The sequence below is a fragment of the Quercus suber genome, unplaced genomic scaffold, assembly GCF_002906115.3.
Source record: "Quercus suber isolate HL8 unplaced genomic scaffold, Cork oak 2.0 scaffold_298, whole genome shotgun sequence".
NCBI lineage: Eukaryota > Viridiplantae > Streptophyta > Magnoliopsida > Fagales > Fagaceae > Quercus > Quercus suber.
The window spans coordinates 622,864-680,389 of record NW_027069754.1 but is presented as its reverse complement, the minus strand read 5'-3'; the positions used below and the strand labels follow the sequence as shown (position 1 = coordinate 680,389).

The 57,526-nt window shown below is 35.5% G+C and overlaps 5 protein-coding genes across 10 annotated transcripts; 4 read left to right on the top strand and 1 right to left on the bottom strand.

Annotated features, from left to right (window-relative positions):
• Positions 1–5,152: 5,152 nt before the first annotated feature.
• On the top strand, positions 5,153–7,197 carry LOC111983032 (probable WRKY transcription factor 29). 3 transcript variants are annotated; one of them, XM_065782346.1, is made up of 3 exons: positions 5,153–5,585; positions 5,744–6,162; positions 6,916–7,197. In XM_065782346.1, exons 1-3 carry the CDS (start codon positions 5,266–5,268, stop codon positions 6,930–6,932), a joined length of 756 nt encoding a protein of 251 aa, XP_065638418.1. In that variant the 5' UTR covers positions 5,153–5,265; the 3' UTR covers positions 6,933–7,197. The 3 variants fall into 3 exon arrangements, with proteins under 3 accessions (XP_065638418.1, XP_065638417.1, XP_023870447.2); XM_065782345.1 differs by lacking the exon at positions 6,916–7,197 and having other exon boundaries at positions 5,747–6,537; XM_024014679.2 differs by lacking the exon at positions 6,916–7,197 and having other exon boundaries at positions 5,744–6,537.
• Positions 7,198–10,483: 3,286 nt separating this feature from the next.
• Positions 10,484–14,812, top strand: LOC111983006 (endoglucanase). Its single transcript, XM_024014640.2, has 8 exons — positions 10,484–10,742; positions 11,073–11,285; positions 12,765–12,965; positions 13,050–13,127; positions 13,217–13,369; positions 13,440–13,548; positions 13,671–13,837; positions 14,250–14,812. Exons 1-8 carry the CDS (start codon positions 10,581–10,583, stop codon positions 14,634–14,636), a joined length of 1,470 nt encoding a protein of 489 aa, XP_023870408.2. The 5' UTR covers positions 10,484–10,580; the 3' UTR covers positions 14,637–14,812.
• A 15,759-nt stretch (positions 14,813–30,571) lies between these two features.
• Positions 30,572–31,565, top strand: LOC111983008 (probable WRKY transcription factor 43). Its single transcript, XM_024014641.2, has 2 exons — positions 30,572–31,065; positions 31,195–31,565. Exons 1-2 carry the CDS (start codon positions 30,686–30,688, stop codon positions 31,370–31,372), a joined length of 558 nt encoding a protein of 185 aa, XP_023870409.1. The 5' UTR covers positions 30,572–30,685; the 3' UTR covers positions 31,373–31,565.
• Positions 31,566–34,326: 2,761 nt separating this feature from the next.
• Positions 34,327–45,794, bottom strand: LOC111983014 (carbon catabolite repressor protein 4 homolog 6). Of its 3 annotated transcripts, none has more exons than XM_024014654.2 (15): positions 45,590–45,792; positions 45,120–45,501; positions 44,862–45,028; positions 44,162–44,227; positions 40,938–40,990; positions 39,952–40,033; positions 39,766–39,812; positions 38,437–38,527; positions 37,374–37,466; positions 37,226–37,258; positions 37,059–37,147; positions 35,765–36,968; positions 35,511–35,596; positions 35,175–35,259; positions 34,327–34,734 (listed from the first exon to the last, which is right to left on the bottom strand). In XM_024014654.2, the coding sequence occupies exons 1-15, from the start codon at positions 45,677–45,679 to the stop codon at positions 34,651–34,653; spliced, it is 2,652 nt and encodes an 883-aa protein (XP_023870422.2). In that variant the 5' UTR covers positions 45,680–45,792; the 3' UTR covers positions 34,327–34,650. The 3 variants fall into 3 exon arrangements, 2 of the variants coding, with proteins under 2 accessions (XP_023870422.2, XP_023870423.2); XM_024014655.2 differs by having other exon boundaries at positions 38,437–38,518; positions 45,590–45,791; XR_010632558.1 differs by lacking the exon at positions 35,511–35,596 and having other exon boundaries at positions 34,696–34,734; positions 45,590–45,794.
• A 3,770-nt stretch (positions 45,795–49,564) lies between these two features.
• On the top strand, positions 49,565–54,645 carry LOC111983026 (uncharacterized). 2 transcript variants are annotated; one of them, XM_024014673.2, is made up of 7 exons: positions 49,565–49,886; positions 50,456–50,498; positions 50,581–50,673; positions 50,772–50,834; positions 50,924–51,019; positions 51,233–51,310; positions 54,238–54,645. In XM_024014673.2, exons 1-7 carry the CDS (start codon positions 49,720–49,722, stop codon positions 54,367–54,369), a joined length of 672 nt encoding a protein of 223 aa, XP_023870441.2. In that variant the 5' UTR covers positions 49,565–49,719; the 3' UTR covers positions 54,370–54,645. The 2 variants fall into 2 exon arrangements, with proteins under 2 accessions (XP_023870441.2, XP_023870442.2); XM_024014674.2 differs by having other exon boundaries at positions 49,568–49,886; positions 54,242–54,645.
• Positions 54,646–57,526: the final 2,881 nt, after the last annotated feature.

The window sequence follows — 57,526 nt, the reverse complement described above, 5'->3', positions numbered from 1 at the left end:
ACGACCCCAAATTACAAGATGAACGTGGATAGCATATTTTTTAGTTATATTCGAGGGTTTGGGGTCGGGGTGGTGATCCGTGACCATGAAGGAAGGGTTGCAGCAACAATGAGCAAGAAACTTCTTCAACCTTTAGGTTCGTTGGAGACTGAGGTGGAAGCTATGAAAATTGGAGTGTCATTTGAGTGGGATGTTGGTATAAGGGATGTGGTAGTTGAAAGTAATTGCAAGATAGTAGCTAACACTCTACTGGGTTTATGTACTCCTCCCATGGTTGTCTCAAATGTTCTAACTGGTATTACATACAAAATTCAGGAAATTAAATCTGTTCAAGTGTCTCATGTGAAGTGTTAAGGCAATAAACCTACACATTTTATGGCAAAATTTGCCAAAGAAATAGATAATACTAATAATTATATAACATGGATAAAGGAAAATTCATCGCTGATTGAATCAGCTATTGCTTATGATGTACTGAATTTATCTTATTCTTAATAAAGTTACAAGTTTCTCATTAAAAAAAAAAAATTATAAATATGGTTATGGTGTTTCTTGACTCTACTTGATTAATTAAGGTTTACATTGATTATACAAGTTGATCATTGCTCTTCTGCAGCTTTTCTCCGGTCTCATATATATATATATATATATATAATTAAATATATAATCCTATATCCCTCTTTCCTCACCCACCAACTTATGCACATCAATGCCGTGCACTGTGCACTACATTTATTGATAATCTTATCTTGTAAGTATTATGGGGTCTTCCTAGCCATCACCGAATGTCAAAGGAAAGTATTTTTTTTATATGTAAAAAAAGGTAGTATTATTAATGATAAAAAAGTAATGGATTTTAATTATCTATTTTTTTTAATAACAGGTTCAAATATATCGTTTAAAAAAAAATCAGTTAGGTACGTACGTTATTCTTTGAAATTCTTCCTTGACATATTCTGCAACGTTTTGCATGAGCTATATTTGAATTTTGATCTAATATTGGTAAGATCCCACTTAGACCTTGAAATTATATAATACTACAAAAGAACAATAATTACAGAAAAATGGTTTTCGGCGTCAAAGTTTTGAATAACAAAACAAACAGAACCAAAAATGGGTCATATTCGTAGTCTTTAGTCCTTACCATTCCGCGTGGAACAGAACAAGAACAGAACAGAACAGACAGCCCATCAAAAAAAAAAAAAAAAAACCAACAGCTTTCAAGTTACAGTCTTTTCAAACTAGCTCCTCGTGGCCTACACTCTATGCTTAATAGGTAATATGTATGAGCCAAGTGAAAGATATCCGATTTCCCATTCAAAATCTTTGATTGTAGTGTCATGTTGGTCACCAAAAGTCCATTCTTGCGCTTCTCTGGAATTCACGTAACAATACAATTTTTTTTTTTTTTTGGCAAATTGAGCTCGAGCCCTCTTTGAGTCTCTATTTACAAAGGAGTATATATATATATATATATGTATGTATGTATGTATAATTATTGTATATCACACTTATAGCAAGTTGCAAGAAGTGGCCGACTTGTTCTGCTTTGACTTTGAGAAAGTTCTTGTCTTTAAACGGCGGTTCATCATTCGTGTTCCCTTTGATCCTGAATTTGTGAACAAAGCTATGGCTCTTAATTTTGGGCTCTTTGGGCACGTCTTTGTTTCTTGTGAAAGGTAAATTTGACTTTGTCGGTAAGGGGTTGAAGCTAATCTTTTTTCTTTTGTGCGTGCTGAAGGGAGTTTGGGACCAAGCTAGCTAAATCATATATCTTCTTGTATATCCGAATAAGTGTAAGATATGGGACAAATGATCACTACAATAACCCCCATAATTAGGGATGGAACTAGAATTCATACCTGAGGGGGGCCAAAGCTTAAAACCAAAAAAAAACTTATGAAAATAAAAACTAATATCTATTTCATATTCAACAAAATACTATATATAAAATAAGTATTTCTTAAACATTTCATATTATAAAACACATCAATAAAGTATAACATACAAAATAAATGTTTCTTATTTTGTCCGCGATTTTTGTTTAGTCCATATTTATTTTTTATTTTTATTTTTTGTAGTTAAAGGGGCATGAATTTTATTTATTTATTTATTTTCTTGTAGGTCAATATCTAAATATTTTAGATGAGGAGAGACAAATATATATATATATATATATGTATATATAAATATATAAAAGAGCAAATCTTTCCCTTGGGCCCTGCGAAGCTCTGCTCCACCCCGTAATACCCTCCTTCTTTTTAACTTTCCTAGAACTATGACAGTTTAAAAAAAAAAAAAAACCTATTTTATTAATAAAAATATACTTGAAATTACAAATAAATTTATCCCATCAAATCAAAGTGTTTAACAAGATAATATCACCAAAAAAAAAAAAAAAAATCTCATAATACAAAATCAATTATTCTATAGTATATAAATTTTTTCTAATAAAGAAAAAAACAAAAAATTTAGATTGATACCTTATTTCCAATCTTGCTAGAGAGAAAAAAGAGGTAAAGGCCACGTTGGGTAGAATAAAATAATTTGATGATATGCTTGTTTAAATAGTAAAGTTTTAGAGTATGAGAAAATTACAATTTAACCCTTAATTATCAATGCGGGTGGCAGGGCGAGATGAGTCTAAAAAGTCTAAACCCATACCACCCCACTCCATGGTGCGGGACTAAAATCTCGCCCGATTTCCACCCCCATCTTTGCATCCACATGAACCGAAAGGAAAAGATGAGCCAAGAGAGTGGACAAAATTGTCATCTCCTATACATAATAACATTTGTTTAATTTATAATATAAATCTTATATTCTAACACAATCTAAACTATGAATTTTTATTTGCGTAAATAAGGTAGGTATAATTATTAAAATTATACCTAAGTTACTCATACGGTTTTATAATTATTAAAATTTACCTAAATTTTTTTTGACCAAAAAATGGACGTATTAGCAGGGTCCACGCGGCGGAATATGAATTTGGAGATTTGATCCAAAATTCCAATTTACTGGCCCTCGCACATACATGACTTCCAAGCGTAGTCGCGAGAGTAGTTACAATTTGCACACGCAAGCTGCTCTCACCCTACGCATGCATAACAAGATAACATACCATTTCGGCATTTCTCTTTAATAAAATAACATGACATAATGAAAAGTTAATTTTTATATTAAATGGTTTGTTTTTAACTTNTTTAATTTTTTTATACTAGTTTTTTTTTGAGGGGGGGAGGGGGCAATGGCCCCCTCTACCCCAACCTGGGTCCGCCCCTGCCCATAATGCATGGCCGTATGTGGCACGAGGTATTATAAGTTTCTTTTATGGAACCAGAATAATCTTTAATTTATTCTTGAGAATATTTTATCATCATCAGCTGGTCTCTACTCTTAGATCAAATGCAGCTGGTCTGTCCTCTTCAACACACACACACACACACACACACAGAGTGAACAAAATACACAATCCAAATCAATTTTTAAAATTTACCACTCAAATACAGGCCACATTTTAGAAGTATGCTATGCTTGAGATGGAAGAACTTCATGTAAGTGAAAACGTTAAATTTGTATCGTGAATTAATGATAATATTAAGTTTTTTATTTATTTATTTTTATTTATTTATGAATAATGATAATATAATATAAAGTTTTTTTTTGAATAAGCTATATAATATAAAGTTGAAATATCAAATTGATATAATATATACAACATTGTACACATTTGTTTAATTTACAATATAAATCTTACATTACTAGTACAATATAGACTAAGAGTTTTCTTTGTATAAGAAAATTTTTTAGTTTACATTGTATTTTCAATGTAGATCTTACATTCTAGATAATATATATATATATATATTTAGAATGTTGTACATAGTTAAGGATGGCAATGGTGAGGCGGGGCCGAAGAATAGGGTCTTTGCCCCCGCCTTGCATAGTTTTGTCTTATTCCATTCCCGCACGATGGGAAAAATTTTCTTGCACCATCCCTATCCCTTGGGGCCCTGCGAAGCTCTGCTCCACCCCGTAATACCCTCCTTCTTTTTAACTTTCCTAGAACTATGACAGTTTAAAAAAAAAAAAAAACCTATTTTATTAATAAAAATATACTTGAAATTACAAATAAATTTATCCCATCAAATCAAAGTGTTTAACAAGATAATATCACTTTATATTAAATGGTTTGTTTTTAACTTTTTTTTTTAATGAAAAAATGGTTTTTTTTTTTTTTTTTGGTTATTATAAAAGTGATATCCCAATCTCTAATTAAACTATTCTAGTATTTGTTTATGGAACATGCACCTTAAAAACTTTATAAATCATGATGGATAAAATTTGCAAACTAGAATTTTATGACAAGTTTTTCAAATTTAAAATTTATTAAGCCCATTACTCTTAAAAAAACTTTGAAATATCACATGAACTGTATATTTCAATCCAAAGTTTACAATAAGGAAAAAAAAAAAATCAAATCTATAACATTGTTTTTCAAACTAAGATGGAAAAAATTAGGGTAAATTACAAATTACACCATTAAAATTTGAAGGTGATTGAATTTTACATCCTGAAATTTTAGAATTTAAATTTTACCCCCTAAAGTTTGGGAAAAAATTTGAGGTATTTGGATTTTACACTCTAACGTTTCAAAATTTAGATTTTACCCCTTAAAATCCAAATACTCTCAAACTTTAGAAAATAAAATCCAAACACCCTAAAATATAAATGGTAAAATCTAAAATTTGAAATGTGAAGGTGTAAAATTCAAACACCTCAAACATCAGGGGGTAAAATTAAAATTTTAAAATTTTAAGATGTAAAATTAATTACCATCAAACTTTAAGGGGTTTAATTTTTTAAGGAGTTTAATTTACAATTTACCCAAAAAAGTAAGCAAAAACATAAAATGAACCCATAGCCCATAGGAGCAGGAGAGAGGATAAGTATTCACTAATAATCTAATAAACAATTATGGAAAATTTATTGTGAATGTTCTTTCCAGTTGTCATACGCTTTGACATTTTATAAAGTCAATCGAAGAGAAAGTCAAAATTGGTTAGAGTGAAAGAAAGAGACTCCAAGGCAGATCTTTTAAACTCTCTCTCCAATATATAACCAAACCCTGCTTCCAATATTCTCATAAAGCTGCTTGCAACTCTCTTACAAGCTAAAGTCAGCCCGTTCTTCTTCTTCTTCTTCTCTCTCTCTCTCTCTGCTCTATCAAACTCGTTTTTTCTGCACAACAACAAGTTCTTGATGAGTGATTTTGCGTGCATGGAAGACTGGGGTTTGCAAGCAGTAGTAAGAGGATACATAAATGAAGCGCCTACCACAACCTTAGCCAACCCAAAGTCTTGTTTTGCTCCTTTGAGTGGTGTAGAAGATGACCCTTTTAGCTTTCCTGAAATCAGTGAAACCGCAACAGTTTTAGATGAACTGGAAAAGCTTTACAACCCTGTGTTGCACCCCCTTTCCTCACAAACCATGCCTGTGAGTTCCATTTCTGTTCCAAAAGAGGCCAAGGAACCAGAAAAGCAGCCATCTAGCAAAGAAAAAGCAACTGCATATAAAAAAAGGTCGGTTATTTGGTGTAAAGTCAATAGACTTCTGCCCTGAGCTTTTCTTTTAGCTTTTTAGCTTATTTGTTTCTCACTAAAGTAAAATTGCTTCACACATATGTCAGTGTTCATATATGCAGTTGAAATTTTGTTAACCTATCTTTTTCTATATGTAGCAGGAAGAACCAGCACAAAAGGGTAGTGCAACATGTGACAGCGGAGGGACTTTGTTCAGATATGTGGGCATGGCGTAAATATGGTCAGAAACCCATCAAGGGGTCGCCTTATCCAAGGAGCTACTACAGGTGCAGTAGCTCAAAAGGGTGTCCAGCAAGAAAACAAGTTGAACGGAGCCATTTGGACCCTGAGGTATTCATTATAAATTACAGTTCAGAACACAACCATAGCCACCCGACTCGGCGAAACTCCCTAGCTGGTAGCACCAGGAGCAAGTTCCCAACATCTAAAAAGAAAGGCAAAAGTAGTACTTCTCCAACAACCCCTTTGATGTCATCCTCCATTGAAAATGAGTTTGTGCAAAGTACAAGCATTAAGATCGAGGAATTACAGCAAACAACGGTGCAAGACAATGAAGGTAATGATATTGTTATTCCGGATTTAGACAAAGAATTATTTCCATGCGTAGAGGATTTTGATGAACTTGCTGAAGAACCTGCCTTGGATGTTTGCTTTTTGGACCAATTATTGGAAATATGTCCACCTTGGTTCATTGATAATTCCATTTCCACAACCACAAGCCATGGTTGCTAACACGAAAAGGGCATGTGGGAAATGCATAATTTTTTATTTCTCAACACAAAAGTGTATACTGTAATTTCTAATTTTTCCACAACCATTTTTGTTTTGTAATTTAGCGCCCAAGTTGTCTGAAATGGTTCTGGTATTGAACCAAAAAGATACATATGTTGTATGTCAATTTCAGTGAAAAAATTTGGTGAATTTGGTCTAAGATCCGACTTATTAAAACATTTTAGACCTCATTTTTCTATGATCATTAAATATAATAAGGATTAGGATCACATCATCTCTAATTTTCTATAAGTGGTATTATTATATATGAAAATCAATTTGGATTTTCTGAGAGTTTTTTATATGAGGTGGGACATTTATCCACAGCCCGCCCACCGCCCTAACTGTAACTGAAAAGGACAACCAATTAACTTATTTTTTATTTGAACAGGATAAGCTTCATTTAGGACCTTACTTAATGTACAATCTCTAGCTAGCTAGCTACTTATAAGCATTGAAATATACTCTCTTTTTTTGTCTGTGTGTGTGTGGAGAATCCATTGAAATAGAGTTTTAAATCATTATTTTTTGTTATTAGGATTTGGGGCCTGTTGAATCTTTTATTTCCGCTTCAAGGGATTGCAGTTTTAAAATTTGGATTGGATGGGCTTTCCACTCGTAGAACATACAGTTGAGGATAGGGAATAGGGACGTACTAAGCTCCAAGAGTTTGTTCTGTTTTTAGACAGGTAGATAGTTGAAGGTGAGTTTCAAATCAAAGGCACGAGGCATTATAAATTATGCTATTACCACTAGATTATTATTTGAGCTACTCAACTAAGCTTGAGTTTACTGTGAATAAAACTATGAACTGTTTCTACTTCTTGTGATTGGTAATAAAATTAATTAGACATATCAATTTATAGGATTTATGTAGTAAAACTTGTAGCATACTAGTATAACTCTAATTTTTTTTGGGTATATATAATTAAAAAAAAAAAAAAAACTTATTGCTCTCATATTTGGGGGCCTTTCTATGATAAGGGGCCTTAGTCCATGACCTAAATGGCCTATGCCGACGGCGGTCTTAGTCAAACAATAACACAACAACATTCAAATCCCAAAGTTTTAAGTTTTTTAATTTAAGTCCTAAAAAAATAGCTAAATTGTTAAATACACAGTTATTTTAAATAAATAAAAAAGCAAAAGAAGTATTTGTTTGGAAACTGTTTATTTAACTTTTTACTGAAAGTATATTAAAGTATAATTGTACTTTGAATTTTTTTTTTAAGTCAAAAAAAAATGAAATATTAACACGTTGTACATAAAAACTAAAAAGCAAAAAACTAGCTTATAATTTAGTGCCAAATACACACAAAAATGATAAACAAATTGATACGGGTAACACTTAAGAATTTGTTACATAAAACTAGTTTTTATTTTGTCATCAGTTACCGGAATAGGCTAAAGGACCATTTTATTTTTTGAATTTATTGGACAGTATTGAATTTTGGGGGGCTAGAGCCTAGAAAATTTTTTCACGTGGTCCTGTCCACGCATAGAATGATACAAAGGTCCAATTATTTATGACGCAATTTCTTTGTCTGGAAGACATGTTTGCAAAATTTGTATTGTTAGAAGTTAGAACAGAATGTTTCAATGTTGGTGAGACCTTAATAGAAATGGCACAACAATATAATTTGAATTTTTGTACTTCTTAATTAATTTCATGAACTCGTGCAAGTTACAAAGATCAGATTCTAGATCATTTGAGTCCTCAAGTGTTATTTTTGGTTGAACTCTTTTTTAGTATTGTAGGGCCGATCATCTAAAAAGGTACTGTTAAGACTGTAGGAAGTGGGCCTATGGTCTAATGGCCCAGTCCGAGGATGTTAGTTCATCTGAGGATGGTCAAGTAAGGACATGGTGGGAATAGTATAAGAAAAAGAAATGGAGATTGTATATAATAGTCCAAAATACGTCCGAGGAGAAAGTCCATCTCGAAAACGAAGGTTCGAGGTCGATGCAACTGTCTTATCACCCTGGATATTCCGCAAGGTTGCATTACAACTAGGAAATGGATATGGGATAAGGGATGAGTAAAGGGAGATAGCGAATATCTTCTAAAGCTGCTACCTCCACATTAAATGCTTCTCAACTAATTCCCTAGCCGCATTAATGTGGAGGTGATACCTGAACAGTAGTCAAGTAGCCTTATGGCTACTAGTTGAAGGTTTTGGGAGGTGTTGGATGGGACAGGAAGGAGTTTCCAGAATCCAACCTACACGTGTATGGTGAAGATGATGCCCAGATCGTGGTATATAACATGGAAAGGTGGCCTGAGGATAGGGAGGAGAACACACACCAAAAAATCCAGAAAGAAAAAGGACTAAACACTTGTAATCTTGTTCATCAGGAAGATATAATAAAAAAACTCCTGAGGCCAGGCCGAGGACAGTTTTTCTCATTTTATTTGTATTAAATGCTCTTTACTCAGTAATTATTATGATCTTTTCTATAGAATAGAGCTAGTTCTTTCACCCGCTCTCTACAAATTTATTATTTACGCTTGTTGGGCTAAAAACACATCCCTATTCTGAATCCAATCAAAATTGAGTCCTTACAATTGGCGCTGTCTGTGGGAAAAACTTGATCTATTCAGAAGGAAAGACAAGTACAATGTTTAGGATGGAAGAAGTAGCACTACAACAGGTAGCGGCGGGCCCACATCAGGTGGATGTTAATCCACACCAAGCAAAATCCATGAGGTCTCAACATAACACTCCGTTTGTAAACCTTGAACAGAGGAGGGATTGTGAGGGAAGTGTGCGCACAACCTACACCGGTAGAAGTCAGTCTCGAGGGAAAAGCCATGTTTCCCATGCAAAGAACAATAGAGACATGCAACATGAGATTGATGAGTTGAAAAGGGAATTGCGCCACGAGCGATAAAGACGTCTGTCTCCTAACTCTAAGCAACCCTCTGAGGAGTTGGATGATGCCAATTATAGACAGAGGTCCAGGACTTCACCTAGTGAATCTTTCTCCTATGATGAGGAGTACCACCATAAACGTAGATATAAGAGCCTGCCTTGTTCCATGTTACCACATCAATTCCCCCTCACTTCCGTTTTATTAGAAGACTTTTTGTCTAAAAATGAAATTCTTTTATTCGATCTATTATCAGTACTAAAATATTCCTTGTTCAGTACTTTTTGATATTCTAATTAATTGAGTCTATTAAATTGTTTTTATCTTAAAATGAATCAAAATTGATAAGGAGCTGTTCAAAGACGCTTGAACATATACTTGAAAAGAATTTATAAATTGACATGGTAATTAAAGTGATTAGTGCCACTGCTGCAAAAATGGGAAAATACAAATTAATGCGATAAGAAATGTAATTGATGAGTCATGATGACACTTCATAATAAAGGAATGTTTGATTTTTTATTTTGGTAATTAGTGACACAATAATTTGTAAGGCCTATGTAGTATTTTTTTTTATTTAAATTTTTTAGAAGATAGTAAATTTTCTAATATCTCTAGCATCACTATTTTTTTTTAATAATAAATAATTCTAGCATCACTTCTAACAATATAATCAATGTTTTTTTTTTGATTGACAATGTGTCAATTTGTAAGATTTATATAGTAAAATTTTGTCTCCTAACATCACTCCAAGCACTTAAAAGTCATGTACTCCCTCCGTCCCATTTTTTTTGTCCTCTATTCCATTTTGAGATGTCCCAAAATATTGTCCTGTTTCTAAAAATAAAAGTATTAATTTGCTAATGTTCCTATTATACCCCTATTAATTTCTAATTCAATTTTTAATAAATTTTTTTAAGAGTAGTTTTGAAAACTTATACATTTTTAAAAGGTAGACAAGACAATAAATGATGTTCCCTTAAAAAGTTTGACTTTTCAAACAGGACAAAAAAATTGGGACGGAGGGAGTAACTTTTATGAAAAATGCAAAAGTTATTAATGTGGTAATAAATATGATTGGTGGATTTCAAAATATAAAAAAAAATTCTGATCGAATTACTTTTTGTGATTGATGATACATTAGTTAGTAAAATATTATTAATATCTTTTTATTCATACCCTATTGTGGTCATTCCTATAGCGACTGGCTCTATAAATACCCAGCTCAAAGCAACCATGCAACCAGATCCAGAGTCACAATGAAGCATTGTGGAGTAGTGTTAAGGGTACTGGTATTTTGGGTGTGTCCTGTCTATACACAATGGGCTGGCTATGGAGGAAGAAGGGCTCTGCAGCTCTTCTGCTTATGACTATGGTGATGCACTTCGCAAAGCCATCTTATTCTTCGAAGGGCAACGCTCAGGAAAATTGCCATCAAGACAGAGAGTGAAGTGGAGGGGAGACTCCGCACTCTCTGATGGGCACACTGAAAAAGTATGAAGCTCATACACACTAGCATGAATAATTAATGTAAAACATGCTTTTTCATATTTTAGAACTTGTATTAGAAGGTAATTAACTAGTATATACTATAATTTTAAAGAAATTTAACCAAGAAACTTGGATGGAGTAGTTAGCATGGAAAAAGGAAGAAAGCAAATGCAAACATATCTAAATTTAATGCTTAATATTGCCAAAAAAAATTTATATGATCGTGTATATATGTGTCTATGCATGAGGGTGTTTAATCTTGGTATTCATGTTTAATTATGGTGCCTGGCTCATGGTGTTTGATACTTTGGTGAGTGTTTATAAATTTGACAGGTGAATTTAATCGGAGGATATTACGATGCTGGTGACAACGTTAAGTTTGGATGGCCGATGGCATTTAGTGTGAGCTTGTTGAGTTGGGCTGCAATTGAGTATAAGAAAGAGATATCTTCTGCTAACCAACTTCACCGCCTCCGCACTGCGATTCGTTGGGGCACTGACTTCATATTGAGAGCTAACACTTCACCCACCACGCTGTATACACAGGTACTTTTCTTTCTTGTTATACGCGCAAAGAGTGTGACCTACCTGCTACTAAATCACAACCATTTAGTCATATGTTTATCGAGTAATTGTCACCTTTGAAGTTACAGATTTGTATAATAGAAATCATTCCAAGTCGGTCCACTTTGGTCTAGTTCGGTCTACTTCAGTTTATTCGGTCTATTTCAGTCCATTTTTCTACTTTGGTGTACTTCATTTTATTTTGGTCCAATTCGGTCCACTTTGATTCATTCGGTCCAAGGTGACAAAAAGTAATATTATTATTTTTAATTTAATTATTTGTAGAATTAATTTTTTTTAATGTTTTTTTCCACTTAGCTGATATTAATATTTTAGTTTTTGAGTGAATTACACAATTTTAGTGTTTTACCTTGCTTAATATCAACAAATAGAAAGTAGGCACAAAAGTTTAGTAACATCTTTTATATTATTTCAAAAAAGTGATGATAATAGGATGATTTGCATATAATTGTAAAGACCATGAAAATAATGGATATGATTGAAAAATTTAAAGGATGATTTTCATATTTGAATGTATGGAGTTCTCAAAATTTTGAAGTTCCTAATTTTATTTAATTACATATCATTTTATTTTCGAGTTTTTCATAAATACAGCCAATGATTCACTAATTGATTTCTTAAAATGAGTAAACAAGTTTAAATCATATATAAATTAGGATATTGCTATAACTATGGGTCTCTTAAGCTTTTAAATAATTCATCATGAGCACATGACATTTTTTTTCTATTGACATGTGAAGCTCATCTTGCAATGTATAAGTTGTTCAACATACCATGGTAGAAATTCATTTATAAATAAATTTATTGTTCTCTTCACTCTCTAACAAGAATAATCATATATATTTTCATACAATCACTCAAAATAGTTAATATGACAAAACAAAGCCACACATAGCAAATTTTTTACGTTGAAGATTTTGTTGTGTGGTTGGAAGAAACACCAAACTTTTTACTGAATAAAAATTATATATATAAACTCAAAAAATTGTAATTGTCTCATGTAATGTGTGGACCTACAACTAGTCCACTCTAAAAGGACATTTTGTGAACTTGGAGAATTCATCGAATTCATTGATTGTGTTCATGGAATGGTATTTAATAGGGGAAATTATTGTTCCACATTCCGTAATCTGTACTACTTCACACAATGTTCACATTTTTCAGATTTATCCTCATTTTTCAAGAGCATCTACACTTTATGTAAAAGAGTGGTGCATGTAAGGGATTGAACTGAGACATATTCCCCCAACAGGGGTGGGAGAGCATTTAAATTATACTATCCTGTAATTATTTGACTTATATTCAAGCTTTTAAAGATTGTGTCTGATTTATTGTTACCGAGTTTATTTTTTGAAGAAAAATAAACCAATAAAAATGAACTCTTTCAAACTCTCAGGCTTTTGTGCTCATTTTCTCTCATTGATATTGGTTTCATCATAGGTGGGAGATGGTAATTCAGACCACCAGTGTTGGGAGCGTCCTGAAGACATGGACACCCCTCGAACTCTCTACAAGATCACCTCAGAATCTCCAGGCACTGAGGCAGCAGCTGAGGCTGCTGCTGCTCTCTCTGCAGCTTCAATTGTCTTCAAACGGGTTAATTCCAATTATTCAACAAGGCTACTAAACCAATCACAATCAGTAAATATCATAAGTCAGCTTCAATTCATGTTGAAATCAGTTCTCTAACACGAGTCCATCGAACTCATTAAATATGTTTTGCAGCTGTTTGAATTTGCAGACAAGTATAGAAAATCTTACAGTGATTCTTGCCCTTTCTATTGCTCATATTCAGGCTATCAGGTAGTAAATAAGTGAATCTGACTAAAAAAAAGATTGGTCCTTACTTGTTATTCATATAATAAGCTCATGGTTTCAAACTTGTCAACAAGGATGAACTGCTGTGGGCTGCTGCTTGGCTACAGAGGGCAAGTGGAGAAAAGAAGTACTTCAGCTATGTCTTAAGCAACCAAGGGTGGAGTCAGGCTGTCTCTGAGTTCAGTTGGGATAACAAATTTGTTGGAGCACAGACATTACTAGCAAAGGTATAACTAGTGGTACAAATTTGCAATTTTTTCTTCAAAAAGAAGGGGAAATAATTAAGATTTTGTTCAGGAATTTTATGTTGGGAAGAAAAATTTGACCAAGTTCAAGAGTGATGCAGAGTCATTTATATGTGCAGTGATGCCAAGGAGTAGCTCTGTACAAATTCGAACAACGCCTGGTACACACAATTATTACAATCCAAGAATAATTTTATTACATGAACCAGGGTATTCTATATATAATTGACTACAATGGGGCTGAGAAGTTTTTGAGACAGGCTGATTACTGTTTTGTTTGCAGGTGGGCTATTGTATATTAGAGATAGTAGTAATCTACAGTATGTATTAAGCTCTTCCATGGTGCTATTCATCTACACCAAAACCTTAATTTCATCTCATGTTAATGGAGTGCAATGTGGTTCCGTGCATTTCTCTGCCTCTCAAATCAAAAAGTTCGCAAAATCACAGGTTTGCACTACCATTTCTTCTTAAGAATTTAAGAAGAAATACCACCCAAATGGTCTATTTGGCAAATCATCTTTTCGAATGATATTTATAGTAGGCTAAATCCTAAACTAATTATAGACTAACTCAATGTTACAATACTTACACTATAATTAGGATTAAGATTACTTTACTTACGTTTCAAGTAAGATTAGATACAGTGAATCTGGATTAGAGTTATAGAATAGACTGAAATCTTGGATAGTATTGGGCCTTGATATCTTTGACTCAATCAAAGATCAAATGTTTTCTTTTTTATATATCTGATTTCATCCAATGAACCAATGTATTGCAACAAACTTAAATTTTAAGCCTGAGGGTCAATCATGTTATAGCGTAAATTATGAAGACATCACATTTGTAATCTGTGTTTCAGGTGGACTATATACTGGGAAATAACCCCATGAATATGTCCTACATGGTGGGCTTTGGCAGCAAATACCCTAAGCAATTACACCATAGAGGTTCATCCATCCCCTCAATCAAAGTTCAGCCTGAAAAGGTGGGTTGCAATGAAGGCTTCTCAAACTATTACTCTTCCAGCAAAGCAAATCCAAATACTCATGTGGGTGCAATAGTTGGAGGTCCTGATTCAAATGACCACTTCAACGATGTGAGATCCGACTATTCTCACGCTGAACCTGCAACCTACATTAATGCGGCTTTTGTGGGTTCAGTGGCTGCTCTGCAAGCTGAAAGCAAAGAAGAGTGCTTACAATTGACACAGATTAATAAACCTGCTAATATGGCTAGCCAAGTGTGATATATACTTCTATAATAATAATAAAAAATATATAAAATAAAAAATAAAAAAAAAAGTGTGATATAAAAGAGAGTTCAACCAGAAATAACACTTGAGGGCTCAAATGATCTAGAATCTGATCTTTGTAACTTGCACGGGTACATGAAATTAATTAAGAAGTACAAAGATTCAAATTATATTGTTGTGCCATTTCTATTAAGGTCTCACCAACATTGAAACATACTGTTCTAACTTCTAACAATACAAATTTTTGCAAACACGTCTTCCAGACAAAGAAATTGCGTCATAAATCATTGGACCTTTGTATCATTCTATGCGTGGACAGGACCATGTGAAAAATTCTTCTAGCTAGGCTCTAGCCCCCCAAAATTCAATATTGTCCAATAAATTCAAAAAATAAAATGGTCATTAGCCTATTCCGGTAACTGATGACAAAATAAAAACTAGTTTTACATAACAAATTCTTAAGTGTTACCCATATCAATTTGTTTATCATTTTTGTGTGTGTTTGGCACTAAATTATAAGCTAGTTTTTTACTTTTTAGATTTTATATACAACGTTTTAATACTTCATTTTTTTCTTTACTTTTTTTTTTTTTAAAAAAATTTCAAAATACAAGTATACTCTAATATACTTTCAATAAAAAGTTGAATATACTAAAAAAAAGAGTTCAACCAGAAATAACACTTGAGGACTTAAATGATCTAGAATCTGATCTTTGTTTCTTGCACGTGTTCATGAAATTAATTAAGAAGTACAAAAATTCAAATTATATTGTTGTGCCATTTCTATCAAGGTCTCACCAACATTGAAACATACTGTTCTAACTTCTAACAATACAAATTTTGCAAACATGTCTTCCAGACAAAGAAATTGCGTCATAAATAATTGGACCTTTGTATCATTCTATGCGTGGACAGGACCATGTGAAAAATTCTTCTAGGCTCTAGCCCCTCAAAATTCAATATTGTCCAATAAATTCAAAAAATAAAATGGTCATTTAGCCTATTCCGGTAACTGATGACAAAATAAAAACTAGTTTTGTGTAACAAATTCTTAAGTGTTACCCGTATCACTTTGTTTATCATTTTTGTGTGTATTTGGCACTAAATTATAAGTTTTTATGTACAACGTTTTAATACTTCATTTTTTTTACTTAAAAAAAAGGATAATTACATTTTACCCATATGTGGTTTGCCTCTAATTTGATTTGTCTACCCATGGTTTAAATTTTAACACTTTACGCACCTGTGATTCTCACCGTTACTATGCTGTAACCCACATCTGTTAAAAATAAGAGTAAATCGGTATTTTTGCTCAAGTTTTATGTCTCTCTCCTCCCAAAACAAAAAATAGCACAAAAATGCAAGAAAAAGAAGATCAAAAAGTGTTATTTGTCTCTCTCTCCTATCACACAAATCTTGAACATGAAGATCATACCCACAAAAAAAAAAAAAAAAAAAAAAAAAAAAAACCCAAGATCAACCTACACAAGATCACTGACTTAATGACTCAGATTGTCCAATTTCTAAGCAAGAATAATGCACCTTTCACTGTTAACATTTACCCTTTCCTAAGTCTTTATGGTAATGACAATTTCCCAATTGACTATGCCTTCTTTGATGGAGTAAGCCAGCCCGTCGTTGAACGAAGAACGAAGGACTGGGTGCTCAAATATTCTCTTTTCCAACATTTCTCATACACACAAATTCAACTAAATACAAAAAATTTCATCCCAAACATCTCCAAATCCAGTAAATCAAAACATAACCAAATCAATAATGGTCAAAATTCAATATTGTCCAATAAATTCAAAAAATAAAATGGTCATTAGCCTATTCCGGTAACTGATGACAAAATAAAAACTAGTTTTACGTAACAAATTCTTAAGTGTTACCCGTATCAATTTGTTTATCATTTTTGTGTCTGTTTGGCACTAAATTATAAGCTAGTTTTTTGCTTTTTAGTTTTTATATACAACGTTTTAGTACTTCATTTTTTTTTTTTTTTTTTTACTTTTAAAAAAAAGTTAAATATACTAAAAAAGTATACTTTAATATACTTTTAGTAAAAAGTTAAATATACTTGTAAGGACTCAATTTTGATTGGATCCAGAATAGGGATGGGTTTTTAGCCTAACAAACCCAAACAATAAATTTGTAGAGAGCGGGTGAAAGAACTAATTCTATTCTGTAGAAAAGATCATAATAATTACTGAGTAAAGAGAATTTAATACAAATAAAATGAGAAAAACTGTCCTCAGCCTGACCTCAGGAGTTTTTTTTATTATATCTTCCTGATGAACAAGATTACAAGTGTTTAGTCCTTTTTCTTTCTGGATTTTCTGGTGTGTGTTCTCCTCCCTATCCTCAGGCCACCTTTCCATGTTATATACCACGATCTGGGCATCATCTTCACCATACACGTGTAGGTTGGATTTTGGGAACTCCTTCCTGTCCTATCCAACACCTCCCAGAATCTTCAACTAGTAGTCATAAGGTTGACTACTATTCAGCTATCACCTCCACATTAATGCGGCCAGGGAATTAGTTGGGAAGCATTTAATGTGGAGGTAGCAGTTTTAGAAGATATTCTCTATCTCCCTTTGCTCATCCCTTATCCCATATCCATTTCCTAGTTGTAATGCAACCTTGTGAAATATCCAGGGTGATAAGACAGTTGCATCAACCTCGGACCCTCATTTTCCAGATGGACTTTCTCTTCGGACGTATTTTGGACTATTATATACAATCTCCATTTCTTTTTCTTATACTATTCCCACCATGTCCTTACTTGACCATCCTCGGATGGACTAACATCCTTCGATTGGGCCATTGGGCCATAGGCCCACTTCCTACAGTCTTAACAGTACCTTTTTAAATGACCGGCCCCACAATAGCCCCTCAAAATCTCTCTTTTTGATACCTCGGGAAAAAATTGGGATTTTGATATCCTGCTTCCATCCCTTTTGTAGATTTACCTAACCTTTAGAATGCCTTTTTACCTACCTAAGGCATGCTCCTAACGTTTTGGCTCCTAGAGCGCACCATCATTAAATTAGGGTAGCTTCTTTGTCCCCCATGTTCAACGGCAAAATATGAATTTAACGGTGAAGGATTTTCTTAGGTTTACGAGCAGGACTTTTCCCTCTTACCATTTTTGCACCACTATAAATAGCTTTTCAAATCAACTCTCTTTCCATTTACAACAATCATACAGTCTTAGCGCTCATACATTGAACCTGCCACTCTCTTTCAGCTCTCCGTGCATTCATAAATACTAAAAATCTGTCCGAGGACTTCCTTCTCAACCCTGTAAGTTTCCTTAAACCCTTTTAGCTTTCATTCCATCTTATTAACTTTTCTTCATAACTTCTTAGAAAATGGGTAGGTTCAAGTGTTTAGTTGAATCCAAGGAGGATAGAGAGATATTTAGAGCTAAGTATAGGATCCCACCAACAATGGGTATGAGATACGCTGCCCAGGGAGAATGGGCAGATGATAGGAAAACAGGAGAAGTGGTCATCTCAATGATTGCTTTTATAGAGGGAGGGATGACTATTCCCATGGGTAACCTCACTAGAAACTACCTTAGGTTCTTTAGATTGTCTCCCACACAATGTGCCCCAAATATGTTCAGAGTATTAGGGAGTATAGAAGTCTTAAATGAGAGGATGAACTTAAAATTGACCCATCACGATGTGAACTGGATATATAATCTACACCATTTGAAGGGGCAGGGATATTACCTTAAGTCTAGGTATTTCGAAGTAAGGCTAATCCAATGTCTCCCTACATCAAACAAAGGCTTGAAGGAAGATTTTTTAATCTTTTCCGGAGAATGGCATGATGGCCTGCACTGCCCAACTAAGGAGGGAACACCAGGTGGGGTTTTAGCTGTAAACCTATATAGCGTAGATTGTATTTCTCTTTTGATTCACATTATTCCTATTTTTGACAAAATTCTCCTTTTGTTTTAATGACTTTGCAAACAGGCATTCTACCAGACCTCTGCTCAAATTGGTCAACAGAGAGAGTCTAAATAAAATTTTGCGATCCGAGGTGTTCGTAAACGAATCGAACAGTCAATTGCGAGCAGCACACTTGATCCTTGGGTACACACCCATTTCCACAGCATTTCAAGTGCCCAAGTGTGTGATAAAGGCCCAAGATCCTCAGCTTCACCGCATTAGTGTAGCTTACGAAGGATTCATCGTTCTCGAGGGCATTCCAATTCCTGAAGGTACACCCTTCACTCAACCGCTCTTTGTGGCCACCCCTTCAATAGAAGCATCCTCATCCCATCCTATTCCTCATGAAGGGAGGAAGAAGAAGAAAGGGAAGAAAAAGAAAAGAGTCCACAACGGATCGTAGAGTTGTAGATTCTTCAGACAAATTTGAAGTGTTCAACTAGCCTCCATCTCCCAGGAATATATTAGACGAAATGGGCATTCAAAGAAAGTCCCAAAGAAGTTTAATGGAATTGATTGAAGACCAACCCGGAAGAGGTGCACCAGGGAAGTCCACTCAACCCAAACTTCCTCCTCCTTCCCCCAAATCTCCTCTCCCTCCTCCTCAACCATCTCAGCCTTCTAGGCCTAAACCTGCTGATCCGAAAAGGAGGAGAGAGTCGAAAGATAAGGAGGTGATGGAGACTGGGAGATCTTGTCCTACTCATGAAGACGAGGCTCAACAAGCTACGAAGCAGCAAAAAGTTAGCCATGGGCCACCACGAGGCGTGGAAAGGGTAGATACTCAGCCCCCAGAACCTCAGGCTTGGCTCCCAGCACCCATGCTTAGCGGTGAGCCCCTGAGGGAAGATGCATCACTCAGGGACTTCAACGGGGGTATCGGATGCCACATCGCATTAGTCTTAGAGGAGACTCTACTACTTCCAAAGGATATGATCGAGCTGCAGGATCTAAGGAGGAACAAGGTTTTCCTCAATGCCAAGAGATACTTGGGCATGGTGTGATATAATTATTTATTATTTTTTTTATACTCATCATATATATGTTTTTCTTTTGTTATGTTATTAACCTTTTTCTTTTAGGCTGTCCAAGCCACTTTCAGACTTGAGGGATAACTAACTCCTGTTGCTAGCAACTAGATGAGGAGAGAAAGAGGCAGGCATCAGCTGTGCAGACGCTCACCATTGCTGAACAAAGCAATACAGAGCTGAAGAAAAAACTAGCCGAGGAGGAACATGCTCGGAAAAGTGTTGACTCGGCGCTAGAGAGTACATAAGGCAAGCCAAGGATCAAAGAAAGCGCTTGCGTGAGGCCAACGACCAGTTGACAACTTCCAGAGAGCAGACACCAACCTTGAGGAAACAACTAGAAGAAGCCTAAAGGCTCAAAGACCTGGCCGAAAAAGCAAAAGCTGAGGCAAAGAAGGCAAAATCAGAGGCCGAAAAGGAAAGAGACGAGGCCGAACAACATGGCTACGACGTCAACGTAGCTAAGATGAGGACGACCTCCGGGCTGAGGTCCCCGCCGTATGCTGAGCCTACTGTGCTCAGACTTGTGAAGAAGCTCTCAACCGAGCTGGGGTTGAGGCTTCTTCTGAGCTAAGAAGGCTAGAAAACATTTATTTCCCCCTGGCCATACGAGCCTCAGGCCATCCTTCTAACCAAAAAGAGGCGACCTCTTTAGTTGTTGACACCCCCGAGGAAGCCTAAACTCAGAATCCTCTTACTCCCAGTCAGCAGGAGCAATCCAAAGTGCCTAAAGTTCCAAAAGACACCTCCTCAGACAAGGCAGCAGAGGTTCCTCAAGATGGGGCAGCTTCTCAAAGTTTTGAGCAGGCTTTAGCTTCATCTACGTTACCTACTGGAGAGGTTCCTAAGGAAAAAGAGAAGGTGGCTCCTCTTGAAGTAGTTGACAAAGCTCCCAAGTCCAAGCTCCAAATAAAATTGAAACCGTAGTTTTTTTTTTTTTTTTTTAGGGGAGCTATAGTTAATGTAATGAAATCCCCTTCACTTTTTGTTTTAAGGATAGTTCTATCGAGATGTATATTTTGCCTTTCTAAATTTATATGGGATATTGTTACTTTATCTTTTATATATGCAATTTCCATTGTGACCGTTCTTTGTTCATACATAACCATGTGCCATAAAAGAGCGAAGTTTACTAATATAAGGGAAAACACAGCTTTATGTATTTTAATCGAAAATTCGAGTAAATTATAACTGTTAACTCTCCAGCACCGTGAAGATATGCTTTTGATTTATCAATTCTAATAAGTTTCCAAATTTGAGGAAGTATCCAGATGTTTAAATAACAGGTAGGTCCTAGGTACCTTAAAATACTTTAAGTGATGCTCGTGGATTTTACTTTGACATATGAATTCGGTCATAATTCAGTCTGAGGGGTATTAATTTCCACTAAGTTTGTAGTCCGAGGAGCCTAACATAACTTAGCTTCTGTTTAATACTTAAATAGATGTCAAAAGGTATTAATTTCCACTAAGTATGAGGTCCGAGGAGCCTGACATAACTTAGCTTCTGTTTAATACTTAAATAGATGTCAAAGGGTATTAATTTCCACTAAGTTGGCGGTCCGAGGAACCTGACATAACTTAACTTCTGTTTAATACTTAAATAAATGTCAAAGGGTATTAATTTCCACTAAGTTTGCGGTCCGAGGAGCCTGACATAACTTAGCTTCTGTTTAATACTTAAATATATGTCAAAGGGTATTAATTTCCACTAAGTCTGTGGTGCGAGGAGCCTGACATAACTTAGCTTTCGTTTAATACTTTAATAGATTGGGAAACACATGATACATAATTGGAATGAATTAAAAGATAACTAAACAAGATTGTCTTTACTAATAGTAATACCTCTTTAGGCTGTTTACATTCCAAGGATGGAGTACAGTTTTCTTGTCTAGATCTTCCAAGTAGTACGCACCTATTCCTGCCACCGACGTGATACGATATGGTCCTTCTCAGTTAGGTCCTAATTTTTCCGAGGTAGGATTCTTAGTAACTCCCAAAACTTTCCTTAATACCAAATCCCCTGGGGCCAATGGCCTTAGCTTCACATTGGTATCATAACTCTACTTTAGCTTGTGCTGATAGTAGGCTAGTTGAACCATTGCACTCTCCCTTCGTTCTTCAATCAAATCTAGACTCTTTTTTAGTAGCTCATCATTACCATCCGAGGTGACTGTCTTCGTTCTCAGTGTTGGGAAACCGATTTCCAGAGGAATTACAGCTTCGGCCCCATACGTCATGGAAAAGGGAGTCTTTCCCATTAACTGCCGAGGCTTGTTCGATATGTCCAAAGGACGTGTGGTAATTCCTCCACCCATCTCTTCTTTGCATCATCCAATCTCTTCTTAAGTCCATTCACTATGACCTTGTTGACAGTTTCGACCTGCCCATTTCCCTGTGGATAGGCTAGAGTGGAATATCTATTCTTTATCCCCAGGTTAGAACAGTACTTTCTAAAAGCTTTGCTATTAAACTGGAGGCCATTGTCCGAGATGAGAGTATGAGGAACCCCGAATTGAGTAACGATATTCCTCCAGATAAACCTCTTGACATCCACATCTCTGATATTAGCCAGAGGCTCAGTTTCGACCCATTTGGTGAAATAGTCTGTACCGACCAACAAATACTTTTTACTTCCTATTACTTTAGGGAAAGGACCTACAATATCCAAGCCCCATTAAGCAAAAGGCCAAGGGCTAGAAAGAGGATTAAGAACTCCCCTAGGCTGATGGATGTTTGGGGCGAACCTTTGACACTAATCACATTTCTTAACATACTCCTGTGCTTCCTTTTGCATGCCCGGCCACCAATATCCCTGAGTAATTGCTTGGTGTGATAAAGATCTTCCTCCTATGTGACTTCCACAAATCCCTTCATATAGTTCTTCTATGAGTAATTCTGATGCTTCGGGACGTACACAAAGTAGATATGGTCTAGAAAAAGAACGTTTATACAACTTTTTTTCCTCAGACAGCCAAAACCGAGAGCTTTTCTTCGTATCTTCTCAACTTCTAATTTATCTTCAGGCAATATATCCCTTTTAAGGAATAACAGTATAGGATCCATCCAACTCAATGCCAACTTGATTTGATGGACCTGAAGCAAGTCCCTCTTTATTGGGGTAGGTGCGTATAAGTTTTCAACCAGTATCACTCGAGGTAAATCTTGTGCCAAGGAGGTGGCAAGGGTAGCCAAGGAGTTTGCACGGGTATTTCCACTTCTAGGGATATGGGATAAGTCAAAAAACTCGAAATTTATTTGCCTACGCCTAACTTGGCCCAAATACTCCTGCATTCTTGTATCCTGAGCTTCCAATTCCCCTTTTACGTGGCCTACGACCAATCTTGAATCTGAGAACATCTCCACTGTCTTTCCACCCATTTTCTGGACCATTGCCATTCCCACCAATAAAGCTTCATACTTTGCCTCGTTATTGGTAGCTGAGAATCCCAGCCTTAAAGACTTCTCAATGGTGATCTTCTCAGTAGATACCAGAACTAGCCCCACTCCTGACCCCCGTTGGTTTGCTGCTCCATCTACATACACTTTCCAAGATGAGGGACATTATGCGAAGATTAAGCCAACTGATTTTTTATCCATGCCATATTGATTCACTTCTATTTCCTCAAGACCTTCAGTAAATTCGGCTACCAAGTCGGCGAGAACCTAACCCTTCACAGAGGTACGAGACATATATTTGATATCAAAAGCCCTTAGAATTGTGCCCCACTTGGCAATCCTTCCGGTGTAATTCGCACTCCGAAGTATTAACTTGAGCGGAAACTGACTTAGGATGACCACAGTGTGTGCCTGAAAATAATGGGGAAATTTCCTCGTAGCATGCACCATTGCCAAGATAGCTTTCTCTAACGGTAAATAACGCACTTCAGTTTCATGAAATGACTTGCTCACATAATAGACTGGCCGTTGTATGCCATTATCTACTCGTATTAGGACCAAACTTGTCGCATAAGTTGCTATCTCTAAGTAGGCAAAAAGGACCTCATCCAACTCAGGACTAGACATAATAGGTGACCGAGATAGATACTCTTTAAGCTGTTGGAATGCTGTAGCACACTCCTCAGTCCACTCAAATCCTTTCCATTTATGCAGCAAAAGAAAGAAAGGTCTACACCTATCTGCTGACCTGGATATGAACCGACTCAATGCGGTAGTCATCCCAGTTAGTTTCTGGACTTCCTTAAGATTCCGAGGTAATTGCAAACTGTTAATGGCCTTAATCTGGTCAAGGTTCACTTCAATTCCCCTGTGAGTCACCATATAGCCCAAAAAATTTCCCGAACTTACCCCAAATGAAAATTTGGAAGCATTTAGTCGTAACTTATGCTTCCTTAGAATCTCAAAAATACTTGTGAGGTCTCCCACATGCTCGGACACTACCTTATTCTTCACAACCATATCATCAATATAGACTTTGACACTCCTACCCAATTGTGGCTCAAACATTTTCGTCATCATCCGTTGATAAGTAGACCCTGCATTCTTCAAGCCAAAGGGCATCACTTTGTAGTGATAGTTTCCAGTGGGGGTGACAAAAGCTGTCTTCTCTTGATCGTCCAATGCCAATGGTATCTGATGGTAGCCCTAAGAGGCATTTAGAAAGCTCATCTAAGGATGGCCTACTGTCACATCCACCAACTGATCTATCCGAGGTATGGGGAAAGGGTCTTTGGGGCAAGCCTTATTAAGGTCTGTGAAGTCCACACATACACGCCACTTCCCTCTTCCCATTTTTCTTTTTCACCACAACCGTATTAGCCAACCACTAGGGATAAAACACTTCCCTGATAGCCTCTGCCTGTTTGAGCTTTATTACCTCATTTCTGACAACCTCGGCATGTTCTCTGGACGAACGCCGATGTGGCTGTCTCTTTGGGGTAATGGAGGGATTAATGTTCAAATGGTGGTAAATGAAACTTGGATCTACCCCTGGGGCTTCGTAAGCATCCCATGCGAAAACGTCAACATTTTCCCTAAGGAATTCAACCAATTGCTCCCTCTCCAACTGAGGCAGCTGAGCCCCAACCTGAAAGAACTTTCCAGATCATCCCCAACAACTAGTTTTTCCAAATTTTCACATTCCACTTCGTCGACAGATCTGCTAAAGAGGACGCTGGAACTTCTGATTGCTATAAACTAGTCTCGGTAGTGGCCGAAGCTTCTGCCCTAGGCCGATGTTGAATGGCCACTACCAAGCACTGCCTGGCCATAGATTGGCTTCCTAATATCTCCAACACCTGGTCTCTAGAGGGATATTTCACATTCTAGTGAAGAGTGGAAGAGATAGCTCCCAAGGTGTATAGCCAGGGCCTGCCCATTATGGCTGTATATGGAGAGAAAACATCCACCACAATAAAGTCCACGTTCACTACATCCGAGCCAGTCTACACAGGTAATCTAATCAGACCCATTGGAGTGACCGATCTACCTTCAAAACTCATCAAAGTGGAGCTGTAGGCTGTCAAATTCTCGGGTTTCAAATTTAGCCCCCTATACAGGTCAGGATACATAACCTTGGCAGCACTGCCCTGGTCAACCATCACTCTTCTCACATCATACCCCCCTCCCCAATTCTAAGTGTAACTACCAAAGCATCATCGTGCGGTTGTATGGTTCCCAAATTGTCCTCATCTGAAAAGCCTAACACCAGTGGGATGCCCATCTTAATCTTCTTCGGCATTGAACTGGAGCCATCATTTGGGCAATGAGATATTGACATTAATCTGGAGGGGCAAGATCCGGTTCTCCCTGGGGCAAAAAATATAACGTTTATCATTCCTATGGGGGGTCTTGAAGAAGCATCTCCTTAAAAAACCGAACCTGTTTGGCTTCCTCGGCCACTGGAATGATGCAAAAGCTGCGTTAATTTCCCCTCTCGGACCAATTGGTCCAAATGATCCTACAAATTTTGCAATCCTCAATGATATGTCCATGATCCTGATGATACTGGCAATAAAGGTTTTGATTACGCTTCATAGGGTCTCCGACCATCTTGTTGGGCCATTTGAAGAACGGTTCATTTTTAATCTTCTCCAGAACCTGTTGCATTGGTTCTCGAACACAACATTAACCACCTGGGTATTGGCAGATCCTGGCTGCCCAATAAAATCCTTCTAAGGTCGATTATTATTGTACTGGTCCGACCTGAAGTCCCTCCTTTCCTGAGGAACTACCTTGGCTTTTCCTTTACCCTGTATCTGGTCTTCTTCTACCCTTTTATACTTGTCAACCCCATCATAAGTTGACACACACTGGTAATAGGCTTACGGTCAGAGATTTCTCAGATCATGCTCAGCTGGAAGATCAGCCTTGAAAGTACTAATAGTCACATCATCATAATCTCAGTCTATTTCATTGAACATTTCCTAGTATCTATCATAATAGGCTTGCAAGGTCTCACCTTCCCGCATGGACATGGATAACAGAGATCCCAAGGGCTGAGGAACCCTGCGCAGGTGATAAAACAGCACCAAAGGCCCGAGTGAGCTTCTTAAAGGAATCAATGGAGTTCGCTCTTAAGCCGTTGAACCATCTCATTGTCACCGGGCCCAGGCTAGATGGAAAGACCTTACACATCAAAGCCTCATCCTTAGAATGAACGGTCATCCTTTAACTAAAATGGCTAACATGCTCCACTGGATCTATTCACCGTTATAAAGGGTAAACGTGGGCTGATGGAATCGCCGAGGAAGACTTGCACCCTCTATATTTCGCGTGAAGGTGACTTAGAAACTTCACTCAATGCTTTGTTCAGGGCATCGTTCCCCAGACCTATGCGAAGTTTAATTTAGACTTTTCTTATTATATTAATAATTCAAAAGATTTATTATTGATGAGGCACGGAGTTCAAATCCTTTGTCTCACTTTCTCTATCCGACTCGATACTTCACGAATAAAAACTTGACATATGTTAATCTAATTTTATTAATTGCTAATTTTTTGTTTTATTCCAATTACTTAAATTAAATTAAATGAAGAATAAAAAAGACAACAGTCAACACACCTCAATGCCGCCAAACTCAACCATCCATTGCCGCCATTATTGGGTATTGGTATTTTTTACAGTTGGTGGATGCCATCATCTCATTATCATCAAAACCTTTCTAGAGATTTGAAGAAGACGAGGTAGTGGTGGGTACCCATCATAGATTTGAAGAAGAAACTTGTTTTTTAGAGAATATGAATTTTATTCTCCAATGTCTTTTCCATCGGTAGTGGATGGTATGCAAACTATTAGTTAAGAACGAATAAAGACAAATATTGTTGCTAGTAAGGATTTTTTTACTCTAGGATTTCTTTGTTCTGCTTCTCTAGCGACCTGTTGCTGGTGACAAGTGGTGCCGGTGGTGGGGTTGTGTTGATTGTTGTCTTTTTTAAGTTTCATTTTATTTAATTTAGGTAACTGAAATAACAAAGACAGAAAATTAGCAGTTAATAAAATAAATTGACATATGTCAAGTTTTTATTTGTAAAACATATAGTGGAATAGAGAGAGTGAGATAAAAGATTTGAACTGGTAATTGCGAAGATGAATGGTTAGTAACAATACAAGTTTCTCACTTTCAAGTCATAAATGAGGTTGGCACTGCAGTGTGGAGATTGTGTGAGGAGCATAAAGGTGTAGTAAAGTCCAAATAAGTTGTCACAAGTTTCTCACTTTCAAGTCATAAACGAGGTTGGCACTGCAGTGTGGAGATTGTGTGAGGAGAATAGAGGTGTAGGACAGTCCAAATAAGTTGTCACAGATGATTGCAATAATCGTAACAATAAGATACTAATGCCCACTTCTCAACGTCATCACTTATTAGCTTGCAACATTCTCATTTTTAGGTTATTTTATATTTGATACCTTGTACGCGGTTTTTTCTTTTTAATAAATAATTTTGATAGTTATAAAGGGGAAGAGGATTTCAATCTTTGATGTTTCTGATAGAAACACTAGGAGGTGCTGGTTAAGTTACAAAACTTTTAGCAATACCTTGTATAATTAAGTATTTAAGTATAATTACTTTCAAAATGCACACCCTAATCTCCATATTGTTATGATCTTTCATCATATATTCAGCTGTTTGCCAATTTGGACACATCAAAGTTAATTTTAAAATAATTGTTTGATTAGAAAAAGGGGGAAAGAGTAAATCACTTATCTTTTTGAACTTTTTACCTAAGTCTGATTATTTGAGTAAGTTTGGTTTGCGTCTAATATTTTGATACACGGACACAACATATGTTCAAAAATGACCACTTATCATTTCTGTGTCTCATGTGATACACTAGATGGAAGTCTTTTGAATAGTGTATAAAAATAAAATGATGGCCACAAGATTTGACGTGCTAATCTAATTCATGGCCGTAAGTACAACCTAACGGTGGGTCTTGAGTAATTTTATGATAAACACCCTCCCCTACAATTCCAAACGAAGATGCCATTCATTCCCATTTGTCCATATTGTATCCAAGTCTCTAAATCATCTAAGGTCTTGGGAATGGGCACATATATTCTTGATAGCGACTTAGCTTTACGGTTTTTGATGAATCTATTTACTGATGCCATGATTATTCTCCATCGTGCATGTCCCATCCCTACATTTCCAAAAGAAGATGTAAACTCGTTCCATTCTTCCACGTTGATAATTATATCCCATCCTCTAAATTTAGGTCTTGGGAATGGGTATATATTCTCTTGTTAGGGTCTTCTTTAGCTACTGCGCTTTTCAGTTTTCACATGGAACCAATACTCGATCTCGATCGTAATCAATGTCTTTCACATGGATCACATTCACATTTCCTTTCCATGGTGCCAAATTCAGTTCATGAAACAATGATTGCTACCTTTCTCTCTTCATAAATTCCTACTTTGCAAATCAAATTAGATAACTTATTAGATTGGATCGATGGAGACTTGCGGGGAGAGGGAATATCTGCCGTCATGTGCATGTGCATGTGCATGTGAACAAGCTAAAATAGCCGCACACTCTTCTAATAAAAATAAAGCAATATAAAGCATACCCTATATTATCACCTTGCTTCTAAAACTAAAATTCATTTTCAAACCATGCTTCTTTCTTCTTTTATTCTTTATTTATTTTATCTTAAAGCTTTTGTCTATAGCAATAAGTTAATTATTGTTTTTCACTCTCGGAAATAAATATTTCACACAATGTCCACACTCTTTCACATTAGTTGTTTACATTTTACTCACTATATCAAAGAGTGAGGACAATATTATATGTAAAACAATCAAAGCGGGTAGAACACAATAACCAAAATGTCAATTTACACACGCATCTATAAAAAAAAGTTTATAATACAATATTATCCACCAGCTATATATGATCTGGAAATTAAGTCCAAATTTTGGTCGAACACCTTTAGCAAGAACTAAGAAATGAATTTCAAATATTAGACAAGTTCATGGGACACACGAAAAGAAGACTTAATGGTAATACAAATAGTGTTCCAACTTCCAACCATTTGCATTATTCAATTACTTTATTTTCCTAAGTTAATTTAATACGAGTTTGGGTGCAGAATTTATTGTTGCTTGTTCTTTCTTATATTTATTTATTTATCTACTTTTTTTTTGTTTTTTTTTTTTTTTTAATTAAAAAAAAAAAAATTGGGGGGGAGGGGGGGGGGGGGTAGGTTTTGTGTTTTCAAAACTCACATTAACTTGGAGAATAATAACATTCACCAAAAAAAAAAAAAAAAAAGGTGTTGTAATGCATAATAAGGAGTGGCAATCCCACATTTCTAAGTAAAGAAGTAGAGATGTGTGATATTTCTTATAAATAAAGTGGAGGTGTAGATCTTGTGCTGTGACTATTGTGAGAGCCTAGCTAGAGCTTATAGCGCCAGTATTGGATTAGTCATCCGGCTAATCCAGCTAAAAGTTGGCTAAAAAAACGTAGCATTGGGCTAACCTTGTAACTAACGTCCCAAGCCGAAGTGCATATAGCAAGTTTGGCTAGCACTGTTACTCAGCAAAATGAATATTTTTGGGCATGGACATGGTCATGCAACTGTGGTGGACATTTCACAGCCCCTAGCAAGTATAGGTGACAGCAATGGTCTAACGAGTTTGGCAATGGATTCTCTCATTATCAAGGCGGCCAAATTTGATGGTGGTGAAGGTATTAGCGTTTAAGAATGAGATTGTTGGCTTTGCAATAATTTTGGCTCGATTTTTTTTTTTTTTTTTTTAATTTCAATTGGTAGTGAGGTGAGAGGGTATTAATGTTTAAGACTGAGATTTTTGACTTTGCAGTGATTTTGGCTTGAGATTTTGTTTGTTTTTATTTTAAGTGAAGGTGTGGGTTTTGGTTAAGAAAGAAAGAGCAAGGGAAATACAGAATGATTAAATAAATAAGAAATAGTATTTTAATATAATGGAGAAAGAAAATAGATAGTTAGATATAGGGTGTATTGGTTCTCAAAAAAAAAAAAAAAAAAAATACAAATATTTGAAACCATCATTCTAGAGAATCTTGACATCATCATTAACAAAATAAATAGAATTAAAAAAAAATCAAAATCAAATACATACATAAGGCGAATTACCTACGTAAAAATTTTACAAAAAAGTTTAATGGATGAGTTGGTCACTTGGTCAGCCAATTGATGGACCAGATTCTGAACTACCACAACAACATTGATTAGTCTTAACAACGCCAAAATCCTGTACTTTAACCCATTCAGAAGCCAATCAATACTGTCTTGCACGCATGTGTGTATGACTTTGTAGAGAGAGAGAGAGAGAGAGAGAGAGAAATTAAGTTCCATCCATTTCTCATTTCTTGCAGGTCTTTTTGCAATCGGACAGTTGAACAGAAGTAGGTGAAGTATAGTTGGCTATATCATTCTCTTAAGCAGGGTTTCCTAGATAAGTAATAGATCTCTAAGATTCTTAACCCTAAAATGCATGGGACTGTCCAACCCCTTTAACCTTCCATTATCTTTGAGGTCCAAACATATATTATATAAATCCTTAAAACATTCTTAGATTTCACATACCTTGCTGAGCTGACTTCATGGACGAAGTCCCACTTGTACCACTGACTCTAAACAACATTCAGGCCCTCACATACTCACTTCCTTCAACCTCATTGCATCAACCCGGACAAGAAACTATTGATCAAGTAGCTTCAGACATTGACTGGGTTAGCTTCCTCTCTGCTTCTCCATTCATATTTGGCAACGAAAAGCCCTCATCAACAAGCGAGTCCCTAACAGCTGAGAATGGAGGAAGAGGTGAAAATAGAACTAGAAACAAAGGAAAAGCTAGCAGGACCAAGAAAGTTAATCCATCAAGGATTGCCTTCCATACTAGGAGCATCGACGATATTCTAGACGATGGATACAGGTGGCGGAAGTACGGGCAGAAGGCTGTGAAGAACAGCAACCATCCCAGGTACTAATTTCATGACCACTGAGCTATTTAGCTGAATAATTTGTGTCCAGCTTTCACTTCTTCCCAATCATATTCTTATTGTATTTGACAAATATATATATATGTGTGTGTGTGTGTGTGTGTGTGTAGGAGCTACTATCGCTGCACGCAACTTACATGCAACGTGAAGAAACAGATCCAACGACTCTCAAAAGATTCAAGCATCGTAGTTACAACATATGAGGGCATCCACAACCATCCTAGTGAAAAATTAATGGAAAGCTTAAGCCCACTGCTGAGACAACTGCAATTCCTCTCAAGAATCTAGACCTGGTCGCTTTATGCATGCATAGGGAAAATTCTTGTGTATATATAGTCACAGGGGCAGTTGTGACTGTACTTATTAAAAAAACCCCTTAGATTATCACTAATACTTATTAAAAACTCCAATCTAATTTTTTCTTTTGATAGAAATAGCAATTTAGATCAAAGTAATACATTAATTTAGACTATCTTCCTTATCCTGTATGGAATTTTATCTAACCAATAGCTCTACTCACTCACACTTAATGATAATTTACCCAAACAAAACTCCATTCTGTTTCTTTAGTCTTGAAATAGAGCATAAATCTACCTAAATAAACTAATAAGTAACCACAAGTCCTTTACTAACATGCCTTCCACATAAGTTTTAGTGTTTCCAATATTATATATCCACATAATCATATGCATAAAATACATTTATTTTATACAAGTTCCCCTCAACTCAAATCTTGGCTCTGCCACTGTATAGTCATGTTGCACTTCCAAGTTTTACCACTGGTTTATGGCATTAATTGTAAAGAAAGGCAGAGGCGTAAAAAAAAAAAAAAAAAAAATCTTATTGTATTTGACAAACTTATATGTGTGTGTGTGCGTGTGTGTGTGTGTAGGAGCTACTATCGCTGCACGCAACTTACATGCAACGTGAAGAAACAGATCCAACGACTCTCAAAAGATTCAAGCATCGTAGTTACAACATATGAGGGCATCCACAACCATCCTAGTGAAAAATTAATGGAAAGCTTAAGCCCACTGCTGAGACAACTGCAATTCCTCTCAAGAATCTAGACCTGGTCGCTTTATGCATGCATAGGGAAAATTCTTGTGTATATATAGTCACAGGGGCAGTTGTGACTATACTTATTAAAAAAACCCCTTAGATTATCACTAATACTTATTAAAAACTCCAATCTAATTTTTTCTTTTGATAGAAATAGCAATTTAGATCAAAGTAATACATCAATTTAGACTATCTTCCTTATCTTGTGTGGAATTTCATCTAACCAATAGCTCTACTCACTCACACTTAATGATAATTTACCCAAACAAAACTCCATTCTGTTTCTTTAGTCTTGAAATAGAGCATAACTCTACCTAAATAAACTAATAAGTAACCACAAGTCCTTTACTAACATGCCTTCCACATAAGTTTTAGTGTTTCTAATATTATATATTCACATGATCATATGCATAAAACACATTTATTTTATACAAGTTCCCCTCAACTCAAATATTGGCTCCGCCACTGTATAGTCATATTGCACTTCCAAGTTTCAGCACTGGTTTATGGCATTAATTGTAAAGAAAGGCAGAGGCGTAAAAAAAAAAAAAAAAAAAAGGGTCAGAACTTTGTATCTCTGTGGCGTGGTGCGGGGTCCTCAGAACATTTAAAAAAGGCCTTATACATCAGCTTTCTTGCTCCTGTTCTTTGCACCAACACCTTGCTTTTGTTTCAGCGAGCTACTCTTAGCATCGGCTTTTTCTGAGGGGATCTTATCAATACTCATTTGATCCTCCAACTCTTTTAAGTAATTGATTTGATTTTACTAGTTCAGGAACTAAAACCTTCAATTTTAATTGAATTTTATATTTAGATCTTGACTTGGATCTAGTGCCTTCAATGTATTAGGCCTGTTGCAATGGAGAGATATTAAACTAGTCCCATTCAATTCAAACCTAAAAAAGACAAAATTTAGTTACAATTTATAACCTTACTTAATATCTTTTTATTAAAAGTGAATTTTAACAAATTCACGGTTGGATTATATCTTCTTGTTATATCCTCCGTGCTTGCAAAATTTTTAGAAAATTAAAAATCAATAACTATGTAATCAATAAGTTGTTTAAATTGAAAGTTTTTGTAATTTAAAATTATACATAAAATATAAACTTATAGATCATACAATAAATAATATCTGATAGATACAAAATTTAACATGTATTTTATAAGAGTAAAGAACACTCGAAGGTTAGATTTTCAATTTTATAGTTATATTTATTTTATTAAGTAAGGTTGTAACCTTAAGCTACAATTAATTTTGAAACTAAACTTTGTTCAACCAAAAAATTAAACATAAAAATCCCCAAATCTCCATTAGGCTAAAACACCCACCACCAAAGAGGAGCCACCCATGTGCAAAAAAGCAACACCCACAACAAAGGAAGCACTGCTTACAACAAAAGGAAGGTGGTGGGTGCTGATTTGGTTAGAGAGGGAGATGGAGAGTGAAGAGTGGGTTTTAGTCTGAAATGCTACTGTCACTGGTGTATCAGAAACTACCTGAAACTCCTAAAATTAACTGGTATAGTCCGTTATTTTAGGCAGCAAGAAACATAAGGTTGAGGTATACTGGTTTTGTTTTTGGTGTTAAAAATACCGGTCAAATGGCTGAATTATCTAAATTAGATATCTTGGCACATGGATTCTCATGACTTAGTGTTAAAGAAAGATATTGCTTGATAGACGACAGAGTGCTTGTTGGATAGAAAGTTAAACATGGGAAAATAAGGTGTTAGACCACATGAAAACAAAAAACAATCTAAACGGACAAAGTGAGTATCCATTGATTACCATTCAAGAAAAAAAATTCAATTATGGGAGATTGTTTCCTGCAATGTCAGCAAAGATAAGAGGAAAAAAATTTCATATACTTTTATGATAATTGGAACAAATTTGTTTCACTAATTTGCACTGAATCATATAAATTCATTCATGTGTTGGATGGAGGACTGAAATATAAACTGAAGATAAAATATATACGACTATTCAAGTGGGGGAACATTTTGGAATAGACCAAAAAAGGGAAAATAAAAAATCTAAGGAGTGAGTATTGGCTAATTGCATTGATTACAGTCCAATGATATTCAGCCCCATCAGCAAAAAGTGAAAAATAAGAGTTCCGTGTAAATGAATTAGCATGAATTTATTCCAGTGATATGCATGGAGGATATAATTCAAGATTTCAAGCAACAACTTGTATGATCACGAGCCCATTTATGTATTTCTCTTGGTCAGAATCCGATGGTACATGAAATCAAAATCTTTACATGAAATCAAAATCTTTTGATTCATAAGTAAATAACTTGAGTGTTAACTAATAACAAGATATATACGAAAGGAATGGTGCAAATGACCATAACCAACCTTAAATAGCTAGGCGTAAAACTGTGGACTTCTCCACAAATTTAAGCTTGCTGTTACAGGGAAAAATTAAACACTGAAGGAGCTGGTGCACACTTCCCACTACTTTTCCATGCAAACCTCAATTATCGACAATGCCACTGCTATAGAACTTCTGTGTTATGATTGCTCAAATCTTTTACGAATGCCAATTCAGCAGCCAAGGCAATATGATCACTTCCCCATTTCTGAAGAACACAGCAAAATACACCTTAAAAAGTAGAAGATTAACTACAATACTGTAAACCTATATGCCAAAGTGCACCTATTTGCTGGGATTAACCAATCTGTTATTTATTATAGCAATACTCTTTTAAGTATATAATTCTAAGCTGGGATGGGATAAGGGGACGAACAAACAAGAAAAGCTAAGAGGCTATCTCCCCAGCCAAAGAAAAAGGGACAGTTTTATCTGAGGAACCACTTCATCTTCCACAATCACTTGATTTAATGTAAAATAGCACCAGTTTTATCATAACATACAGGCTTTAAGGTGCAAATTATTAGAATGTTTGTTATTACTATAGTTAATACTTGATCTATCTAATTCCCTTGATCTTTGCTGAATTTCATTGTTCGCATAGCCTTCCACACCTCCAAAGTGAACTCAAATTTAAATGCCAATTACCTTTGTTGGGAATCCTGGAGTCCATTGCATAGCCTGTTTTTGCATTGGAGCAAGCACCCTGACTGTTTGGAGACCTTCAGAGCGCCTGGATATCAAATCAAAGTGATTATATTTTCAATCTATTCAACTTCGTCCAACAAAAGAAAAAGAACATAATCTAGTCACAAATTCACATTATGTACCAATAATACTGCTAGACATAACATAAAAGACAATTATTGTGTGAGCAAATCAGAAAAATAGAAAATATGTTCATCATGTGTGATTAGTCATCTAAATTTCAATTTATAAGCAGCATTTGACAGAAGACAAGACCAGGGACAGCAGAAGACTTGCCATATGTAATCAACTGTGCCAAAAAAACACCTATTGTAACTGGTAACTAAGGGCTCTCCATTTGAGTCTCTGGTTCCTGAACAATCCTGCAAAGATGCAGAAATATAATACTTCCAATTGCAGATCAGTATTGTGTAATCAAGAATTCATAATATCTAAGCGCTGCAATTTTTCAAACAATATATTTCTCTATCAAAGTTAAGCACTTCAAAAAGAGTTCCCAGAGGAAAAGAAAAGGTAAAAGTGTGATCTACCTTAACTTCAACATATGTGCTACTAAGCATTAAAGGGTGTTCCAAAAGGGTGCAGTCCGGACTGCCTGTTGCCGTTTCTATTTCCATTGGAGTCCACAATGATGGATCGTACCCATATTTCTCCATGGCTACAGGCTCAGAATCCAAGCCTTGAGATAAATCATCCTCAACTTCATTGCTTAGTGAATTCAAAAGGGACTTGGAGGGAACAGACTCAAGCTCCTTCGAGTGATTTGACACCTCAAGATCTGATTTTAATTGACCAAATTCAGATGGACAGGCATCTTCAATCTCATGCAATGCAGATAAAAATGTACTTTCATCTTCACCGACATTTCCACCTACCACAGCTTTATCAAGCTCATTTAGAGATAAATTCTCCAGTGTCTCATCTACCAAAAAGTTGACACTAGTAGATGGATCAGAAGCATTGGCTTGATATGGGCTTGAAGAGCTAGCATCATCATCATTCACAATTTGATGGGCTGATAGACTTCCTGAGTCCCCTTGAGGAATGACTTCAACAGCTTTGGAGGAGGTCTGGCAGGATGGCTCAGATGATGAAATTTCAGAATTAAAAGGATCAACAATTTCTGAATCAATCTTGGCCCTGGATGACTGATGATTTCCCAGAAAGGAGATTGTGGGATTATCATGGTTCACAATTTCATTTTCTACATAGTCATTGGACTCAGAATGTCCACTTAATGATTTGTTATTAGAATGAGAGGGGGCATTTTCCCCTTCACTGTATCCAGTGTGAGTTGCATTGGAGTAAACCTCTTCAGGATGGGAAGCTACAGGAGCAAATTTATTGATCTCATTATGCACATGCTCAATAGGAAACCCACCTTCACCATAAGAAGTACTTGAGTCTCCCTTACATCCATCAACTGGAACAAAATTTGATTCGTGTAACTCCCTAAAGCCATCTACAGAATTTTGCTGAGTTTCCTTTTTCACTTCATGAAGCAGTGTGCCATCATCTGTACAACTTTGCCTATCACTACAAGATTCATCATACACATCCGGCATAGTGTTTGCAAATTGAGGCTGAGAGTTGTTCATTGCAGGAAGACTTTTCATATTGCTGTCTGGATTATTCAATTTCTGCATATGTGAGACAGAATCGCTCAACTTGATGTCAATTTCCTTTCCATCTACCAATGATGGATCTTGAATTGGATTATTAATAGACCCATTCCTGCAATATTTTGAAAGCTTCAACGTTTAGGGGCAGGCAATAAACCTACTTGAGCTCACCAAATGAATATTTGATGTGTATGAACCCTACCTGGAATTAGAATTATACGGCCTTGATGAAGGGATTTCTGCAGTAGCTTGTCCAGATACCTTATCTCTACCCACTTCAGACAAATCTAGCTGCAACAGACTATAACATATATTATATATGTAATCCATAGACCATCAATGATCAAACATAGAAAAGAAAAGGCTTACCTTCTGTTCTGAGATAAAGTTGTATAATGGACTCTGATAACAAAACAAGAATGTAATTGTAACAAGACATTATAAAAGAGAGTAAATTCAAACATCACACTACACCAAAACTGAAACTCGGAAGTCCAAATGTGAGAGAAGCTATAACCTTTGGGGTACAATTGAAATCCCCACAAAGAATAACTGGAGCTTCATCCCAAAGCTTTGAAACAGAATGAGCCCTATTTAGGAGCATACTGACCTGTATGAAGGAAGCACATAGGAAGAAGGCAATTACAGGTAGAATTGAAGTAAGTCAAGAATTTAGGATGGACTTCACACCCAATTAAATCTTTCTTTGAATTTTTATACAAATTGGCATGAAACAAGTTTACATGCAATGCAGTTGTTAAAAGTTTAAGGTGAGTTGCATCTAAGGCAGCACACCTAATAATAACAACAATCAATGATCGTATGCAATAGGGTGCTCTAGTCTCCCAGTGCCCAATTGATCCTGAATGAAAACTATTGACATGACAAAAACTTTTGCTTTTTTGTTATTACACCATTTCCATGATGAATGACAGATGGTTTAAGATTTTTTTTTTTTTTTTTTGGTGGGGGTAAGTTTCTTGTTACTTAAAAAAAAAAAAAAAATGCAAGTTTCTTGATGATTAGCTGCAATAACACACATATGGGAGTATGAACCAGATAATATGAAACATTGTGACAAATTTTGAATAGATGGAGGGAGAGAATGCACAGGGATCAGTGCAGTGATGGTAGTTGTGCATTGTGAAATAATGGCATTAGACAGAGTAGAAGGGTGGAAAAATAAATAAACAACGTATAAACAAGTTGTTTCCAGAACACAATTAACAATGTGTCACCAAATATCAACATTTGGGAAACAACCTTTCTATAACAACATTAGGTAGTGATGCAGCAGAACCAAAACAGTATCAACCAAACAAACAGCATCAAAATTTACATGTAAAGTGATTCAATGTCACATGACAAACTAATAATAGTAAAGCATTTTTTTATAGGTATAATACAAAAGAAAAAGAAAAAGAAAATGGCACATCTGAAAATGAAATTTGGGTTTTATTCTTGTCAGACTGCTCTATGTTTACATCAATCAGTTACAAATTAAGATTTATGCACAAAGCAGTATGAACATCACATAAGAAAGAAAAATCTGTATTGGCTGCACCAGAGACCATAAATACCTGGCCAATCTTAATTTCTCCCCTTTTAGGATTGTAAAGCACATGAATGTTACATATGACAACCTTGCTGGAACCTATTGAGCTGCAGGTACTGATATTAAATACATATTTTGAGCATAATTTTTTTTTTTTTAATTTATCACCTACAAAAATTAAAATCACATAATACAAAGAACAAGGGAACAGAAAACCAGCCATTTAAATTGCATACAGTATCATTCAGGGAAATATGCTGTAAACATCTAATTACAAATGAAAAAATGTTCACATAGAATTCAAGGATTGAATTTTGTTACTCCAACATCATATTTTATACTTGTCTTTTCTCAAATGAACTTCAAACTGTGGGGATTTTAACATAAGACCTTACTTATAATATTAACTTATTCCTATTTCCATTCCAGTAATTCAAGTGAATTGAGTCCTTTTTCTTATTTGTTCTTGAGGTCTGAGAGGTTAGTATTCCAATCTACATAACAAGCAATGCCATCTAGCATATCTTGATTTCCTTACATATATTAAGCTACAAAGGAAAAGGCAAACACCAAAACAAAATACCCACAAATGCACTCATAATAAAAATTTGTGCAGGAGTTGCCATATCATTGCCTCAAGGTTGCAATCTTTTACACACACACACACACACACACACACACACACACATAATAAAAAATTCATTGAACCAGAAAATCATAGGATGTATTTAGGAAGCACAGGTGTGGATTCGGATTCAGGTGCGGGTGCGGTGCGGCGACTCAGAAATTTTTGAAAAAGGAAGGTGCGGGTGCGACGGGATACTGTGTGCTTGTTGAAGTTAGTGGATACTTGGTTTCTTAACAATGTGAGGGCCTTGAGGAGAAATAAGACAAGGGTAACACTCCAGCATCTCAATCAAAGTCTTGGGAAACACCCAAGATAACCCTAGCAATACAAACACAAAAGGGTGTTTCCCAAGACTCTGATTGAGATACTGGAGTGTTGACAAGGCAGATTTCATCATCATAGAGTTTCAAAAATTGGGAAGGCCACCCCTTTGTGTGTTATGTGGACAATTTGGCAAGAGAGAAAAACAGCCCTAACCCATGCTCTCTAGAACAAGCACAATCACTGGTGTTGAAATTTCATTTTAGCCACAGAATTATTATAATCACTATTATAAAAAAGGACTGGAAGAAAAACATAAACTTAAATAACATTAAAAAGCTTCACCGTCCATAAAATCAATATTTTTTTAGTTCATAAGTAGATTAGTAATGTCTAATCTAGAAGATACTCAAAATCAAAATTATTATAAATATACATTTTATTGACAACATAACTATAAATTACCTTGTCCGTAGAGTTGCAGTCTCTTCAGTGCAATTTTGATTCATTAGCTGCAACAAATTAGTAATCTTATAATAATTGGCTAGAATGCATGTCAATAAGTGGGTGGGAAGTCAAGATAGAACAATTCAAAACCATCGTGGGTTAGTGCTTCTATGCAATTCTCTTAGATACAAAGATTTGATGTACCTCCAGCACACATATCTGAGCAACATTATCCCGAAGTCCAAGCTTATTGAACTCAATGCATTCTTCATGGAGCAACTTGAATCTAATATAGAGATTATAATATTAAGTTTTATACATTAACAAGACAAATTTACTTGAAGGTAATACATGATAGCATGAATATTAAAACAAAGAGACAAAAAAGACATTCCAACTCTAGGCAACACTAGCAACCAAGGAAATAAAACAAATCAATGTCGCTTCTTAAGCACTTAAAACCGTGATTATGCACCAGCACAGAAAAGGGGAAAAAAAAAAATTTCAAAATTAGTTACTACAATGAAATCAAGTGGGAGAAGAATCCTCAGAATGTAAAACCACTGCAAGCACAAGGTAGGACTACTTAAAACAAATCAAGGAATTCTGATATGCTGCATGATTTCCACTTGTTAAACAAATGCCACCACTGGTCTTTCAGTGCACCAAAATGTAGGGATTTCTGCTGTTAATGAACTAATGCACAATCATTTTTTCTTTCTTCAGAAAGAATACAAATTGAGGAAAAATATTGCTTTTTTGCACACTTAAAGACCGCCAAACATTACATGACATTCTACATACCGGCTGCTCATTTGGAGGTTGGGTAGAATGTGAACACCTGTTTGGTCATTTGAAAGATAGGCATGCTATGATCTAACCTACAACCTACAAGGCACACTCATGGTGCCAAGAAAGTTGAGAGGAGGAAAACCAAACAAAGTGTACAAAAGCAATTTTAGTACTACAATAATGAACTGGACAACCAACTACTTGTTTAAAACTAGCATCTTACAGGAACATTCTTTTCTGGATGAGTACAGGAACAAACACATATATTGATTCATGAGTACACAGTAAATAAGACCTCTTGTGTGCGAATGTGCATGCCCATGCACATAATTTCACATTAAATCTGACCCACTAATGCATACTTATAGGGGATTGCAAAAGCTGCAGAAATAATTTACCTTGATGTTCGCCAAAAGATTGCACAGCCATCAACAGCAATGCCAGTACGCATCTATATTTCAACCAACACATTGTTAGACTTCTCTTATCCATTAGAACTTTCTTTTTCTTCTTCTTTTTTTGATAAATAACGTAAGAACTTTCTATTAAAGAATAGCCAACCCATTAGAACGTACTTCTATTTTATAATTAAGCAAATAAGGAAGCAGGACAACAACTGTCATGAATCAAAAATAAGTTGGTCGATATCGTAAGTTTGCAACCAGAACCTCAAATTCTGTATATACAAGTATAGACATAAATAAAAATGATCATGTATAATGTTAAAGCATCAAACCCAAAAGCTTAAGCTTGTAGGTTGAGAGATCTAACAGATAAATAAACCCACAATAATGGTTGTTTTTAAAAAAAATATATATAAAATACGTTATTAAAATAAAGAACTAGTTGGATTACACAGGGTGTGTACCAACTAGCCAACCCAATTACAATTTGAAATTCAAAGTACCTAGGAAATCTAAAAAGGACATAGAAGGGCTGTTGCCCAATGCATTTATCCATTAGTACAAGGAACATAGCAAGGATTGTTTAATAATGTGAATAGGATGTTCAACTCACCATATAGTCCACAAGATACTTATATATATTAGTCCACAAGATACATAGAGGAGCAGCCTGCCTTCCAAAAATTTAACGCCCCTGTGATCATGGAACCTTTCTCGCCAACAAGCCAGCATCTATACTACTGTCTTTGGCATAAAACCCAACATACTCCAAATAAAGCAAACTCAAGCAACCACAGATCTCCAGACATAGAACAATGAAGCAAAAGGTGCTCCACCATCTCTCCACTGTTCTTACACATGCAAAGTCACAACCATTGTTGTCAAAATTGCAATCTAGATCATAGGATCATACAATCTTATGATTTGAAAGTTGCAGATCAATCCAGATTGGGCAAAAAATTAGTTCTAGGTTCATTGTGGGAACACTTCTGAGTCATAGGAACATGGGAAATTCCAATCCAACAACAATTCACGGTAACATTTGGAGCTTCTGCTGGTGAACAGATTATGCTCTTTATGGGATGCCAGGACTGTTAATTGAGGTTTCTCTATTTCTTGCCAAAACCACAGAGCTGTACCATGTAACATAGAAAATCCTAATTAACATGGTCATAGGCCTTTTCCACATCAAGAATACACAATACCTCCAAAATGAGAAAAGAAATTTAAAATAGAATTGATATCACCAGGACCCAAAACATGAGACCATTCAGACAGTGATCCAGTAAAATAAGTCTTCAATCAAACCACCGAGTTTTCCACATCTTCAAATCTCCAACAATTCTTCTCCCTCCACAATATCCACAGCCAAAAAGAATAAGGGGCCTAGATTCCAAACAAAAGAAGCATTTTTGCCACATCAATTCCTCGAAGCAGATAGGTCTACAATACTCTTTGGCAATACCCACTAACCCCAAACACAAAGAAAACACAGGTCCACAATGCGTATGCAATATTACAATGCAACAGAAAATCTGATCTTACAACTTGATCATACAGTCCAATCCTTTTTTTTTTTTTTTTTTTTAAGTAAGAAGAAAATATTATTAATAAAAGAATAGCAAGAAAAATACAAAGAGTTCACGGCAGTGAACAAAGAAAAATAAGGAACAAAATGACACAAGCAGCCACTAAGCTATTCTAATAGACAAAAGAAAATCCATAAGGGTAAAACAATCCGAGAGACCCCAACACCGAGACCAATCAAAGAGAGTCTGTTGGCATAAATCTAATAACTGAACCACAGTTTTCCCACTATCCTCAAAAGAACACTGATTCTATTTAGTCCAAATAGTCCACATTAAACAGCCTGGAACTAAATTCCAAATATCAGAACTATGCTTCCCAAGCCAATGATACCAACAAAATAATAAGTCCACAACTGAACTTGGCATGACCCAATCAATCCCAAACAACCGAAGCATATACGTCCACAAAGAATGAGCTACCGGACAAAAAAGTAGTAGGTGATCCACAGATTCCGCATTACAACAACACATACAACAACGATTCGCCAAAGGGCGACCATGAAGCATAAGTTTATCCAAAGTTAGAATCTACTAGGTAGGATCCCCAATTTAACCACTTCACTCACAACTCACAAGCTAAAATCCAACCTATATTGCATTCACTAACATCCCTTCTTATGTCCAAGTCCAACCAAAACCAAAGCCAAAATAAGTAGGCCAATAACCCAACCAAATCAAAGCAAGGAAAACAAGCCTGCATGCAGGTGGACTCCAAACAAATCCAAAACAAATAAAAAGGCTTTGGTACCATGTGAGAGCATCTTACCCAAAAGCTTAAGCTATTAGGTAAAGAGGCCCACAAGTACATAAGCCCACAACCAAATTCAACCCCCAATTAATATACGACTTATACTTATCAAAAAATTAATATACGACTTACCAACATATAAGAGATGGAAATTTCCCATTTGAAAGAAAGAAACTTGCTGCTGATGAAGTTTTGGACATACACAAATTTGCTAGTCTATCCAAAATATAGATCAATACAACCTAATAATTTTTTTATTAAATAGGATTGAATCTCAACTTTTGGTGTTTGCTCTATGACGATTACTTATTATTAGGCTGAGACACAAATTAGTTTTTGGTATAAGCAGAGTTTGAACTCTATATTTCTTATTCGACGATAAGAGACTTTACTAATTGCACTAACTAGAACCCACAACAACAATACACACCCAAAAAAAAAAAATTATAGATACCAAATAAAAAAAGAAAGAAGAGAAAAACTTAAACCCTCTTTTCTTTTAACAATCAATTAAACTCAACAAGTATTTATTTAGAATGTTATTGAGTTGATGATGGTATTCCACTTCAAATAGTTTTGAGGTATATGGCCATATAAAACAGCAACTCAAAATGCTGGTAGTGGTCAACTGTTAGCTAAACTAAAGACCATCATTTCAGTGAGAAAAATTATTCTTTTGAACTTTGACCATAATATAAACTCTCAATAAGATGTTAAACTCTGTATTCAGATACCTTAATGAAAAAAAAGAAGATAAGTAATCTTAATGAAAATGAAAATTGGTGTTTAAAACACAGATATAAATACATGCCTTTTTGATAACCATGTCTAGAGAGAAGGAATATCATGTCCTTGTTACATAATCGCAAAAAAAAACTCACCTTCCAAATACCACTGTATCCCCTAAGCTTCAACTGCTCTTCTAATTCCAGAAATCTATCAACCTCCTGAAAAGATGTTACAAAAGCACAAACAGTTTCAAGATTATATATATATATATATATAAATATATAGTAAAGTGTTAACACGCCCTAAAGTAAAAGCAACAAGTGGGAAATTTGACTTTGAGAAAGAAATGATAACAAGTAAATAGATTGAAGGTTACAACAAAGCACATAAATGTCAAGCAATCTAATATGGCAACTTACAAACTGTGAAGGGAGCTGATGAGCATAACCGAAATGACCTTAACTACATGACCGCAAGTTACTAGAAATTTGAACACAAAAAAAAACCTCATGCACAATTCATAGATAAATGAATCCATTTTTTAAATATTTGACTCGAACACAGAAAAAAAAAAAAAAAAAAATCCTTAGAAACAACAGGTAGTATGCAACATTTTCAGTCAGGTATCGTACATTATAAGCGAAGGCAATTCATCTGTCTACGTAGTTATGGGCAACTGACTTCACCTATATTCTTATACTTTATATTACAACCCTCAAATTAGTCGAAAAGTCTCATGACACGCATTCAACTTAGGAACAAATTTAGGGGATTATGTGAGATGAAGTGTGCACACACACACAAACAAACAAACACGATGGTGTATGTATGAGATTTAGCGGAGTGATTAACCTGTAAGCACATAATGTCAGCTGACCATAATCCAAGCTCAAAGAGTATATTTTTCTTTCTCCATTCCCAGTCCAACATATAACGGGGGATGTGATAGTAAAGCTTGCTCCGGTGGCTATTAGCAAGGTAGTCAGCCAGTATATTATATGATACCACTATAAAACGCTCTGCAAAATTACAATTCAACAAGGCTAAAGTATGTAATTGAATGAGAAAAAGAAAAAGAAAGAAATGAAGAAAGGGCACAAAATCGATTACCAGAATTAGGAGGCGGAGGCTGCGCGGTGAGTTCCCAATTCCGATAATCCAACGGCTTGGGGCGAAAATGGTGAGGCGGACGCGGACGAACCGTCTGGTTTGGATCGAACGGCCGAAACCGTTGGGTTTGGTTATTGTAAGGATTGGGAGGAGGTGGGCGAGGGCGAGGGCGGAAGGAAGTTTGGTTGGAGAAGCGTCCGCCGGAGTCTCCTTGGCGGAACCCTAGGTTGGCGTCGCGGACTGACCGGAAGTGGGAGTCTCCGCTCACAAACTGAGCTTGGCCTTGGGTTTGGGTTTGGGTTTGGGTTTGGACTTGGGCTCTTCCACCGGTGTAGGGACGATCGGAGAAGCCTCTCCGCCATTGGCCACGGCCACCACGGTACTGCAACCAAAAAAGGAAATTTGAGGAAAAATGAAGCAAAACTGGAAGGCTATAAATAGATAGAGAGAGTGAGAAGAGGAGAGAGTACGGGAGGGCGAGAAGACATGGTACTGGAGGAGGAGGAGACGTCGGTAGCGGCTGAGGCGAGGAGTTGGAGTTGGAGAGGACGCCGCCGCATTGAGAGACGATTCCAGTGACTGGCTGAGTGAGACAGCGAGCCTGTTGCCCACTCTTTTTCTTTTTTCTTTTTTAACAAAAGTTCCCTCCAAACGGAGCGTCCCACCGGACAGTGAGTACCTGTTTGCATCCGCTTATATTTTATTTTGTTGGAACTGAAAATGTCTTTTTAAAAATATTTTGGATAAAAATAAAAGTTAGTTGAAATAATATGGTGAATTTATGTATAGTATTAAAAAATATAATGATGCCTATAAATAGTAAGAAAAATAAGTTAAATAGTAAAATATGTTGATTTTATAAGTTAGAGCCAAATATACCGTTAGATTGCCAATTACTATTTTATTTTATTTTATTTTTTTATAATTTGATTATTGAGATCTGAATTATTAAGAGATAAAAGCCATTAGTAATCGTTCTTTTAAAGAGTTTTTATTGATTTTATCTTTATCTTATCCAAATAGGTAAAATTTAGTTACAAAATTAGTTATAGTTTAAGATTATAACCTTTTTTTTATAGAAATAAATATTACTATTGATAAGGGAATTTTTAATTGGAGAAATAAAAGTTGATCTCCAAAAACCCATAAGCTCTATTATGCATACTAAAGACATCATGCAAGATGAAGCCGTCAGTCTCTAAGCTGAAGGCAGTAAGCTGAAGATAGTAAGCTGAAGAGTAAGCTAAAGGTAATAAGCTGAAGACGGTAAGCTGAAGATAGTAAGCATAAAGAGGAAGCTGAAAAGAACAAGCTAAAGAGGGTAAGCAAACCTCCGTCGGGATCCATTAGTAAGTGACAATGTTAGGGAGTCCACGAAACTCACCGCATAGCCGACGAGTTGACCTTAGGCAATGAAGATGGGTAGCCGACGCTAATAAAACTGAAGGGTGCAGGCGAAGCTGACGACCCTAACGAGGTCGTAGGCGAAGCTGACGACCCTGACGAGGCAGTAGGCGAAGTTGACGATCCCTACGTGGGAGTAGGCGAAGTTGACGACTCTAATAAGGGAGTAGGCAAAGCTAACGACCCTAAAGCTGTCGGCTCCAATGTATTCTTGACTTGATCACCACGCATGAATATATAAGGAAATGTCTTGTATCCCACGCTTAGTGTTAGTCTCCTACAAAGAAAGGATTCCGCAATATACGCTCATGAGAATTAATATAAGGAAAAGACTTCTAGCCCAAGGAAGAGAGGTCAACCCTCTATTACTATAAAAAACCCAATACCGTTACAAACCAAGGTATGCATAATTGACCCCGCTCTAGCACTTTAGAATTGTGAGAAGTTCTGACTTGACCTTCGGAGGGTATTTGGTCGGCTCCACACCAGTGCTCTCTGTTAGGTCCTCTTTTCTTTGTGCAGGTGTCGTTTCGAGGGTACGAGCATTGTGCAACTCACTGTTGAAATTTTCGGCATCATCAACTATATATTTTAAAAATTTAACTATTGAATTGCATGTTTTTTAAATTTTTAATACACATGTCAAATTTTATGACAATTAGATATTGTTTTTTATATATCTATAAGTTTATATTATATACATAATTTTAAACTACAAAAACTTTCAATTTAGATTATTTATTGATGACATAGTTATTAATCTTTAATTTTCTATAAATTTTACAAATATAGAGGATATAAGAAAAAAATGTAATCCAATAGTAGATTTGTTAAAACTCACCTCTAATATAATGATGTTGAATAAAGTTGTAATCTTAAATTACAACAAATTTTATATCTAAACTTTATCCGATTCAAATTATGAGAGATCCAAATGTACACACGGCTTTGTTTGATAAAAATAAACATTGTATTTGTGAATAAAAAAAATGTAACAATTTAGAACCTTTTTATCTTTTTTATTTTTTTGAGAGATTAGTTAATTAAGGTTTTCTAATTAAATTTAAATGGATTTTATTAACATATGTCTACATTCATTAATAAGCAATTTTTAATAAAAAAAAATAAAAAAGTGATTAACTTTTTAAATATTTATTTTAAATTTTTTATAAAAAATTTATAAAGCGTCCATTTGAAAAAATTATTTTTATCCATTTATTTTATTATTTAACTTTTTTTTTTTGTATTATTCATTCCAGAGGCCTTCCTAAGCTGTTCCTGTAAAACTTCCATAGGAAGCCCAGGGACGCCAGAGACGTACTCCTCGTCCGTGGTGTTCCCCCCACTACTGTCACTATTGCTACTGGAACTATCGTAACTACTCTCGTCATTATATTCGTCTATAGCCTTATCTACACTATCACTAGACGAGGAAAGTACAATATCTACCATCTTAACAGGAAAACTAAGGACGAGAAAAAGAAAAATACCTGGATCTAGGACGGAAGAAGGCTATAGACGCGAGAAGCTTCTAGACGAATATCTAAGACGAGGAAAGACAAGGAAAGAAATTTCAGAAATGAAGAGGGTACCGGAGGTATTCCACTATTTATAGGGAGCAAGCTCAGGTATCTGAAGCGACGTAGCCCAATCATTAAGAGACACGTGGCACGCTCCTCAGGTAGATCAATCGACGAGATTTTTCTACCAACAAGTTCTTGACATGTGGCACACCAAACTGCTACTAACACACCCCCTGTCTTAAGACGACCCAATGAACAAGGGGGCAACTGATGATGCCATAAAACACCACCTTGAAAATGTCCATATGGCTCGTCTACGGAAGAAGAAAGATGGCACAGCCAAGATTGCCGCGTTCGTCCTTTAGGACTGACGAACAAGGTCTCGTCCGTCCCAAAGGACGGACGAGGAAGGCATGACCATGCTAAGGCACGTCCACCCTTAATTAGGGATGGACGAGCCAAGCATTCGTGACTTAACCAATAAATCAAAACCTCCATCACTCGCAGTGAGACACCGGTTCAGGTGAAGCAACATCTACGAAAGTTATGGAAGTTATCTCCGATTTTGGTGAACTCCTTGACAATAGGAACGGTTATAAGAGAAAATAACCGTTCTATACACTATATAAACACAATTCTGCGTAGAGGTAAAAGATTCTGACTTTTTCATTTTAGAGGAAGGAGAAAACACTTAGATATTTTTTCCTCTATTCCAGCCTTCTAACTTCATCATCGGAGGGTCATAGACCGGCCTCTACCAGTCTTTACTCTGATTGAGTTTGGTTTTACAGGATTCAACTCTCAAGATTATTGAAGTCTGAAGATTTTCAACCCACTGATTTTCTTGAGTTATAAGTTGTGATCTTAAATTACAACTAATTTTATATCTAAACTTTATCCGATTCAAATTATGAGAGATCCAAATGTACACACAGCTTTGTATGATAAAAATAAACATTGTTTTTGTGAATAAAAAAAATGTAACAATTTAGAACCTTTTTATCTTTTTTTTTTTTTTTTGAGAGATTAGTTAGTTAAGGTTTTCTAATTAAATTTAAATGGGATTTATTAACATATGTCTGACATTCATTAATAAAAAAATAATAATAAAAAAAGTGATTAACTTTTTAAATATTTTTTTATAAATAATTTATAAAGCATTCATTTGAAAAAATTATTTTTATCCATTTATTTTATTATTCAACTTATTTTTGGTATTATTTGTGAATGCTACTGTACTTTTTTTATTATATTTATAAATTTTACTGTACTATTTTAATTAACTTTTACTTTTATTTTTAGTACTTTCAGTAAAAAAAAAATTTATTTGAACAAAATAAGCAGACAAGCCCTAAAATGAATGTAAGTTAACTGAAAGTGTTCAAATTTAATTAATCAGGAAACCTATTGTAGGAACTTGCAATACTAATTTAGAATTTTATTCGGAAAAAAAAAAAATCAAAATCAAAATCAAGTTCAATCCTGGTCAACGCCATTCGAACGGCCTGGATCTAAATTAAACATCATAGACTGTTACCTGCGCCATCAAACCTCATCCTCGCCATTACTGTGATCTCTCCATTTCCCCCATTATTTCAACTCCAACTAAAGAAACAGTTTACTTACAAATCGAGGTGGAAAAAAAATAAATAAATAAAATAAAATAAAAAACGATGTCGTTTTGTTCATCTTTATCTTCATCTTTATCGTCTCCGAAATCTTTCTCTTTCTCTTTCTTACCGAAAACCAAACCCTTGAGCTTCAATGGTGTCTCAGGCTCGGCTGTTACATATCGCTTCAGAGCCTCCGCTGATGTTCCCGATTTTCTCTCTGCCGATTGGTACGCTTTTGATTCTGCGTATTGAATTGTTGGATTTTTATTTATTTATTTATTTTTAGCTTTCTAAGTTGGACTTTTTTAAGATTATGTTACCAGTTACTAGAATTCTTAAGCCTCGTAAAACAATGATAGGACTTAGGTGAAACTGAATTCGTGCCAATCCCCACTTAATAATACTATGTAGCATTGAAGTTAAAATGGTCAATCTTAGTTGCTAACAACCTTAAAATTGATAAATTTTAGTCCCTAACAAACTTAAAAAGTGATTGCTTTTAATCTCTACTATGTCTAACGTAGTTTTGACATGTCGGTATTCAGTTTGGCCATGTTGTCTAAGGGACTAAAAGCGTTCACTTTAAATTTCAAGGACTAAAATCGCTCATGTTGAATCAATGTTTCAACCAATAAGATTAGCACCAACCATCTTGGTTAAAGTGTTTGGCATGGTATGGGTGAGAGTGTATGGAATGGCGGTTCTGGAATACTCTCTGGGCTTAGTCTGACCTCGAATCAATTTGTTCTAGTTTATATTATTTGTACTAATTAGTTTTTGCTTTGTTGTATTGCAGGGTTGAATCTCGCAAGAAGAGACCTTTTGGCCCGAGATTAAATGTAACTCCAACTTTGCACATTAGTATAAGGCATCAACATTGTTGCTCTACAGTTAGTCAATCTATGTTAACCCTTGCTATAGTTTAGTGCAGAAGAAGCTGTCCAGCACCAGCTTGATGCATTGAAGTACAATGACCAGCCCCGTCAAGATTATGGAATCGAGGTTATGTACAGGGTAATTTACAAATGCTGGAACTCTTTTTTTCTTTGGCTGGTTTATATTGCTTGGAGATTAGTGTTCAATGTTAATAATGTTATCTTTTTCCATGACAGTTTGCTGGATTTGATCCTTTTGAAAGGTCCACCTATTTTGGGCCTTTCTTTGATTTGGGTCAGGTAAGAAGTTATAAATTTTGAGTAATTTTGCCACTAATACTATATTCGTTGATATCTTTTCTTGGTCTGCTGCTTCACTGTCAGTGCAGTTTGAACGGTTTAGGCGGATTTTTCACCATTCAACATATCGAGTTTTACTTGGTCATAAGGATAGAAAGATTCTTAGCAGCTTGTTTGTGAAGGAGGTATAAATGGCTTCTTATTTACATGGTAAATAAATGAATATATAATTTAACTGTGATGTAGTTTGCATATTAGGTTGAGCTTTGAGTGATGCCACTTTCTGATATAAAAGCCATGTACCTTTCATCTGGCATAAAATTTTCAATTCTTTATGCTGTTCTCAGTAATTTCTCTCCTCACTAATCAACTGTTACCGGTGTATGAGCTGAAAACAGAACCGATTCAAGCAGAGGGTTTGGATACGAGGAAGTCGCCCAGGGGAAGAAGAAATATTCCAGTTTACCATGGCTCAGGTTTGCTTATTGTACCTTTTGTTTATGATAGTCATTTGTTGCCATGTGTCACACAAGGAATCCAGTTGGCACTTATCGCTACTTCGTTTCCGTTTTAGGTTCTGTGGTCTATCATCAGGATATGGCTTGAGTCTTCTGAAATTTTTTTCCAGTCATTATTATGTAGCAATATCCCATTTAGTTGAGCCTTTAGCTTTTCCCAGTGTATCACTAGTCATGGTAAATGGGTAGTGTAGCACTGAGTCCATTGCATTGTTATGAAGCCAATGCATGTTCTTGCACGTTATGTGTCATAGATCCAAACCTGAGAAGTGGAACTCTGGTTTTGGATACAAAAGCAGCAGAAGTTGCAACACTACATGACAAACAACCAAAAAATTAAAAAACCACACCAAACTGGCTAAAACAGAGGAAACAGCAGGCTAATCAACCAGCAAAACCAAAAAGTAAACTACATAAACAGAAAAAGAAATGTTCCATCTGCTGTAGAGGGTTCTAATTAGCAAAGACTTCTTCACTTCCATCTATGCCTCACATTACTTATCCAAAAAAAAAAAAAAATCTATGCCTCACATCATTCCCGATCAACCAAAGGATCCCTTCCCTTGTGATAATTTTCCCTTTATGCACACAAGCATTTCTTTTGACCAAATATAATATACTTCCACCAAACCAGCTTACTAAGAGTTGTCTTGAACCACCGTGCAGCCTTTGTGTGATGGTCATTCCATAAGTATAAGTACTTGTAAAGTGTTGGGGGGGGGGGGAAGAAGGGTCGGAGTTCAAGTCTCCAGAAGGGAGTTTCACACATATATACACTTAGATTAAGCTAGAGTAAAAATTCTATATTGTATCAAAAAAAAAAAAAAAAAAAAAAAAAAGAGTTGTCTTGAAAGTTGAAACTCTTCCCTTTAAGCTTTAAAGTGATTCACAACATCCCAGCAAGACACAAACTGATCTTCTAGATTCAAAAACATCAGATGCTTCCAAATTCTTCAAGAGAAAGAACACTCAAAGAACAAATGATCACAACTCTCCAACTAGCTTCTACGGAAAACATATTAAAAGTCTCCCTCATGGCCCCATTGAGCTAATTCTGCTTGATTTGAGAGTCTATTCCTTATTGCCAGCCAGCTAATAATAGAAATCCTTGAGATTGAAGCCTTAAACCAAATCAAATTTACAGGTCAGCAATCACCCTGCTGACAACCTGAAACCAGCATAGCCCTAGAGCACAACAGTTACNTAGATTAACAAATGAGCTTCTCCCACCCAAAGCCAAACGAAATGCACATTCAAGTAAACAATCATGGAATTACAAGCGAGTGCAGCACAGACCAAACCAGCAGCAAAACTGCAACCAGACTGCTAAACAGGCAGCAACCAAAGTGCAAAATAAGCCACCTAACAAAAGACAGCAGAAGTTGCAACACTACATGACAAACAACCAAAAAATTAAAAAACCACACCAAACTGGCTAAAACAGAGGAAACAGCAGGCTAATCAACCAGCAAAACCAAAAAGTAAACTACATAAACAGAAAAAGAAATGTTCCATCTGCTGTAGAGGGTTCTAATTAGCAAAGACTTCTTCACTTCCATCTATGCCTCACATTACTTATCCAAAAAAAAAAAAAAAAATCTATGCCTCACATCATTCCCGATCAACCAAAGGATCCCTTCCCTTGTGATAATTTTCCCTTTATGCACACAAGCATTTCTTTTGACCAAATATAATATACTTCCACCAAACCAGCTTACTAAGAGTTGTCTTGAACCACCGTGCAGCCTTTGTGTGATGGTCATTCCATAAGTATAAGTACTTGTAAAGTGTTGGGGGGGGGGGGAAGAAGGGTCGGAGTTCAAGTCTCCAGAAGGGAGTTTCACACATATATACACTTAGATTAAGCTAGAGTAAAAATTCTATATTGTATAAAAAAAAAAAAAAAAAAAAAAAAAAGAGTTGTCTTGAAAGTTGAAACTCTTCCCTTTAAGCTTTAAAGTGATTCACAACATCCCAGCAAGACACAAACTGATCTTCTAGATTCAAAAACATCAGATGCTTCCAAATTCTTCAAGAGAAAGAACACTCAAAGAACAAATGATCACAACTCTCCAACTAGCTTCTACGGAAAACATATTAAAAGTCTCCCTCATGGCCCCATTGAGCTAATTCTGCCTTGATTTGAGAGTCTATTCCTTATTGCCAGCCAGCTAATAATAGAAATCCTTGAGATTGAAGCCTTAAACCAAATCAAATTACAGGTCAGCAATCACCCTGGGGGGGTGGGGGGGGGTGGAGAAGCTCATTTGTTAATCTATAGCTTTTTAAAGCCTCAATTTTTGTAGGTAGAACTGTATTTTTGTGGTTTTTGAGCAAATAAGCAAATCCAAAACGATATCACTTATTCACCCCCCGCAACAAGAAAAAAGTGCATGTGGATAGGATCTAATAAGGGAGGTAATATTTATATAAATGCAACTGCCCAAGGTATTACATGAGTTACACAAATGTTTTGGGTTATGTATCTATATCTATATATAAAATCAGAATAGAATTCTCTAGTGTCTACATTTCTATACTTCCAAAAATAACCCTATTATATTATTGAATATTCTTTAACAATAATTAAGACTATAAGCGTAAATTGAGAAATTTAAAGTTCAAATTCAAATTCCATAAAATTAGAACACACATTGTATACTTAATATATAGCTGCTTGCAGTTACAACTTAAATTTTTTTTTTTTTTAAATTTAAAAGAAGAGTCTTTACATGCACATAGCTCGTGTGAAGAGGCTAGTTATTAATTATAATTATGGTTAAAATCGTTTTTACTTGATAATAGACCATGTAATGTCAAAATTTTATTTTATTTTTACATAAATTCTCTGCTTCGTACCTTTACTGATCCATGGCGTGTTGAAGGCAGAGAGTTGGTGGTTTGTGGGATGGTTATTGGCTAACAGAAAGTCTACTTCACGACGGAGATGCTTTTGCTGGTGGTTTGGCTTACTGAACATGCAATGCAGCCATCATATTGTGGACCCCTGCAAATGAATACTGCCCTGTTGTCAAAGCAGAAATTGTTTGCCTAAACCTCAGAATTTGTACATAAGGAATAGTTTGAACTATTGTCACGTCTATGACGAGCTTTGAACAACCAATGCCACCCACATGGAACGGCCAAAATTTTTACATATAGATATAATATTATGTATAGAACAATTTAAGCATTTCACTAAGTAAAAATGAAATGATGGAATTTACAAGTGTAATCACAAGCCAACCTCAAAAAGAAATACACTAACTTTGCAATGAGAACTTTTAAAATCACATTCGTTCTCATTATTCTCATTCCTGAATGATGCGATACCAATGTCACAGGCTTGAAGGTTGTAACACCTTTTGGTAAGTAAGAAGGAAGAGAGTTTGGTAAACTCACATCTATTTGCACCGTTGTCATGTTGCATATACTCTCCAATATCTTTGTTCCTGCTTGTATATTTGAAGCATTCTTCTCCTACTCCAGCCCCCTTGTTCTTTTTTATTGGGGCTGTTATACTTAGTAAAACTCTAAACTAAACCCCTGTTTACACCCTATTCCCTACCCAAAAAAAAAAATCTAAATTCTTTATCTTTCACAATATTTTCACAATAAATAATAAATTGTTAGTTGTTATTGGTTTAAATTTAAACCTACCACTGAAATTATTTTTTTGTCCTAACAATAACAATCAGTAACAAACTGCCACTTAGAATTTATTGTGAAAATATTGTGGACATAGCATTTCTCTTAATTTTAAAAATTAGTCAAAACTTGTTTTTTTATATTAAAAAAAAATGAACTTGTTATCTAAGGATTTGGTAAACAAATGTGTTATTCCTGGTATTATGTAATGAGTGTCTATCTTTAAGTGGTTCATGATCTGTTATACGTCCAGTTGTCCTTAATACATGGTGTTAAGCACTTGAGCTTAGTGAAAAGCATTTTTATGTAATTTAACATGGCCAATGTTGACATGCTGTGGTTGGACACCAGGTCCTGAGGTCACGGTGGTTCCTTCCTTTGCATTTATAATTCCAGTAATGCTAGGGACAACTTTTTTTCTCTGACTTATTGAGATTGGAAGTTGTGATCATTATGATGTTACTCTGGCTCATTGTGGACTTTAGCTGTGTATCTAATTCCCAAACACGGATCTACGGTGGCAAAATAATTTCTTTCAGTTGTTAATAGGAATGCCTTTTGTCCTTGTCATGGCAAAATAAATTCTTGAAAATCAAAGCCCATTCAAGATAGAACTATGGGAAAAGTTGGACTTAGATGAAATAAAATGCTTCCCTACTCACAACACTTGAGCAGCAAGAGAACCAACTTCCAAAAGTTGCAAATTCTACCACATCATCATCTTCATCATAGTAATCCTCTTTTATTTGTACCGTCCTTGGAGTCGTACAATTCTCCACTTCGGTCCAGTTCGGTTTATTTGGTCTAATTCAGTTCACTTTGGTTCATTAGGTCTTTTTTGGTTCATTTCGGTCCTTGGTCCATTCGGTCAACTTTAGTCTATTCAGTCCACTTTGGTCCACTTCGAGGGCAACTTTATTTTACCACCCTAAACTATACCATTGTTTACACTTTGGTCCACTTTAGTCCATGTCTAAAACAAAGATTATGTGGCACCATAATGGTTAAATTTGTTAAATGATTTTGTTTTTAAAGAATTGAAGAAGGACAATTTGATCTTTTCATGTGGTATCATGTATGCAAAGATCACGTGACATGTTTTTCCGTCCAAGTTAACAACCTAATTGGTGATATGGTGCAAGGAGAAACACAAAGGTATAGTTTAAGATGGTAATCATGCATTCTGAAAGTTTAGGATGGTAAGTGTAAATGAGAATATAATTTAAGCTGGTAAAATGTAATTTCTTTTTATTATTATTATTATTATTATTATTTCCTTCCATTGAATTTGTTGGTTGTTGTAGCATTCTACATGCATTTTAATCTACCAATAAGTCTAAACAACACTCAGTGGTGGCTCTAGGAATTTTTTTTAGGGTAGTCACTAAAAAAATTAAATTATACAAAATCTAATAAAGAAATAACTTGTATGTATGTCACCAAAAAAAAAAGCGCAAATACATGAAGTACTACCATTTCTTTCTACTAACAAAGAGAATGTTGTGAATGTATCATTACTCTTATTTTTGTTGTGAAATGCATTTTTGTTGTTGATATAACATTACTTTTATTGTTGTTATCTACTTATCTAATTTATTTATTTATTGGTTTTTTAAAGAGGCTAAGGATTATATTTTGGGGGGCCAGAATTATTTATGAAGTAATGCTATATTCATAATATTTTCATAACAAATCTTATGTGACCAGCTATTATGTATTGATGAGTAAAAAAGTGATGTTAATATTAGGCTCAAATTAGAATTAATAACAGCTTACCACAATATTATTTCTCAAGTTAGAAGCTGCAATTTGTAGTAAAATTATTGTGAAAATATTGTAAATGCAACATTACTTTTATTTTTGTTAATCCAAATTTTTGTGATTCTCAAGTCAAGGTATTCAATATTATTATTAGGGTGATCAAAATAGGTTACTTTAGTATATAATTTTTTTAATTTCAAGTATATATATAATTTTTTGGCAATCGGGGTGGTCCTATGACCACCCTGAGATATATATGGAGCCACCACTGACAACACTATTTTTCACAACTATTGATATGTGTTATTGTGAATTTGTGATTCAAACGTAACAAAATTGATGTTAGTGACATACCAAAATGTAAGTAATACTAGTTCAATCACTTCAGGCAATGTCATAAGTTATGAAAAATCTTGTGTCAATCTTGACTTAATTATAGTTTTTGCTGAGAAAATGTCTTATCTAATAGGCAGCATATCAGGGCCATGTACAAACAATAGTCTAGTAAGAAATCAAATTCAAATGCCGTATCACAATATTCAATAATCCCTAACTTATCTTAGGTTGTGTTTATTTTGGCAGTAAACAGACTCCAGAAAATATTTTACACCACGGGGTATGTTTGGGTTGGCCGGAAAATTCAGTCAAACGGAAAATGATTTCCGTTGACCATAAAATATCAAGCCTTGAAGTGTAAAATAATTTACAATTCTATTTTACCTTCAAACTAATTACACCCATTTTCAGCCTACCTGAATCGAGAGA

Coding starts and splice junctions, on each gene's coding strand:
- LOC111983026 (XM_024014673.2), top strand. CDS start 49,720: ATGTCGTTTTGTTCATCTTTATCTTCATCTTTATCGTCTCCGAAATCT. Junction 49,887..50,455: donor GATTTTCTCTCTGCCGATTG/GTACGCTTTTGA, acceptor GTTGTATTGCAG/GGTTGAATCTCGCAAGAAGA. Junction 50,835..50,923: donor CTTTCTTTGATTTGGGTCAG/GTAAGAAGTTAT, acceptor CTGTCAGTGCAG/TTTGAACGGTTTAGGCGGAT.
- LOC111983006 (XM_024014640.2), top strand. CDS start 10,581: ATGGAGGAAGAAGGGCTCTGCAGCTCTTCTGCTTATGACTATGGTGAT. Junction 11,286..12,764: donor CCACCACGCTGTATACACAG/GTACTTTTCTTT, acceptor GTTTCATCATAG/GTGGGAGATGGTAATTCAGA. Junction 13,370..13,439: donor CACAGACATTACTAGCAAAG/GTATAACTAGTG, acceptor GATTTTGTTCAG/GAATTTTATGTTGGGAAGAA.
- LOC111983008 (XM_024014641.2), top strand. CDS start 30,686: ATGGACGAAGTCCCACTTGTACCACTGACTCTAAACAACATTCAGGCC. Junction 31,066..31,194: donor AAGAACAGCAACCATCCCAG/GTACTAATTTCA, acceptor GTGTGTGTGTAG/GAGCTACTATCGCTGCACGC.
- LOC111983014 (XM_024014654.2), bottom strand. CDS start 45,679: ATGCGGCGGCGTCCTCTCCAACTCCAACTCCTCGCCTCAGCCGCTACC. Junction 39,813..39,951: donor CTCAGATATGTGTGCTGGAG/GTACATCAAATC, acceptor AATTTGTTGCAG/CTAATGAATCAAAATTGCAC. Junction 37,148..37,225: donor ACTTTATCTCAGAACAGAAG/GTAAGCCTTTTC, acceptor AGTCTGTTGCAG/CTAGATTTGTCTGAAGTGGG.
- LOC111983032 (XM_024014679.2), top strand. CDS start 5,266: ATGAGTGATTTTGCGTGCATGGAAGACTGGGGTTTGCAAGCAGTAGTA. Junction 5,586..5,743: donor GCAACTGCATATAAAAAAAG/GTCGGTTATTTG, acceptor TTCTATATGTAG/CAGGAAGAACCAGCACAAAA.